The following is a 72,089-nucleotide window of genomic DNA, read 5'->3' as shown; positions in this document are numbered from 1 at the left end:
ACCGCGACAGCCAACAAACAAATACAATTTTCTCTAGTCATGAATCCATTATCACCCCCAACGATTTTCACCCTAAATTTTAAGCCCTAACCCCTAAGCCCGACCTTGAACTCTCACACCAGTAGTTGCATATCACACACCATAGCCTGCATATATATAATTAGTGGGGTGTGTATGTACTCGATCCGTACCTCGCATCAATACTTACTTCCCTAACCCAGACCAATTATTCAGACTTCAGAGATGAGGGATCCTTGGCCCTAATTTCGACAGATTTCTTATCGAAGGAAGCCGAAGCCGGATGAGAGGAAGGAGGGACTGAGTGACGACCGAACGAGTAGACTGTCTGGAAGCCCGTCGATCGATGTGGCAATGGTGAATTATTCCCTCGAGCGTGCCTACCCTGGATCCACTCGCGCCTCGGCTGGATCCACAGCCCGCCCATGTCGCCTGCATCGAGCGCCCGCCGCATCCTCTCTGCATCGAGTCTATCGACCGCCCGTGATTTGTTCCTCTCTCGAGCGGTCTTTTTTTTCATTTTACGAAAACGGTGTGGACTTCAACCCTGTCTCCTGGTAATTACTTGGTAGTTTCCTAGTAGCTTCTGGACATGCAAGTACGTGGTACCAGCTGTGCATGTTCCTGGTAGTTTCTTAGTGCATGGATAGGAAAGTGCTATGCACTTACGTGATGGTGATCACGCAAGGACTGTGCATGTACGTAATAGTTCCTAGGAGTTTACTTTAGCTTGACCAGGTAGCCTATAAAAGGACATGTGCCTCATCGGTTGTAAGAAGGCCATTTCACTTCACCACAAGGCATTTTCAGTTCCTCCTAGTACCACCGTGTGTGCTCATTCAGCTCAAGTAGTACTCCAACTCTAGTCTCTAGTGTGTGTGCATTGCACTAGTCCGTGGCGCAGCTAGTGAGTGTGCAGCCGCCGGTTGTAGTGTTCCTCCGCTAGATTGTACTCAGAGAGAGAGAGAGAGCTAGCTACTCGCTAGTATTGTGGGCTAACAATTGGCATCAGAGCCCCAGGTTGCGGTAGCTATGGCCGGTGCACAAGGAAAGCAACAGCGCACCACCTCGGGTGGTTCCCAGGCGCAGCCATCACAGGACGCCTCCCAGTCGCCGCCTTCGGAGGAGCAGCAGGGCGCAGCCGGTCCAGGCACGACCATCGTCGTGAGGTCATGGTTAGGGAGATCGTGCGCGAGACCGCAGTCAGCGGTAGCGTACCCATCACCTTCCCGATGCTCACGCGCTCGAACTACAGCTAGTGGGCGTTGATCATGGAGTGCAACCTTCATGCGGCGAGCCTCTGGGTTCCCATGGAGGACGACCTGGTCGAGAGAAAGGAGGACAGGAAAGCCGTGGCGGCACTCATGCGCACCACGCCACCAGAGATGCACGGCATGCTACGCGCTCGAACTACAGCGAGTGGGCGTTGATCATGGAGTGCAACCTCCATGTGGCGAGCCTCTGGGATCCCATGGAGGACGACCTGGTCGAGAGAAAGGAGGACAGGAAAGACATGGCGGCACTCATGCGCGCCACGCCGCCGGATATGCACGGCATGCTCGCGGCGAAGGCAAGCGCCAAGGAGGCGTGTGAAGCCTCCGTACCCAGCGCCTCGGTAGCAACCGCATGCACGAGGCGAACGCGTAGAAGCTGCGGGCGGACTTCGAGAACATCACCTTCAAGGAGGGCGAGCTCGTCGACGACTTTGCCATGCGGATCTCCAGCCTTACGTCGCGCTCCGCGCGCTCGGCGACACCATGGACGACGCGAGAGTCGTGCGGAAATTTCTCCCTGTCGTGCCACCTCGCTTCGCTCAGGTAGCGGTCTCCATCGAGACTTTACTTGACCTGAGCGAGCTCTCCATCAAGGAGCTCATGGACCGGTTGCGGGTGGTTGAGGACCGCCTTGACGATGGTCGTGAGAGCTTCCACGGTGGACAACTCCTATTCTCAAAGAATTGGGAGGCGAGGAAGCGTCAAGGATGTGGTGGCGGTGCCCCGAGTAGTGGAGGCGGCACCGGCAGAGGCGCCGGTCGCACCCAGGGCGGAGCCGGACGAGGTGCCGGCAACAACGACCGGGACAAGTGTCGATATTGCAGAATCAAGGGCCACTGGGCCCGTGAGTGCCGCAAGAGGATGGCTTACGAGGATGCCGCAGCCGCGGCAAATCTCATGCAGGCTGAAGAGGATGGTGGGCCAGCAATGATGATGGCTTGCATCGAGACCATGCAGGAGGGCGCAGCGCCTCTAGACTCTAGAGAGCATGGTCCCGACAAGCATCGAAGCCGTGCAGGAGGGCGCAGCACCTCCGTCGACCACGGTGCCGGCAATTGTCAGGTCCGTGCAGGAGGCACGGAGCTCTTCAAATAATCCCCTCCCGACATTGGTAGTGCTCTCCCCAACAACAGCGTTCTCGGGGGCCTAGGACTGGGAGGAGATGAAGATCCGGTGTGAGGGAGCCATGCCCCGGCAACCACGTCCCCTGCGGCACTGGTCAATCCCGTGCAAGTTGGCACGAAAATCATGACCCCGACATCCTCGGGACCCGACAAGCCCGTGCAAGTTGGCACGACAAAGGCGTCGCCGACATCCTCGGGACCCAACAAGCCCGTGCCAGGAGGCACGGCCACGACGCATATGGTGGGACACATCCCAACCATGATGCTGGCAACCAGTGAGCCCGTCCAAAAGGCACGGCATTTTCAGGTCGGCCACATCCCGACAACCAGGTTCTTGGGGTTCTGCAAGCCCGTGTTGGCGACATGGCACTCTTCGACATGCCTCAAATGGGGGGGGGCGATGAAGAGACGGTCATGGGGTGACAAGGCCTCAACCATGACTATGGCGGCCGTCAAGACCGTGCAGGAGCCACGATGCTCAATGGTAGGCCACACCACGACCTCGACACACTCGGGGTCCATTGAGTCCGTGTAGGAGGCACGACACTCTCTAGTCGGGCACGCACCGACCACGCTGGTGGCGACTGTCTAGACCATGCAGGAGGCACAGTGCTCTATGGTCAGCCATGCCGCAGCCCCGACGCGCTCGGGGTCCATCGAGTCCGTATGGGAGGCACGACTCATAGCTGTTGGGGGAGACCCGACATGCAAGTCTGTTGGGAAGAGCGACAAGGAGTCCGCTACCTTGGGAGAAGCCACCTCCTGGTAGTGCGGTATCCGACAAGTCATCCCCGGGAAGGGAGTTCGCGGGTAGCATGACGTCTGACATGACAACTCCGGGAAGGGAGTTCTCGGGCAGTGTGACATCGGGAACAATGACCCCAGGAACACTGACGCCCACGAGCGAGGTGGTTCCCGGGCAGTTCATGTCCCCGACAACAGTGCAGTCGGCCCCGTTCGAGGCCAACAACAATGTTGGCGCTCCACACAAGTTCTGAAGCCAAGGTAGCCTTCTCTGCGAGCCCGCGGGACGACCGCAACACCCCGATATCAAGAAGAATGAGAACGACATCATCGTCAAGCACAAGGTGAGGCTAGTCGCGAAAGGTGGCAAAACACGAGCAGTGCGTATGGGCTACACAAAACCCGAGGAGGCGGACATCCTGACAAAGACTCTTGACCGCGTCTAGTTTCAGGAGTTGCGCGACAAGGTCGGGATCGCCAACATCCAACCCGTTCGACAGGGTTGAGGGGGAGATTGTGGGCTTTTTCAACCCTGTCTCCTCACTACTAGAAAAAGTCCTGCTAGTGGTGCACCTGTTTTTGCTACTAATGGCGCACTACAGGTGCGCCACTAGCATCACGCCATTAGAATTTTTTACTAATGGCGCACCACTGGTGCGCCATTAGTATGCTAATGGCGCACCTGTAGTGCGCCATTAGTATGCCCAAGCACGCTTAACTTCAGAGTTCTATCCATCCCCAGCACCAGCTCACTTCACAGGCACTTGTTGATATATCTAGCATATCAATCCTATTAAACCTTGTTGATGTTTAGGACTTTGTTCATGTTCATGAGTGTGATGGAATTTTGAAAAATTATTTCAAACTTCCCGGTCATATTACGTATCATATTTTGAAAAAAAATCCCGAAAAAAAATTTGAAACTAATTTTTTTTCTATTACTAGTGGCGCACCAAGCAAACGGTGCGCCACTAGTAAGTTTGAATTTTTTTGAATTTTTTTGCCTCCAGATCTTAAAAGCCCCGTATCTTTTTTTCTGTTAGGTTTTTGAGGATTTTGAAAATGTTTAACGGGGTTCCCCTATTAAATTTGGATGTAACTTTTCGAGTAGATGATTTTTCATATTAAAAACTTTTTCATCCGAGTTAGTATGCAAAAGTTATGCCCATTTTACAAATTCTCGGGAGATTTTGCAAATAAAGTCGAAATTCATATTTACAAATTTTCCCAACAACTACACCACATATCACATGGGAAACTTATTTTCTTTTATTTTTTTGACATTTCCAACATTTTTTTAAACTGAAAAGGCGGTCAGGGGGTTGCAATTTTTGGGGCAAGTTAGTAATGACACACCGTGGACGCGGTGCGACTAGTTATGGCGCACCACGCCCACGGTGCGCCATTACTAGTTTTGAAAAAAACATAAAAAAATGATATTTTTTTTGAAAAAACACTTAGTAATGGCGCATCAGTGGACAGTGCGTCATTACTAGTTAAAACTAGTAATGGCGCACCAGTAATGGCGCACTGTCCACCGGTGCGCCATTACTAACAGATTGTTTTCTTTAAACTACTAATGGCGCACGGTGGGTGTGGTGCGTCATTACTATGTCAACTAGTAATGACGCACTATCCCACGGGGCGCCATTAGTAACAAATTTATTTTTTTATTTTTTTCAAAACTACTAATGGCGCACTTGTAAAGCAATGGTGCACCATATACATGATGCGCTATTAGTGTCCATATTATCTATAGCCCTTTTCTTAGTAGTGCCTGATAATTACTTGGTAGTTTCCTAGTAGCTTCTGGACATGCAAGTACATGGTAGTAGCTGTGCAGGTTCCTGGTAGTTTCTTAATGCATGGATAGGAAAGTGCTATGCACTTCATCACGCAAGGGCTGTGCATGTACGTAATAGTTCCTATGAGTTTACTTTAGCTTGACCAGGTAGCCTATAAAAGGACATGTGCCCCGTCGGTTGTAAGAAGGCCATTTCACTTCAACACAAGGCATTTTCAGTTCCTTCTAGTACCACCGTGTGTGCTCATTCAGCTCAAGTAGTACCCCAACTCTAGTCTCTAGTGTGTGTGCATTGCACTAGTCCGTGGCGCAGCTAGTGAGTGTGCAGCCGCCGGTTGTAGTGTTCCTTCGCTAGATTGTACTCTGAGAGCGAGAGCTAGCTACTCGTTAGTATTTTGGGCTAGCAGACGGGAGCCCGTTTGCTGCCCTAGGCTGAATCCCCTGTATCGAGCCGCGAGCAATTTGTTCCTAGGCTGGCCGACGGTCCAGGTTATCAGAGAGCATCGTTTCGGCTTGTGGAGCAGCAGTCCATAGGACTTTTGGGCCAGTGCGGGAGAGATTGCTGAGATCAACGACAAGAAAAGTTTAGATCATGAAAATGGACGGCCAGAAATACAAATCGCTGACGGGGCTCACTTTAGGCACGGTTTTACTGTCCTAAAAAAATAAATGGCCCACCTACACTCTCACGATGCTTCTTGGAGCTCGTGCTGACCCTAATCTACAGTCAGCTTTCCTTCTTTCTCCTCTTATCTCTCATCCAGCTCAGTATAAATATAATAGTTTAATCCTTACGCAGGTAGACAGCTAAGTCCAACTCTTAAACGGACTCAGCTAGTACCACGCTTACATGCATGGCGTGTACAACTAATACATCTAGCCTAATCTCCGGCTAAGCTGATCACCATTAGGTTAAACTATTTGCATTAGAACAAGATTATTGACAACGGTATATGATCTAGTGCTCCCAAATGGCCAGCTTGAGTACTCTAATTTCGAGCTAAATATTATGATATCGTTATGTCTAGCTAACTTGACTACTTATCTATTCGTAGTAACATTGTTTTAATGCTATCATTAAAACATGAGCATATGCCACGGTACTCTACTTCCCATGCATGCAACAATCAAACATGTCGACAATTGTTTCTTCAAGTAGCATCCCTGAAATATGTATGCATTGACGCAATTGTAGAAACGGTAAGAGCATCTCCAACAAGTTGTATGTTAGTCTTGTTGGTAAAGTGTCCATGTCATCAACCAACAAGCTATCATACAACTACTCCAATAGGTTGTATGTAATCTATTCAATAGATGGTGAGAAAATAAATGTGATTGCTCTCTATTTCACCTTGGAGCTTGTGCAAAGGTTGTTGGTTAATCTACATACAACTTTGCTCTCTCTTCACATTTATTACATGCCACATCATCACTATGTATTAGTGGCAAATTAACCAACACCTATCTTACGACTGTTGGAGATGCCCTAAGGAAACAATTGCACCAGATTCAGAGGGGTTCGGAAATCCAGAATACTAGCAAACATGTATGCTTGTTGCAATGCAGAATTTAGAATCAATTATGTCCAACTAAAATGCGCAAAATTCATAATCAATTATCTTCTACTAGAAAGCACAAAATTGAAATCAATTGTTGAGGCATATTGGGCACGCGACCGCACTGCAACTATTCTAGAGTGGTAAAGAACTCGTGACACTAAGCACTAGGCATTACCGATGGTTGCCCATGCATTGAAGAACACGCGGACAGTTGCATTATGCATAGCGTTGGTGGCGTCGACCACCTGGCCGGCCTCCGCGCACGAGCTTTTTGGCCTCCTGCGACGGGGAGGTGGACCATGCTAAGAGCTCGGTGAAGAGAATACATGTCAGAGTTGATCCAACGCGGCGCGGCTGTGACGCCCAACATCGGCGCGTGAGGCTTCCCAAGACTGCGGCCCACTGTGGCTAAGGTCGAGCTATGATGTCACAAGGATGAGGTCGGTGGTTACATCTTCCATAGTAATGAGGACGCGCAACGCCACGGTTTGATCCGCATCCAATGCATGGACCACCTCCCTATTGGTGTCGACCGTCATTGCGTGGTCGACGGACACAGATGTTTACACAACGTCGGTGCAGTGGCCAAGCTTGGTGTGCGCAATCTCGAGATCGCGAAGGTCGACGCACCTGTGTAGTACCACACCTGGGACCAAATGGGCCAGTGACCTCCATGTATCATCTTGGTCCCTCGGTCGCTTGTGCGGGGGTGCACGCCCAAGGCTTGTCCAAACCATTATGATTTGAAAACATTCATTTTTATACTAAACTGGTATACTTATTTAAACTAATTGTAGTATATTACAATTTTAGTTAGTATATATTATATTACCTAACTATCATAGTTAACCATATAACAATGTATTCCCTATTATACAGTTATAATGTATGTCATTCGAAAATTTATTCTGCAAATTTTAAATTACACAAGTTATCTTTCATGTTCAAAAAAGTCCTTTTATATTAATTTTGAAAATTGCATAAATTAGTGTATACACATATTTGGAGGCATGTGATTATGTTAATATATTTTAATATTACTAGTTATCATGGTAGAGATTTTTAAACGATACTTCCTCCGCTCACAAATATAAGATGTTTCTGATATTTCAATATGGACTGTATATAGACTAAAATGAGTGAACAAACATAATACAATGTCTCTGTATACATCTCAGTCACAAAAAGTTATAGCATTCTATATTTTTGAATGGTGGGAGTCCATAAACAAATATCTTAATAGTGGTTTCTAGTGTATAGTAGATGAGCATTTTTCATAGAAATTGTAGGGCATCGCAAATTTGACTTGCAAGTTGGGCTCTTTAATAAGTTGAAAACATGTGCATTCTTGTATTCAAATTAGCACCATTAATGCAATCATCATAGAACCTAAAATGTTGAAAACATGTGGATTCTTAGCAAAGAAAATGCAGTCTGGCCTATGATTCATTCACATAGTTTTTTTATACAATCAAAAAAATTGACTTATCTGCTAAGAATACCACATATGTCATTTCTTGACAAAACTCCGCACGTGAGTTGAATGATTGATCACGTTTGACACCCCGGTTTTCAGTTTTTTATTTATTTGTCCTAATATTTTTTTTATTCTATTATTCGTATAGGGCGTGTTTGGTTGCAGTTTGCTACAGTACCCGCATTGCATGTCCATCTCCAGCCAGCCTGGTTCATCATATGCAGCCTCATATGCAGCAGATGCAACCTGTTTGGTTGTCTGCATCGCATGAAGGGACACTTACCCCCCTGCTGTTTGGTTGCCATTTGTGTGCTTAGGGTGTGAGAAGATGCAAACTTCAGCTGTTTGGTTGCAAACATCATTTGTGTTCTGCTCACCCGGCCCCATTCAAATGTGGTGGCCTTACCACCACATGATCAGCACAACAGCGAGCACAACCAACAGCAGATCAAAGAGGCAAGCACTGACAGCAAACAAAACAAGCAACCAAATGAGATCAAACAAAGCAAGCACCGAAAATGAGAGCAAACTACTTAGATTAACAGCAGGGGCATCCTCCTTCCCTACTCCACGCCAGGGTGCTGCTCCTCGCCAAAATATTAACAAGTTCACAGCACAAGTACCATAAATTCAAGCCACATACCATAACAAGTTCAGCATTAACACTTAAGTTAACTACATTGCATGCTCAATGTCATTATATGGCTTAAGACAGTCGGGGCGGATGTGGTACAACCGACTGAGTGAGTTCCTTCTTTAGAAAGGTTACTCCAATAGTGCTGATTGCCCATGTGTCTTCATCAAGAAGTCCTCTACAGGATTTTGCATCATTTATGTGTATGTTGATGATCTCAACATCATCAGCAGCACACCAGACATTGATGAAGCTCGCAATCACCTAAAGATGGAATTTAAGATGAAGGATTTGGGTAAAACCAAATTTTGCTTAGGCATTCAACTTGAGCACCTTCCCTCAGGAATCATGGTACACCAATCTGCCTATATCCAGAAAATATTGAAGAAATTCAATATGGACAAATCCTATCCATCTAAAACTCCCATGGTGGTTCGATCTCTAGACGTGGAGAAAGATCCGTTCAGACCAAGGGATGATGGAGAAGAGGTGTTGGGATCTGAAGTTCCATACCTTAGTGTCGTTGGAGCGCTTATGTATCTTGCAAATTGCACACGACCCGATATTGCATATGCAGTGAATCTACTTGCTAGACATAGCGCAGCTCCCACCAAATGTCATTGGTCTGGAGTGAAGAATATATTCTGATATCTCCAAGGCACAAACGATCTTGGCCTATTTTTCCAATTCCAGAAAAATCAGGACTCTAATATGATTGGATATGCAATTGTCGGCTATTTGTCTGATCCCCATAAAGCCAGATCACAGACCGGCTTCGTGTTCCTACATGGTGGCCTTGCTATATCATGGAAGTCTTTGAAACAAACTCTGGTGGCAACATCTACCAATCATTCTGAAATAATTTTCATTATCTGAAGTAACATGTGAATACGTATGGCTTCGCAGAATGATAAACAACATACAACAGTCATGTGGAATTGGTTAGATAGAATCACCTACCATTATCTATGAGGATAATGCGGCATGTGTTGCGCGGATGCAAACATGATACATCAAGAGAAATATCACCAAGCATATTTCTCCTAAATGGTTTTCCCCCCATAATCTTCAGAAAAGAGGGGAATAAGCATTCTGCAAGTCAAATCACGCGACAACCTTGCTGATTTATTTACCAAGTCTCTACCAAATTCTACATTCCAGAAATGTGTTCATGGAATTGGTATGCAAAGACTTAGGGACTTGTAGGTGTTAGGGGGAGTCTCTTCTTGAGATATCCTTATTTTAATGACATCACATTATGCTATCTTTCTTTGTGAGTATATGTTTCAAGATCTCATCAAAGATTTTACGAAGAACTTTTGAAGGAGAATCTTTTGAGATGATAGAGCTTTCCGGACAAGCGTAAAGATGATTCTACATGGTCAAGCGTAGATTAGGGGGAGTGTTGAAATTAATTCTGTAAAAGGGAAATCTCCCCCTGCCCAAGGGCCAAGCAGTTGCATCGCGCGGACGCATGTGTCCCGGCAACCGACGCATCTCTCTGGAACCGACGCCTCTCTGGATCGTCGTGTCTATCCAGGAGATATATAAGCGTCCTATAACCATCGTCAAGAGTAATCGATCATTCTGATTCCGAACATAAATCAATGCAACAATTTCAAAAGAGAGGCATTACCACCTCTGGTAATAGTCATATTGGCCTCAACTTCAGGAAATCCCACGTCCACTAAGGACTTGATATTCTCGTCCTTTTCTAACATCACTTGTGGGAAATCCTGAAGAAAAGCACAACAAAAATACAGGTCTAAAATTACTTGCGACATCTCACTACCTTTTTAATGACAACTAATGGTTGTGTGTTGATAGTGAAATAAAAACTGCACAGTGGTGTCTATGAGCCTAGGAAAACATGATAGGTGGGGGTGTTATTGATAACAAAATGATAGCACAAACGACCCAGGAAACAAGACAGGAGAAACCGATCAAGAATCAAATCAATGTGATAATTCAGGAACTCAACTTCTTATTCTCCAGTGTTGTTTAAGAATGACATTAATACAATGGATCATTGGCTTACAAATCACACAACTACCTCAACTAGCATATGATTTGCTCATTGCATCATGACACATATTTCATAAGTCTTGCAACTAATATTCAAATGCATAAGCACTGAAAAGAAAAATGAGTGCTGCCTGGATAAAACTAAGTTTACAATCATTATGACCGAAGATAGGTACGAGCAATAATAAAGTCATTTCATGTTCGTTTGATTGCGGGAAGTGTAGGTTGATAGTATTCAATCCCATACCCTTAAATATCACACTATTACATGGTAAACTTTAGCATGTGAAGAATTGTATGTAATGAAAATCATATGCTCAAACCTCACAATACAATTCTACACCTATGAGAGTTGGAGAACAAAAGAGAAAACAAGAGCAGATCAAACATTATGTTAAGGAGTGCTCATGGTGTGAATGGAACCCAGAAGAGGAATCATAAGAGATACGAATATAAATTCTTAACAAGAGACAATTCACTCAAGCAAATAGAAGCCCAAGATCATGCTAGTGTAGTTGCTAAACAAGTAGTATTTTATTTTAGAGATACATCAACTCTACCATGATGTTTTGAACCATGGGACTATACTGGCCAGATAACTAGAATATCTCAAAAGAAAAATGGAAAATAACGCCCCAGCTATATTTCATGTTGGATGCTTTACTCAAACCAACTAATACTTAAATAGGTCAACAAGGCAAAGATTTCACATATCTTCACACATATAATCATAGAGTACACAATTTTCAAGGTGGAGATACATAATAAGCTACCTTGTCACTAGAACCATTGGAATTGGCTTCCGTCTCACCATCACCATCGTCATCATCATCCCAGTTTTTGAAATCAATATCATTGTCATCATCACTCCAGTTTTCAAAATCAATAGCATCATCATCATCATTCCAGTTTTCGAAATCATTAGCATCATCATCATCATTCAAGTTTTCAAAATCAATATCACCGCCATCATCATCGGTCATCGTCATCCGTAGCATCATGAGTGCAGCCAGAGGTAAAGCAGTTACCCATGGAAGGGTAATTACCTAGTTTATATTTCAAACAACCCACTTTGCTAGTATGCAACACAAGCATCATGGGATAAAAAACCTAATAGAAGCGCATGTATAAAATACCTTAAACATGAGAAATGGGTCGAGCAATTCATTTGCATCACTGTACCCTGAAAGCCAAACCACCCGTTGAATCAGAAGGTGCAAACACAGACAAACAAATGAAATTGATTATTTTTTACCAATCGGCTTGACAGCCTTCAAAACCATCTCCTTTGGATAACCCATTCCGACATATTCCTCGACTGAAGAAGATGATGGTGGTTTCCCCTTGGCCCAACCATTAACATCTTGTGTACATGGGCAAAAACAAACACCACATTATGATCGTAGTAACAAAAGAAAGAGAAAAGCCCATTTTTCGTCCCTCAATTTTTCGGACTGATCACTTTTGGTCCCTCGATGTTGAAAGACACATTTTTCTATGAGTTATTATTTGAATTACCAGCGTGGATGGGCCAAGAGCATCAAGGTTACTCAAGGCGGAAGACGGCAAGGGCTCAGCCCCATCACTAGAATCATTAGAATTGGCTGCCCTCTCACCAGCATCATCGCCGCCATCATCCCAGTTTGCAAAATCAAGATCGTCGTCGTCATCCTCAACATCATGAGGGGTGCAGCCAAAAGTTAAACAGTTTTCCATGGATGGATAATTAACTAGTGCCTACATTTCACATGACCAATATTAACACAGTCCTTACTAAGTTACTAGTATGCAGCAAGAGCATCATAGATAAACTCAGTAATAGAAGTGCACGTATAAGATACCTTAAATGTGAGAAGTAGCTCGAGTATGTCATTTGCATCATTGTGCCCTAATAAAAGCCAAAGCACCGGTTGAATCAGAAGGTGCAAACACAGACAAGACAAATGATTTATTTTTTCAAACACGCAAGAGATCTGCGTATCGTTATATTAAGAAGAAATGGGACAAGAACCCATACAACACAACTCACACATGCTACGCACTCCACACTATTGCTCTTAGATTACATTGGCGCATGTTTATCAGTGGACAAGACAAAGATTAATTTTTACCGCTCGCCTCAATGGCCATCAAAACAATCTCCTTTGGATAACCCATTCTGACAAATTCCTCAACTAAAGAAGCTGATGGTGCTTTCCCCTTGGCCCAGCCATTAACATCCTGTGTACATTGGCACAAACAAACACCACATTATAATCATAATAATTAAAGATAGTAAGTAGAAAGACACATTTTTCTATGAGTTATTACTCGAATTACCAGCATGGATTGGCCGGGAGCATCAAGGTTATTCAAGGCCAAAGCCGACAAGGGCTCAGCCAGTCCATCACTTTCCCAATCAAAGTTATCACTGTCATCGCTATCGCTAATCCAGTCCTGTAAACATGAATTAAGAATATGCCTAGATAAGTACTGAAATAAAAGTACCAACATATAGCCAGTATAAAGAAGAGCAAGACATGTGGGTGGAACAGATTTTGTTGCATCATAAGCCCAGAACAAGCAAAGACACATCACAATCAAAATCTCTAGCGCGAAAAACAACAGCCACATTCCATTCTAGTGTCTTAGAATGCACCGAAGAGGAAGAAAAAACAACATTGTTTTTACTGGATAAACCACCAACCCCCTCTGTCACCGTCACAACAACACATAAGCTTGCGACTACCGCTAGCAGCCCAAGATGTGCATGTTGTTCAGCACACAGGCCGGCAACAGCACAACTTGAAGAGACCGCGCCTTTGACACTCTCCTGGATTTCTTAAATTTCGTAACCTGACCCGTTGGACCAGATCAACTATTCAGAACTCGTATGATCCTAGGAATCCAAAATTAACGTTTTACTAAATCCAAACCTAAGGGGGCCCTATTTTTTAGATCCAAAAGTAAGGAGGCCCCAAATATCGGCAGAGATGCATCCAAAAAAGGAGGAAATCAGCACGGGGGGGGGGGGGGGGGGGGGGGGGTGAGAGGAAAGCTTACCGCCATTGATTGGTGTAAGGGCGGGCGGAGGCGAACGCGGCGGCGATGGCGGAGTCAAGTTCCTTCGTATCCTCCAGTCTTCCTCCCGCCGCTCAGTCTTGGCGTGGACTTATGTAGCCCAAGTTCGTTCGTCTCCTCTCATGGACCTTTGACCTTGTGCACCGTTAGCGGCCCACACAGTACGGCCCCGTCATGTGGATCTGTAGTCATGTGAATCATAACATTATCTCAAAAAAATGTGAATCATAACATGCCTACAAAAATGTGAATCATAATATGAGAGCAAGTAAAAAAACACTAAGGCTTTGTTTGGTTGTTGAGGAGATAAGAGCATCCACAACCGGACGCCTGAAGCCATCTCTTATACGCCCGCAGACGCGTCCGGTCAATGACCAGACAGAAGAGTGAAGGAAAAACGTGACCTAACTTGATCCCTCATATCATCCCTATACGCCCAGGCTGTTTGCGAATCCTCATATTCATCTCAAATATGGGAAGGATATGAGGGATCGTGGACGCGCATGGGCATTCCGCCACGTAGGACGTGGCCCCATCCTGGACCATATTTTCTCTTTCTTTATTCATTCTTTTATTTTCCTCTCTTCATCTCCACCAATCACGCGAGTGACCGGACATATGAGAAGAAAAATGAGAAATGTGGTTGCGCAAACGGATAAATAGGGGCTCAAAACGGACACGCCGGGTCAGTGACCGGACGCGTCCGCGGACGTTTAAGGGGTAATATTTGCTATGTCCGGTTGTAGTTGCTCTAATACCCCGGGGAGACATACCACGAGAGAGAATTTTCTGGCAAGACATGAATCCACGGGCGAGAAGACCACGGGTGTGATTGTTCCATCTCATCATTGGTCGCCGATTGATCCACGGTGAGAAGATCATGGGAGGTTGTTGCCGAGGAGAAGAGCGCGACTCACAAGCAAGAAGCGGAGAGATCAGTTCGGCCGGGGGAAATTCATGCGCGACTAAGGATGGCAATGGGTAGGGTATGGGCAGGGTAGAGCAATACCATACCCATACCCGTATAGTCAGTGGGTACAAAATTCTACCCATACCCATACCCATGGGTATGAAACTTTACCCATACCCATACCCGACAGGTACCCGTACCCATTGGGTACCCAGCGGGTAGAACAAATAGTACATAAACTGTTCACAATTTTACACTCAATGATAGCACATTTGACAAAAACATCAATTATCTCAGCTCAATGACAAGGCAGATGTGTACATGACCACTCTCAAACTATAAAAATCACAAACATGCTCATAAGTCAATAGGAGTAGATGAGTCACATGACTAATTGATGATATGTTAACATTAGTTCACAACTGGGCAGGGTATGGATATACCCGTGGGTACAAGGCTATACCCGTACCCTACCCATGACTTAACGGGTAGGGTATGGGTACTACCCATGGGTATAAAAGTCTACCCATACCCTACCCATGCGGGCACGGTACCCGCGGGTACCCGTACCCATGGGTAAAACTGCCATCCTTATGCGCGACACGCCCGCTTCAATGCTGGAGCACTAAGAGGTCGCGCCCGCTCTGGCTGGACATTCATGCGCACCGATGCTCTGGAGCGGCGCTAAGTGTTCCGGGCAGGAAGCACTCGCGGGCGAGGGATGAGGTTAATGGTGGGCTAGGGCAATCGGAAGCGGACGTGGCAGCCGTCCAGACTACAGTAAAGCCCCCACCCCACTTTGTTCTCGATTTACGGTAAATAATAGGCCCGGGCCACTGAGCGGACCAGTACAAGACCGTGTCCCCGTCAGTGTCCAGGCGTGTCCGTTTTGAGCTTTGTTTGTCCGTCAGTGCGGTCATACTCCTCATTTGCTCCCATATATGTCCGCACACTTGCATGTAATTGGTGTAGATGAAGGAAGAGAAAGAAAAGAACGAATACAAAAAGATAAAAGGTGGTCCGGGAAGGGCCGCGTCCTACATAGCGGACTGACCGGGCGCGTCTGCTAGCCCTCATATCCTTACTACATTTGGTCTTAATTAATATGAGAGTTCGGGGTGACGATCACGGATCTGATCTACGCATATCTTTGGTCTTGTATGGTTTTTCTATTTGCTGACGTATTTTTATGTGTGTATGTTCACGTTGAATATGTGCATTCTAATTATGCAGAGCTTGAATCTGTGCTCATTGTGTTACATATTCTATAGCTACTCCATTTTGAGCCAATAAAATTCATCCTTTATTGAAAGAATGAGGGGTCGGGTTTGGTTAAAAAAAAAATCCTTCTCTTTTATTCTCTCATGTTCGATTACTGATCAGACATATGTTCATGGATGTTTGAGGAGGATTTGAGAAGGCCGGCCGTAGATGCTATTACTCTCATGGGCACTCGCGTTAAACGGTGCTCATTGCCAAGCTCAAATCTTCCGGCACTAGACAACATTGCTGATTCCAGCAATAAAAATCAGCACTACGTGCGGCAGCGGCACTGCTGTATTCGGCAACGACGGATCGACCATGATCATCATCAATCTACCTAACCGTCTTTGTTCACAGCACGTATCGCTGGTGTGGCGACTGGGATTAACATTTTTTCGCCGGAGGGAAGAAGCAGGCGCAACGAACGCATGCAGGCGACAGAATATATGTCCGCACCGAATTGCAATAAAGTGCGAAATATCACCCGATCGAGATGCCGTTGCTAAAGGCTCCCAGTGATCTGCGTTGACGGTTCTAGCTAGCTAGCTTTTCCCACCTCCCGTTAGCTCGCTGCCTGCGTGGCCCGCCATCGTCCTCGCGATTCCTTCCTCCACGTCGGCGGTCAGGGCCACCCGGCACGCGAGCCGCCGCAGCCACTGGCATGTAGACCGCGCTGGTCCGGGGCGCTCACCTGTCAGCGGCATGGCGGTGTCGGCGGGGCTCCCCGGCTGCTGACTGTGCGCCACCGCGCCCGTGCTCGCTGCCGGGCTGGCCCTCCATCCTCCTCGCGATTCCTTCCTCCACGTCGGGCGTTCCGGGCCACCCGGTACCCCAACCGCCGCAGCCACTGGCATGTAGACCGCGCCGGTCCCGGGCGCTCACCTGTCAGTGGCATGGTGGTGCCGGCGAGACTCCCCGGCTGCTGAGTGTGCGGCGCCGCGCCCGTGCCGCGCCATGGCCATGCACGCAGCGGCATGTCCGACGCACACTCCCCGCGCTCTCGGCTGCGTGCTGCCACATTTCCCCACACATCCTTTCGTCCTATAAAACCCACACCACACGCGGCTATACTCTGCAAGTGTCAGACACCAACACAGCTAGCATTAGCACCACCCGTCGGCCAGATCGCCACTGCCCACTGCCAGTACCAGCTAGCTTGCTTGCAGCTGCTGCTTGCGCTTAGACTTCAAGCTTGTGATTCCCTGCATACTTAAGCTAGGTTCTCATGGCGCCGGCGTCGAAGGTCGTGAGCCACGTCGTCCAAGACGGCGGCATTGCCGACTATGCCGTTTACGCCGCCGCGCCGTGTGACGCCTGGTGCGACGGGCGGCATAGGAAGGCCGAGTCAGACGGCGACGACGATGATGACGACTATGACTGCGCGCCTGCCGCCTGAAGTGCACGTCCGTGCCTGGTCGCCGGCGAAACGAATCTGAAACCTGCCCGCCAAGAGCTAGTATGAATGTATCCACCCTAATATATGAGGCAGCGAGGTGTGCTTTTTGCAACCGGGAAGTAGTTCGTGCTCGCTAAATATGCTTGGTTTAGCTATGCCTAGTTGCCTACTCGTATAGATATTGAAAAGTAGGCTTGTGCTTTTCAAGTTTTCATCGACCAGCTTGTTACTGCAATAAAACTGATATCTTCATCAGTATACATCACTACCTTACTGTCTGAGACCGGCCTTCAATTAAACTGATATCTTGATCAGTAGCACTCCGTACATCACAAATTTTCGTTACTGTTTATGTACGTATATGTTGTTGCTCTGCCGAATCATTGCATGCTCTTGTATATGTTCGCATAAACTTTTGGTGCTCGCTTCACTTGTTTAGTTTGCATCTGGTAAGAGTCAACAGCCCGGCTATCCAATTTCATTTTGTGTTGATTTTTCTTACAGCAGAATTCGTTTTTCCTTCCACAAATCTTCTCTCCTATATGTCTAATCACTATTATTTTTTTCCTTTCTTTCTTTCTGAAACATACGACCACACTTTGCTGAATTTCAATGTTTTATTATCAACTTGCTAGCTTTGTGTCAAAAAACATCTTACATTTGGGAGGGAGGGAGTAGCTAGTAGCCTACTACAGTATGATTCTAGATATGAACTTATTTATGCATTCAGCTATATGGTGTGCATGCTACAATTGCATATAGGCATTGCTCCACTCCATCATATATATACATCTGCCCACATTCATATTTCTACATGCCGAACACTTCGATATGTAGCTCCTAAGGAAAACAAGAGGAAAAAAATTGAGCACCACAGGCAACTCATAGACATATTATTGTTTTAGTTATTATATATAGTTGTGTCGATCATTGGATATGTTCATGGCTATTATACACAGGCCCGGTCCTAAGATTTTGGAGCCCGGGGTGAAATTAGAATGTAGGCCCCTTAAATTTTTAATTATTTATTTATAAAAAGGTTAAAGATAATTATGTCGAAAGAAAGATGAACATGGTTGTACCATCTTCGAAATCGCTTCCTCGAGGTGGCCGCTGGACAAGGTGCGGTCTCCTATCGGTAACTCGCCTCTCATTGTGGTCGCGTGAGAGAGTGATCTAGAATATTCGGCTAGGGAGCATAGGAGATCAAACATTGACCGTTAAGCAGCAGGACAAGGGATGATCACATATGACGTCAAGACAAGTTGCCTTTACCATGGTGGAGGACGAACTATTTTCTTCTTCTTTTTTGTATAGTGAAACCAATGGCACAAGGAGAATGTTTTGTGACATAAAATGTATAATCAGCTACAGAGCAACTACACAATCAGCATATGCGAATATATTAGGACCATTGAGATTATCAATGTACATCACAAAAATAAAGTAGGTAATAGATTTATAACATAGATCAACTTTAAAAAATATATAAATTAGTATATTCATAAAAAGCAAGTGTGGTAGTTTTTTCTTGAACTGGTAAGTATTATTTGTGTGGTATGGTTTAGCGCCGTTGTGATGGAAAGCATGAAACTATCCATATTGATCGCCAATTACATCAATTCTTTTTTAGGGCAATTCCTGTATTAATGCCAATTCATGTTTTTTTTTAGGGGCAAGCCTAATGAGTATGGATTTTATGTCACTGGGGATAGATGCCCCCCGGTATCTACCGTTCATCCCTCCTAGAGATATCTGCAGCATGCAAATATAATACTCCCTCCGTTCGGAATTACTTGTCGCAGAAATGGATGTATCTAGACATATTTTAGTTCTAGATACATTCATTTCCGAGACAAATAATTCCGAACGGAGGAAGTAGTTACCTTCTTAATCAGCAATGCATGAATAGTGAAACATGATTAGTACCTTTGTCCTTTCCGGGCATGGGATGAGTGGGTCGGGGAAAGGCTGGCATATTGTTTCTCATGGACATGTCAGTGAGCAGACATTGATAGAAATATTTCTTGTCAGTTTTCAGAGTGTTTTAACCATATATGTTTGCTTGTATTGAGCACTAGACGAAAGTTCTTAATAGCCGAATAATCCAAAAAACAAGCATCAGTAAGACAGCAGTGCTTGTGCACACTGATCACGTGCGGACAATTTAGCTTTTCTAGACATGGACATTATGTTTAGCTTTCATCATGTCTACTTTTTGGCATATGCTTCATTGCGTAAAATGGGATCCTTCAGTACTGCCAGCAAAATGTGATCTGGATGTGCTACCAGAAGGTTATATCATACCCGTGATCTGTGTACAGATAAACCCTGTGTGCATGCAACTTCAGATAAATAAAGCCAAGATTGTATGTACAATTTTTATATCAGACTACTTGGCACCGTCTATCTGCAGTGCTAGTCCTAAGCATACCAGCCTTTGGTTAGTGCTTGTTTCTTTGACGTGGATTTCTGCACTTGGGTGCATATGCATCTGGGTGAACAGTAAAATCAAATCAAATAAAATAAATATAAAAAAATGTGAAACTATTTTTGAGACAAACATCATTGAAAGTTTTACTAACATGCAAAATTTTGTGGTCAAAAATATGTATATGGAGGCCACGACAAAAAAAGAACAAAAACGATGTTCTAAAAAGGGCATTATTTTAAAATAAAAAGCACCTTAGAACATCAAAATTTTTTGTTCAGACCTCCAGGAATGTTTTTCCATCACGAAACTTTGCAAGTTGGTAAAACATTCAACAATGTTTATCTCCCAAAAAAATCAGATTTATTTTCTATTTTTTCGGAATTTACTGTTCATCACAGGTGCATATGCACCCAGGAGCAGAACAGCACCTCCGTTGTTTCCTGTATGTCTTTCATCAAACCACTAGGTTAACCTGCCAGCACAAATCTCAAAGCTCCTCGATCGTATGGTGACTACATGGGTGGCATCTATCCCCCGTGGCATGAAGCCATTTTCGAACGCTAATTCATGTCGTCAAAAAAGGATTGTACTAGTGTGTTAGCTAGCTAACCTGGCATGGCCCACAATCACTTAACCACCCAATCGCTAAACAAATGGCCCAAGGCCCAGATCGCAACAGAGGAACACGGGAGCAACTAATTAACGAGCGCTCCTTTGGGAGCCTTGCAACGATCAGCGCCACTTGGTGCGCTCACAGCCATTCGCCACGTGTCGCGCTCTGGACGCTTCCTCCGGATTTTGTCTTTTTTATTTTTACGCACGTGTTTTCGGCTTTTTAAAAGATTTTTTTTCCGGGTTTTTTTTACGTTTTGGTTTTTTACCGGTCTTTCCTAGCTTTTCGACCAAAAAAAATATTTCGAAAAAAATATTTTTTTACGCAAAAAATGCATTTTTTTCGCAAGAGGCACGATTTTGTTTTCGCAAGAGGCATGGTTGTGATTTCGCGAACTCTCGAAAACGGAAAAAAACGTGTTTTCTGTTTTTTTTTCTTCCGCGTGAGGCACGGTTTTGCTTTCGCGAGAGGCACGGTTGTGCTTTCGGGAGAGGCACGGGCGTGCCTCTTTCGGAAAGGGAAAAATGCGTTTTCTGTTTTTTTTTCTTTCGCGAGAGGCACGGTTTTGCTTCCGCCAGAGGCACGGTTGTGCTTTCGCGAGAGGCACGGGCGTGCCTCTTGGAAACGAAAAAAAAAACGTGTTTTCTGTTTTTTTCTTCTTCCGCGAGAGGCACGGTTTTGCTTCCGCGAGAGGCAGGGTTGTGCTTTCGGGAGAGGCACGGACGTGCCTCTTTCGGAAAGGGAAAAATGCGTTTTTTGTTTTTTTTCTTTCGCGAGAGGCACGGTTTTGCTTCCGCCAGAGGCACGGTTGTGCTTTCACGAGAGGCACGGGCGTGCCTCTTTCGGAAAGGGAAAAAAATGCGTTTTCTGTTTTTTTTCTATCGCGAGAGGCACGGTTGTGCTTTCGTGAGAGGCACGAGCGTGCCTCTTTCGAAAAAGGAAAAAAAACGCGTTTTCTGTTTTTTTTTCTTTCGTGAGAGGCACGGTTTTGTTTTCATGAGAGGCATGGTTGTGATTTCGTCAGAGGCATGGGCATGCCTCTTTTGGAAAGGGAAAAAACCCGTGTTTCCGGTTCGGTTTTTCCGTTCGATTTTTTCGTGAAAAAAAAAGTTCGTCAAAACCTATCAACATGGGATCTAGTTTGAAGATCTCGACGCGAGGAATCCAATGGCGAAAGCGGTTCGAGATTTGGACGCACGGTTTAAGAGATAAAACATTTTGAATAAACGAATCTACGAGAAAAGGGAAAACTCCCAGGTTGCGACAAGTGGCGCACACAGCGCGCCACTTGTCGCAACCTGGGGAAGTTGGAGTGATCTCCGCAAGGAGTACTCCTTAATTAGTGATTTCGGAGAAACACTTCATCCTTCTTCTTATTGACAGTCAGGTTCGGATGCTCTTTTAATGGCGTCTTTGATGGTTATAGGGATAGAGGTGCAGGTGCTCCGTGCTGGCACACAACTGGGAGGGGGCCCCTCGAGTTTGGGAGTTTGGGGGCCTGGCGCGGCCGCCCCGCTTGCCCCCCCCCCCCCCCCCCCCCCCGCGGGCGGGCCTGAGCTCGGCTAACAGTAAAATCGTTACAAAAATCAAAAAAAAATTGTTGTGTGAAACTTTGGCTAATGTTTTCATAGCTTGCAAAAATTCATCACCATATGACATTCGTGGAAAATAACATTTTAGAGTGCGTTTGAAAATAAGTCTTGTATTTATAGGAAGAAGGGTGGAAGGGGAGAGAGAAGAGGAGCAGTCCGTTATTCCATCATGTTAACTTACCAGTTTATTACCTGGCATCTCAGGCTGCTAGAAACATGAATATCCCAAATTTGATGCGCCTACTGTATAAACCAATCTCTACTCTTATGAGAAACCGAATTGATGATGATGGTGTGCATGCCATCCTGCAATATAGACCGTCCGATCTATATCTGACGGATAGAAAGCAAATTATGATAATTTTGCAAAAAGATACCCTCACCCCTTTCCACATTTGCAGATAAGGCCTTCCCTCATTCATCTTCATCTCCCACGAGATAAACAGCTCGTATAAATGCATCTTGATTTTCTGTGCAACGCATGGGCCTCTTGCTAGTTAAGTATTAACTATATGTGCTACGATTCCGATGGCACTGCTTTCCGTCATATTTTTTCCGGGAGCTATCCAAGCACCAGGCGTTCAGCAATTAGTCTGAACATGATGCATGCTTGGGAAGTAGAGTACTGTGACATATGCTCATGTGCTAATCATAGCATTAAACCAATGTAACTAAGGATAGATAAGTACAGCAAACTTAGCTAGACAGAGTGAAACATAATCTACAACACATCACTAAACTACCCTGGCCAAGAAAAATAACCACGGAAGTGATGTCCCAAATCTCAAAATCCAGTAAGGCCACGCCCTGAGCAATCAAGAAGACACCTTCATAAAGAGGAACGTTGCCGTGACGTTCTCGTCCTCTGATCTAAGGACTCAGACCTGGGACTCCCCTACTGCTCCAAGAGGAGCCCCTAGTGCTCCAAGAGAAGCATTAAGAAAGACCATGGTAGCGCCTTCAAAAAGGAAACGACACCCACAGTTGTTGTCATTGCCAGCATAAACAAGCCGAGCATGAATTTTGCCCTGGCCTATATATGTCCGAACAATTCCTAAGCCGCCGGGACAAGATCCAAGGACGGGGAATTGGTCGCAAGAAGAGGCAGCCACTGCTAGAAGGCGAGGTACGCCCGCCGTCGACGGGTGACAACATGTGCCATTGGACGCGCGAGTATTGGATCTGGCGGAGGAGGGCCAAGGCAAGGGGTGGCGGTCGGGGTTCGAAAGGCGACAACGAGGCATAGAGAGCAAGGACACGGGATGCGATGGCAGCCAGCAACGTTGGCGAGCAGGGATATGGAGAGACGCCGATCTGGACCAACGAGGCTGGAGCCGCCAAAATGCCGATCAGCCAAGGAAGTCAGAAGGGCGAAGCTTCCGGAGCATCGAGGCTGGAGCCGTTACGGCAGAGAACGTCAACGAGCCATGGACACTGGAGAGCATAGTCTAGGCGCACTGGAACTGGAGCAGCGATGGAAAGATTCACCATATGCAGGCCCACCGCTCTACCTCCCGTGCGTAGCCAGATGGGAGGCGCCACCGGAAACGTGAGCACCGGAGAAGGGAGGAGCCGCCGCTCAACGAGGAGGACTGCCCGCCGCTGGGATAAGATGCCATCCCTGGAGTGGAGCCCGCCCGGCGCTGTCGACGTCTTTAACATGCTGCTACATGGCACTGGCTGGATTACTCTTCGTCGAACAAAATTATACTCTACAATAATAATCGATGCAAAAATGGCAACAGGGAACATGCGATGATCGAGCTATTACTTCGGTAGGTAACCATTCCATGAGAGACACAAATACATACATCATCCTGGTGTAGCGACCCCTCACAGTGACTAAAAGAGACGCAGAATATATACATGTGTAGCCATAAGCATCCCACCGTATGTTGCCTGTGGCGCTTATTTTCATCTGTATAATAGCCACCTAGATACTGTGCTTGTTTTCATCCCACCCAATATTGTGCTTGTAAACAGTTTTGCTAAAGCACATCTAGATGTGTCATTTTTTTTTTTTTGAAACGGAGGCAAAAGATTTGCCTCATCCATTGATTAAGAAGGAAACGGACAAGAGTTTGCAACACATTGTGAAAGAAAAGAAAAATGAAAAAATATTGCATCATGGTCATTACTCTCCCGGCATCAGAAGACCCACATTTTTTGCCCCGGCGGTGATCCAAAGTTTAGCCTCGCTCTTTATGTTGATAACTAGGATGTTGGGTGGCTTGAACTTGTTGCGGAAAATCCTCGTGTTCCTCTCATTCCATATAGTCCAACTAACAAGCATTGTGAGGGAGGCCATAGCTTTCCTATGCACCCTCGTTGCGCTAGACATCCTTGTCCACCAATCCTTGATCGATCATTCCCCCGTCCAAGTAGTAATATCCATGGTATCCAATTGTAGCCATACTTTCAGCATTTCCCAGAGCCTCAACGTGTATCGGCACTTGTAGAAGAGGTGACCCACAGATTCTTGCTCCCTCTTGCATAGTGGGCAAAGTCCGCAATTGTCCCAACCTCGCTTGGCCAAACGGTCGGCGGTCCAAACACGATTTTGAATTGCTAGCCAAGCAAAGAACTTGATTTTTGGTGGAGCCCAAACCTTCCAAATGGTTTTATTCATTTCTGTGCGTGCAATGTCCAAGAATTGTGCCCTATACGCCGAGGCTGTGGTGTATTCACCATTCGTTGTGTGCTTCCATGCGATGGAATCCACCCTATCCTCCTCGAGATGAACATTCCGAAGCAAGGCCCAAAGATGGATAAATTGACAGATATGCTCGAGTGAAAAGGAGGTCGAAATTTTGACTTTGTCAATCCACGCGCCCTCGATTAAGGCTTCGCGCACCTTCCAATTTTTCCTCGTAGAGCACTCAAAGATGAGTGGAGCCACATCTTTTGGTTTCTTACCAAATAACCAATGGGAGTCCCAAAAAGGCGCAATAGCCCCATTGCCAATAGTGATAGTGGTCGAAGCATAGAAGAGGTCCATGTCGTCCTCGTCACAGGGATTTCCCATTCCCACCCACATCCGATGGGAGTCATTCCACTCATACCAAGGCCATCGTAATCTTAGTGCACGGGAAAATTTCCCAAGATGAAGCACACCAAGGCCCCCTAGATCCTTGGGGCGGCACACTGTCTCCCAATTGACCTTGCACTTGGCTCCGGTCGTCCTGTCCGTCCCAGACCAGAGGAAAGCTCTCTCGATCTTGTTGATGCTAGCAAGCGTGTCGGGCGGGATGGTGAGGGAAGTGGCGTGAAAGATCACCTGCGAGGTGAGCACTGATTTGACAAGAACGCACCGACCCTTTGTGGTGATATTCCCACCTTCCCAAGAGACAAGGTTGCCTGCGACCTTGTCCACAAGGTATTGGCAGTCGACCCTCTTGAGCTGCCACACGGAGAGAGGAAGGCCCAAATACTTCACTGGGAAAGAGGCTCGGGAGGCCGGAAGCTCATGGAGGATCTTGTCCAAGTTCAAGCTCCCACATCTTATGGGGACGACAGAGCTTTTCTGGAAGTTTGTGCATAATCCCGTGGCCCGACCAAAGCAATCCAGGATGGTTGCAAGGTTCAAAACATCCTCCTTTAAAGGCTTGACAAAAACAGCCGCGTCGTCCGCATAAAGGGAGGTCCGGAAGCAAGTGCCACGCCCTCTGATCTTGTGAAGAATCCCGCAGCAAGTGGCCACATTAAGAACTTGTTGGAGAGGATCAATGGCAATGAAAAAGAGGAGAGGAGATAGCGGATCTCCTTGTCGAAAGCCCTTCCCGTGTTTGATGGCATTGCCGGGTATCCCATTTAGAAGGATTCTCGAGGAAGATGTCTTAAGAAGAGCGGTGATCCATCCCTGAACTTGCTTGGGAAGCCTCTCCTTTGAAGGAGGTTGAGGATGTATTCCCACCGCACAGAGTCGAACGCTTTGCGTATGTCAAGCTTGAAGAGGAGGAAAGGAGTCTTGCTCTTGTGAAGTCGTCGCGCGAGATTTCGCACATACATGAAGTTATCGTGGATACTTCGTCTCTTAATGAATGCGCTTTGGGCATGTGAGACAAGGTTGTTCATGAGGGGGGCGAGTCGTAGGGCAAGCACTTTAGCAATAATCTTGGCAATGGCGTGGATGAGGCTAATGGGCCTATAGTCGGTGATTCCTTCCGCCCCATCCTTTTTGGGCAGCAAGATGACATTTGCGGAGTTTAACCAATGGAGGTTTCCCACATGAAGATTTCCAAACAGATCGATGACACGCATGACATCAACCTTGATGATATGCCAACATTTTTTGAAGAATGCCCCTGTAAAACCATCCGGGCCGGGGGCTTTGTCACTAGGCATTTGTTTGATGGCATTCCACACCTCTTCTGTGGTGAAAGGGTCATCAAGGCCATGAAGATCTATTTCCTCAAATTCGAGGTTCTGCCAGTTGAAGTCCTTGGTTCGAGGGCCCCCTCTTCCAATGGCCTTGGTGAAGTGGTCATGAATGATTTTCTCTTTTTGCTCGTGGTTCGTAACCCAACCGTTGTTGTGTTTGAGGCGATGAATATGGTTTTTCCTCCTTCTCGCATTCACCCTAAGGTGAAAGTATTTGGTATTAGCATCTCCCGCCTTGAGATTGCTTGAGCGGGCACATTGCTTCTTTCTTGTGCGCTCAAGGACCGCCAAGCTAATGACCCTTCTTTTTAATCTTGCTCTTAGGTCCATCTCCTCAGCAGATAAAGTCCGTGACTCTTGAGCAACATCGAGCCTAAGGATAACCAACAACGCAGCATGTAGGTGCAACTCGGGTTTGGAAAACAAACTTCTACTCCACTCTGCCAATCTCATGCCAACTCTCTTGAGCTTGTGAAAAAGGATTTGGTAGGGCTCAGAATGGCCAGTGTGCGCAGCCCAAGCATTCTCGACAACCTCGGAGAAACCCGGGATGGAACACCAAAAGTTCTCAAATTTGAAGCTCCGAGGCCTACGAGGCCCTCGATCGTCGGCGAGGAGTAAAGGGCAGTGGTCCACTAGTAGAAAAGGGGCCAATGGTCCAGGCCGGCCCAGCCCATTAGTCCCGGTTCAATCCAGAACCGGGACCAATGGGGGCATTGGACCCGGTTCGTGAGCCCCAGGGGCCGGCCGGGCCACGTGGGCCATTGGTCCCGGTTCGGCTGGACCTATTGGTCCCGGTTGGTGGCACGAACCGGGACCAATGGCCCTCGCTCCTGGCCCACCACCATTGGTCCCGGTTGGTGGCCCGAACCGGGACCAAAGGACGACCATTAGTCCCGGTCCATTCCGCCAACCGGGACTAAAGGGTTGGTCCTCGTTGCGGCCAAAGTTTAGTTCCACCTCGCCAACCGGAGGGGAATCAGACCGGTTTATAAGCCCCTCCCTCTCTGCCTTATTGAGCTCCTCTGAAAATGAAAATGGATGCCCTTATATAGGGAATTTAGGCTAAATTCATACGAATTTCTCTTGAAATTTGTTATGAATTTAATTTGAATTTCCTCTATAAGTGCATCTATGCTCATTTCTGAGTAGCTTTTTATATAATTTTTTTCTTTTCTGCTATATTTATTTTTTTCTTTTTATTTCTGAGTTGTAATAAGTCATTAAAAATAAGCATCTATGCTCATTTTTTAGTAAAGTTAATCATAACTATTTTTTATTTTATTTATTTTTGAATTGTAATAAGTCATTACAAATAAGCATCTACGCTCATATTTTAGTAAAGTTAATCACAACTACTTTCTTTTCTTTTTATTTCTGAGTTGTAATAAGTCATTACAAATAAGCATCTATGCTCCTTTTTTAGTACAGTTAATCACAACTATTTTTTGCTTCAATTCATTTCTGAGTATCTTTTTATATAGTTTTTTTTCTTTTCTGCTATATTTATTTTTTTCTTTTTATTTCCGAGTTGTAATAAGTCATTAAAAATAAGCATCTATGCTCCTTTTTAGTACAGTTAATCACAACTATTTTTTGGTTCAATTCATTTATGAGTAGTTTTCTATATAGTTTTTTTTTCTTTTTTGCTATATTTATTTTTTTTCTTTTTATTTCTGAGTTGTAATAAGTCATTAAAAATAAGCATCTGTGCTTATTTTTTAGTAAAGTTAATCATAACTATTTTTTGTTCTATTTATTTTTGAATTGTAATAAGTCATTAAAAATAAGCATCTACGCTCATATTTTAGTAAAGTTAATCACAACTACTTTCTTTTCTTTTTATTTCTGAGTTGTAATAAGTCATTACAAATAAGCATCTATGCTCTTTTTTTAGTACAGTTAATCACAACTATTTTTTGCTTCAATTCATTTCTGAGTATCTTTTTATATAGTCTTTTTTCTTTTCTGCTATATTTAATTTTTTTCTTTTTATTTCTGAGTTGTAATAAGTCATTAAAAATAAGCATCTATGCTCCTTTTTTAGTACAGTTAATCACAACTATTTTTTGGTTCAATTCATTTATGAGTAGTTTTCTATATAGTTTTTTTCTTTTCAGTTATTTTTTTTCTTTTTATTTCTCAGTTGTAATAAGTCATTAAAAATAAAAAAGAGGTGCAATGCTTGTTAAATTGTTTCAAGCCTTTCGGAATAGTGTCAACTGCACTGCACATAGCTCTGTGCAGTCTACCGTATTCCTCAAGGCTTGAAGCTAACCAACGTGCAGGAGCATTGAGCCTCTTCGTCATCGTCTCTGCACTCAGGGCTTATAAACAGCTGCGAGTGCCTCTCGCTTGGCGAGGTGGGACTAAAAAAACAGCTGCAGGAAGAATCAAAATAAAATAAATAAATAAATAAAAGTGCCACCTAAAGGGCTACCACGGCCTGAATACGACTAGAAACCCAACAATGGGCCAGGATTCAGGCCCGCAATAGGCCCAATAGGCCCACAGGTACATATAGTGCGTTTAGGCCCGTAAGCCTGCATTTGAGAGGAGCTCGAGAGGGCAGCGGGACTGGTGCTTATAAACCACTCTCGAGCTCCCTCAGCTAGCGAGGTGGGACTAAACTTTCGTGCCGCGACGCGGGCAGCACATGGCCTTTAGTCCCGGTTGGTGGCACCAACCGGAAATAAAGGGTTGCATTGGTACCGGTTCGTGGCACCAACTGGTACCAATGCCCCCCTTTAGTCCCGGTTGGAGCCACCAACCGGGACCACAGGTCTTCATTTCCCGCGCCTTTGGGCTGCTGAAAAGAGGCCTTTGGTCCCGGTCGGTGGCTCCAACCGGGACTGAAGGGGCCATTGGTCCCAGTTGGTGCCATGAACCGGGACCGATGCTCTTCCTATATATACAGGACTTGGCAGTTTTTGATCTCTCCTGCTCCACTCTCGTCGCCGCGCGTCTCCCTGCCGCCACCTCGCCGTCGCCGCCCCGCCCCGCCACGCCCCGACGCCGTCGCCGCCCCGCCCCGCGCCGTCGCCGCCCGCGCGCCCCGCCCAGCCCGCCCGTGCCGCGCCCCGCCGCCCCGGCCCGCGCCGCCCCCTCGTCGTCGCCTTCGCTGTCGCCGTCGCCGTTGCCGTCGCCGTACGTGAGCACCTTGCCGTCGCCTTCGATTTTTTTTTTGTTAGATTTAATTAGATTTTTTTTGTTAGGTTAGATCTGTAGTAATTTAGATATATGTAGTTCATAGATTTTGTTGTTAGATTAGATTTTTTTTGGTTAGATTAGATGTGTAGCAATTAATTTGTTTATATTATGTTAGATTTTTTTGTTAGATTAATTACATTTTTTTGTTAGATTAGATGTGTGTAGTAATTTAGATATGTAGTTCATAGATTTTTTTTGTTAGATTAGATTTTTTTGTTAGATTAGATTTTTTTGTTAGATTAGATTAGATGTGTAGTAATTAATTTTGTTCATAGAATTTTAATGATTTTTTGTATATAGTTTAGATGTGTAGTAATAAGAAGTAGTTTATATATAGTTGTTAGATTAGATGTGTAGCAATTAATGATTTTTTTTGTTAGATTAGGTGTGTAGTAATAAGAAGTAGTTTATATATAGTTGAACTAGCTAGTTGATTTAATGATTTACTTTTGCTTATAATTATTGAATGCATGCTAATTTGAATACTATACTTTATTTTATGATTTGGTTTTGCTTATTTTATGATTTGATTTTGCTTATTGAATGCTCATATTGGATAAGTTCTCATTCATTCCCGTGTGCTAGACAATTTGATATAATAATGCATTCGGGAATGAAAGGAGGAGCTATGTACATCGATCATCGATAGTCAACCCGTGATTAATAATAATATCTAGTTTAATATTTGAATTATGAATGTAGGCCGGAAATGTCGTACTCATCGGACGACGAAAACCGCCCGGGGGAGTGCGACTGGTTCCACGACGACCGAGGTATCTCCGACAGGTTCATTGTGCTGGACGAAGATCGTCGCTTCAGCATTAAGCTCGAGGAGACCTTCGATGTTCATACGGTACGCAACCGACGATAAAAGTTTTTTTTCGTACTTACTCATGACTTCAACTATTTTAATCATGACAATATTTTTCATCTTTTCCAATTCGACTAGCTTATCCCATGCTTTGCAAGACGTTATGTCTTGGAGAGGATGGGTTTTGAAGACCATGAAAGTTTCGAAACCAAAAAAATTATCCTAAGTACCCATCATGGTGTGGATTTTCAAGTAAAGTTGTACAATGCTCAGAGTGTAACCCATTTTGGTTGTAAAAATTGGAAAGCACTTTGCAAGATGTATGGTTTTGATGAGGGTATGCGTGTTATCATGGATCTTGGTGATCCTACAATCGAGCAAGAGAGACCTACGATTTTCGTCCTTGTGGATACACCTCTAATTCTTCCCCCATGTGAGCTTAACATAGTTATTAAATAATTTATATTGTTTATTTCAAAATAGTTGACAACTTATTCTCCATTGACAGCTTATTTTCATTCTTCAAAGAATGTGCGGAAGATGGTAGACAGAACCTACTACACCGAAGGCTCCGAACTAACTTATCAGGAGAAAAATCATCTGGTCGCATTTTGTACTGATCTTGAGAATTACAATGCCTACAATCGAACTCCTCAACATTATGGTAAATACGTGCCACTAGTGCACGTGTTGAACTACGGTAACTACCATGAAGATACCCTGGTAAGATTTTTGTACTATTACAGCATCCGTGCATCTTTTTGCACACTTCTAAAACTAGTACATCATATCATTGCTAACTACGAAATTATTACTATGTTTTTCAACAGATAATCCCGAATGATTGTGTGCCTCATCTGATGTATACACACGGTAGCCTTCATGTTTTGAACATACAACCAGGTCGTCCTACAAATCTTAACTGTCCATACCGGGTTTCTAAAATAAGTGGAGACCTGAGAATCAAAGAATGGAAAAAATGTATGGACAGTCGTAAGGAGATTCTTGGAAGCAACATTCAGCGAAGGGCAAAAATTGGAGACAGGATGATCGCCATTCTTCATAATGGAGAGTCAGGGTCTATATTATTTTATGCTATTTTACCTTAAGGGTGTTTAGGTCCTACCTGATACTGATGATCATGTGTTAAGAACAATTATGTAGGGTTGGGTTCGATGACTATGAGGATGATGATCGTATGACTTATTATTAATAACGAGTAGAAGTTGTATGATGATGCATGATTAGTAGGACGAGTACTTGTTATTATATATGCTGATGTATGCGAGCATGCATGAGTTATTATATCAGCGGGTAAAATGAACATATATAGCAGCAGCGTTGGTAAACCAAGGATGAAGTTATAAGAGAGGACACTTCTCTCTATTAGCTAGCTAATATAACAACCTAAAAATAACCCCCAAAACCCCTAAAGCAGTCAATTTCCAAAAAAAAACATGGACTTTTGGTCCCGGTTGGAGCCACCAACCGGTACCAAAGGCCCCCTGACTGGGCTCGACGCACAGAGCCACGTGGAGGCACATTAGTCCCGGTTCTAGTTTGAACCGGGACTAATGGGTGGAGGTATTAGTAACGGCCCATTAGTCCCGGTTCATGAACCAGGACTAAAGGCCCTCACGAACCAGGACTATTAGGTGTTTTTTTACTAGTGGTCAGAGAGCGAGGAGGAGAGCGCATGTAGCACATGGGTGTCAAACTGAATGTCCCAGTCGGAGTATTGCACATCTAAGTCCTATGCCATTGATCTGATGCGGAGATTCGTGTGGCTATTTTTCTTTTTCTTTTCCTTTGATTGTGTTACTTAGATGTGCAATAATTAGGATGTGCCCTAGATATGTCTATGAGTTGCCTGTGGTGCTCAATTTTTTTCCTCTTGTTTTCCCCAGGAGATACATATCAAAGTGTTCGGCATGCAGAGATATGAATGTGGGCAGATATGAACACCATATAACTATGATCGAGTGGAGCATATGATCGAGTGGAGCATATGCCTATACTCAATCGTAGCATGAACACCATATAACTGAATGCATAAGTAAGTTCGAAAGAATGTCATTGATCATATCTAGAATCTTACTGGCAACTAGCTAGCTAGCAAGTTGGATAATAAAACATTGAAATTCGGCAAAGTCGTATTTTCCAGAAAGGAAGAATATATCATAGCCTGAGAAGATTTGTGAAAGAAAAAGGAATTCTGCTTCAAGAAAAATCAGCGCAAAAATGAAAATCGGATAGCCGGCGTGTTGACTCTTCCCCAGATGCAAATTAAACAAGTCAAGCGAGCACCAAAAGTTTATGCCAACATATAGGATAATAGAAGCATGCAATGATCAGCAGAGCAACAACACATACGTAGATCAAGATATCAGTTTTATTGCAGTAATAAGTCGATGAAAAGCACAGGCCTACTTTCAATATCTATACGAGTAGGCAACTAAGCATAGCTAAATTGAGCATATTTAGCGAGCATGGTGGGTTAATTAAGCGGCAGGAACTACTTCCCGGTTGCAAAAAGCACACCTATACTACACATTCATACTAGCTCTTGGCCGGCAGGTTCCAGGTTCGTTTCGCCGGGCGACCAGGCACGAACGTGCACTTCAGGCGGCAGGCGCGCAGTCATAGTCGTCATCATCGTCGTCGCCGTCCGACTCGGCCTTCCTGTGTCGCCCGCCGCACCAGGCGTCACACGGCGCGGCCGCGTAAACGGCATAGGCGGCAATGCCGCCGTCTTGGACGACGTGGCTCATGACCTTCGACGCCGGCGCCATGAGAAACTAGCTAGTTTGAGTACGTATGCGGCCGAATCACAAGCTTGAAGTCTAAGCGCAAGCAGCAGCTGGTACCGGCAGTGGTGTTGGCGGGGCTAATGCTAGTTGTGTTGGTGTCTGATATCTGCAGAGTATAGCCGCGTGTGGCGTGGGTTTTATAGGACGACAGGATGTGTGGGGAAATGTGGCCGCACGAGGCCGGGAGCGCTGGGAGCGTGCGTCGGACATGCCGCTGCGTGCAAGGCCATGGCGCGGCACGGGCACGTCGCCGCACACTCAGCAGCCGGGGAGCCTCGCCGGCACTACCATGCCACTGACAGGTGAGCGCCCGGGACCAGCGCGGTCTACATGCCAGTGGCTGCGGCGGCCCCGGTGCCGGGTGGCCCTGACCGCCGACGTGGAGGAAGGAATCGCGAGGACGATGGCGGGCCACGCCGGCAGCGAGCTAACAGGAGGTGGAAAGGGCTAGCTAGATTGCTAGCACCGTCGACGCAGATCTGTGTAGACTAGTCCAGGGAGCCTTTGGCAACGGCATCTCGATCGGGTGATATTTCCCACTTTATTGCAATTCGGTGCGGATATACATATATTCTGTCGCCTGCATGCCCGTAAGTTTGCGTCTGCTTCATCCGGCGATCAATGTTAATCCCAGTCGCCACACCAGCGGTACGTACTATGAACAAAGACGATTAGGTAGATTGATTGATGACCATGGTTGATCCGTCGTTGCCCAATACGACAGTGCCGCACGTAGTGCTGATTATTAATGCTGGAATCGGCAATGTTGTCTAGTGCCAGAAGATTGCCCGTTTAAGCCGGAGCTTGGCAATGAGCACCCCCATCAGTAAGAGCATCTATAGTCGGCCTCCTCAAATCCTTCTCAAACATCCGCACACATGTCTGATCAGTATTCTTTTTTAAGAACAACCATGTATTCATTCATAATAGTAGTAACATACAACATACATGGCTTCTCTTTGAAACAGTCCAGACAGACAGCACACAAGGAAATTTACATCACCATCACCAAATAATCCAACCGCCGCCATCACGGAAGTGTTCGCCGGAGGAGAGAAACATAGGCCCCCAACTTGCCAACACCCACGATAGTGCCATAGCATTCAAGCTACGTTATGAGCCTCTGAATAGGCGCCGTCATAATTGGCGACGCACAAGTCAATGTGGGTTGTCAATCGAAGAAAAACTCCACACATCTTGGATCACGGTCCTGAAGATCTCGACTGGCAGAACAGCCGAAAAACTCTAGAACCGGCAACCATCTTCCACTGCCAAATCTCCATATGGACCATCCCTTGGACAAGCCCGGCGCTACAGTATCTGACGACTCCAAGACACAAACTTCCAGCTCCACGACGATGCTGGAGACGCAGCCGATGCAACGCTGACGAAGCCGAAGAAACAAGAACCTGAGAAAGATCTCCACCGACGTCTTGAGGAACTCGCTCGAACACAAAACCATGGCTCCTCGACGCCGATGAAGAACGCCGGCATCGACGGAGCGCAGTCACCCAACATACATATCCTAAACCTATCTACAGACGGGCCAGAAGAAACCGGGATCCCCCACCCCTCGCTGCCGCCAGAGCGACAAGCGGAGGGAAGGGGAGCCATTGCCAACGCCCTTGTCGGCAAGAGAGAGCAGGAATAGTTCACCCCACCAGATCGCCTCTCTGGGCAGTTATAGCGTTGGTACTCTGATTGATCGGTTTTGTGGTTCTCCTGGGCATGTTCTCTGATCAGTAATCGAACATGAGAGAATAACAGAGAAGGAAAAAAAATAGCCAAATTGGCCCCTCATATTTTCAATAAAGGATGAATTTCAAAAGTGATGTTCTAATCCCGAACTCACATGAGCTTGGGTGAACAGTAAAATAAATTTTTTTTAAAAAATTTAACTTCTTTTTTGTGTGAAACTTTGACAAATGTTTTCATAGCTTGCGAAACTTCATGACCAGATGACACTAGTGTAAAATGTGACGAGAAAACAAAATCGATGCTCCAAAATGTTATGAGAAAATTCCTTATATAACACTGTTTTAAATTTTGTTTCCCTATTTGACACTCAAATTTTTTTCTTCCTTATCTAACACCATGTCTAAATTTTTATGCCCTTTATGACACTTTCGTCCATTTTTAGCCTTAGTGGTGTTAAATGACACCTGAAAAGACCTATTTGTCCCTCATGTGGTATGTGACAAAAAAATTATGTGGTAATTTAGCTTCAGTATATGCGACTCTGTCTGGATGGCAAGCCTGTAGATCTTCCATTTTATATTCTTAACCCCAATATACTAGTGTGCCGAGTATATACGGGAAGTTTTGCCATCAATTGAGTGCTCCATTGAACCGACTTTAAGTCAGGCTGCCATTCAAAAGGCTGGACGCAACATGTTGCATACAGCCTCCCATGGATGCTCCCCGGCGAGACCTGACAAATCGATTTACACCCGTACACACCTTGTTGTTTTGCAATTCAGTATAAATTTTTCGGACCAATGCTTCTTGATGTCAGTATAAATTTGTTTAGATCATGAATAGCTACAAAAAATGCTAGTTGTAACGTAGTGTATATATGTATGTACCCAGCCCCTTTATAACAACCCCGACGGCGCGGTCTCAAGGAATGGTGATAAGGGTGGTGCAGGAGCTGTATTCAGGGATCACGCCGGGGCGTTCAGGGCTGCTTTTTGCCAGTTTTTACCAAACATTGTTGACCCTGAGATGGCTGAAGTGCTAGCGTGCAGACGAGCTGTTCAAGTGGCGACTGAATTGTAGGTTCAGAGGGCTCATTTTGAACTAGATTGTCAGGCAGTGGTGCAGATGCTTAACAATCCAGAAAGGAATTTGTCCGCTGTAGGACCTTGGGTGCAGGATATCAAAATGATGTTGAACACACTGGAGGAAGCAAAGGTGTCGTGGGTTCGTCGTTCTGGGAATGTAGCCGCTCATAAACTTGCTAGAGTAGGTGTAGGAGAGAACCGATCGAAGATTTGGGTGAACTCACCACCAAACTTTATTTTGGATGTAATAGCAGACGAGATCCCTAGTTTCGTTTAAATAAAGCGGCATGATTTCCCCTCAAAAAAAAAAAACCTGAGTTGAGATCGAAAGAAAGACCGTGTGGCCATCATCAATCGCCTCGTGTGTTCGTGTTACGGTGTTAGCTAGCTTCCTCCAATACATATAGCTGGTTAGCTAGCCAGCCAAAGTAGAATCATCAAGCGAGAGAACGGCTGCTAGCTTCCTCTGGCACGTACATACGTCCAACTAGAATCAATCCACCTGCCCGCCTACTTATTTCTTGTGTACGTGCTAGCCTCGTACGAAACCCATTAGCTCGGAAAGTACCATGCATGAATGTACGTCGGAAAGCACCCTGCTACAACGCCGTCGAGGTCAGGACCAAAGGTCAACATAAAACGAGTCGGCCCGATACACACATACACGTAAATTTTTGGTCACATACACATTAAGGGCAAATATGTCTTTTCAGGTGTCATTTAATACCACTAAGGCTAAAAATGGACGAAAGTGTTATAAAGGGCATACAATTTAGACTCAGTATCAAATAAGGAAGAAAAGGTTTTCCAGTGTTAAATAAGGCAATAAATTTTAAGACAGTGTTAAATAAGGAATTCTCTCTAAATACAAAGGCACTGCTCACTTTCTTCACTCCGTCACATTGGAAATTCTAGTTGCAGAATTACAATGTTATATGCTCATCTGCTGTTCTTCATGAATTGCAGACCCCTACAAAGGCAGTAGGATGCCCAGCGCACGCACTAGGGGAGACCTGCCCCTCAGGTTCCTGCAGGTAAATCAAAACTCAAGTTGGTGGTTGTCGATGTAGGAGATATGCACATGATAACAACGATATGTTTCATTTCTTGTACAAAGTTGCTATCCATATATAGGTCTTGAAAGTCGCTATCTGTCTACCGTTTATTCCATTGTTCTGAGTTATGATGGTGATTTGTACAGAGATTGCTTACATGAAGACAAAGACATACATTCCCATTTTCAGAAACCTAAACTTTACTTTTTGAAATATTTTTAGTTGCTCCTTCATATTACAACTGCTAAACTGCCATCGGCCCCTCAAAAACAAAAGCATGCACAGGATTATCCATAGGATGTGTGTTGAATGAAATAGAGAGCATGAGCATGATCCACAGAATCTGTATTGTACAGGGCAACAAGAGCCCACTGGAGGTTGCAACTCAAGTGGCAAAAGAAGCTGATGAGTACAATGGATTCAACCTTATACTAGCTGATCTAACGAGGAATGTCATGGTCTATGCGTCAAACCGGCCAAAGGGGCAACCTGCGATGATTCAGCTCGTCTCACCAGGACTCCATATGTTGTCCAATGCAAGGCTAGACAGCCCTTGGCAGAAGGTAACAGAACTACTCCATGTCCAATGGACACCTTACAAATTGATAGAACTCCCAGAGTGCCACAGAAATATAAGTGCACATGATGCTGTTGTTTGATAAAATACTGGAAGAACATCAGTAGCAAGCTAAAAATGTTGAATATCCAATGAGGTGTCCTTTGTTGATTTTACTTGTACTGCACTGAGAATCCTGAAGGAGACTTTTGAGCTGGAAAAGATGTGAGAAAGCAACATGAAAGCCATTTCAAGAACTTCCCTGGTTATAGAGGGCAGTGCATTTAACTCAATTAATAGCCTGCATGTACAAGAGCAAGACAGTAGATAGCAGTATAGCACATGATTGCAAGCCACTCTGTCTTAGGGACCATTCAGTATACTATAAGAATCTGCCCAAGGAATGCAGTGCAGGCAATTTTTCATCATTGCATATATTGCTTGTAGGCAATTCGCCTCGGTAAAAACTTCAGGGAGTTTATAAGGAAGCATGGTGAAGATGAAGTTGAAACAAAGGATATAGCTGACAGACTAATGACTAACACCACGAGGCTGATAAAGATAGGCTGCCGAACACCGGTTGTGATCCCAACTGGGAGCACGGTCTGAGCTCCATCTTCATCGAGGTGCAAACTGACAAAGTGAGCATAAAATCATTGACTTATTTCAGTTTACAAGTACATTCAGAGTTGAATTATCTGAAAATTATTCCTATTAACCACTAAAATAACACGTAGGTGTTCTAGTACAGAACCCTATATCGAGACAGCAATGCTATATTATTTACATTTTTTCACATGATTCTGTTTTTGCAAAGGGGCTCTATGGGACAAGGAGCACAGCAGTTCTTTCAGTGAACTATGATGGAGAAGCTAGCTTAAGTACTTCGAGAGTGGAAGGACCACACAGTGTATTACCAGATAGGGTAGCCAATGTGCACCTAAAGACGGGAGCCTCAAATAAGAAGAAAGAATGAATAGCTACCATTGTGCATGCTGTTATTTCGACAGCTGCGCTTCAAGATCACATAATGATATCTAATTATGGCGATTAAATTATTTACTGTGCGTGGATTTATCAATTCAGAGACAGATAGTCACATTGTTGAATATATATACATAATAATAATATGATATGTGTATAATGTATCTACAGACTTCATGTTGCCACCTTTGCCTATGATCATACATGCTTTACTACAGACATTGTACCTTCAGTTCTTCAATACAGTAGATATCGACTCTGATATTTACTAAATGTATACTTAAGACCTGAATGTATTCAAGAACTAAACACTGAAACTATATAAGGAAAAAACTCTGGGCCACTATTTGAAGAAAATGTGTCTAGTGTACCTCTTTTCTTCAATAGGCTGGAGCGCGGTGGTCATTCAGAAGTTTCTAGTCCTGCAGTCCTTGAGAAGACAGAGAAAAGACCAGTCCAGAGCATACCATAATATGATGTCTGCACTCTGCAGTCAGATACAGTTGTATGGATATATGTATGCACCATTTCTAGAAATCTTTCCAAATTGCACAAGAGTACCGGCACAGTTTTGCAATAAGATGAGAAGTTACACATCACCAATAGGGGTACAGAGAAATATTTAGCTTTATTGTCGGAATCTCAGCTTGTATGCAAGTAGGCTAGAGAGAACTGTGAAGCCTAGTATTACACCCAAATAGTTGAAAACTACAGTTCCTCCTGTGTGATCTTGTTCTTCCTTATACGCTTCTTCTTCTCTGCGCGGTTCACATCGCTGCTCACGGCACTGCTGGGCTATCCACCTTGTAATGACTGACACCACGAGGGCTGATAAAGATAGGCTGCCAAACACCGGTTGTGATCCAGACTGGGAGCATGGTCTGAACTCCATCTTCAACGAGGTGCAAACTGACAAAGTGAACATAAAATCTTTGACTTGATTGCAGTTTACAAGTACATTCAGAGTTGAATTATCTGAAAATTATGCCTATTAACCACTAAAATAACACGTAGATGTTCTAGTACAGAACCCTATATCGAGAGTGCAATTGTATATTTGTTTACAGTTTTCACACATTACTGTTTTTGCATAGGGGCTCAGTTCTTTCAGTGAACTATGATGGAGAAGCTAGCTTATACGATAAGTACCTTGAGAGTGGTATATGGAAGGACCACACAGTGCATTAGAGCATTACTAGTAGTACCCCTAAACCCTCAAACCCTTAAAAATAACCGCTTTTTTACGGGTTGCAACAAAAAAAACGCAAAGACTAGAACCCCTAAACCCTCAAACCCTCAAACAAAAGTAAGGGTCCAACCCTCAAACCCAATTTCAAACCGTAGAAGTGAGGGTTGGAGGGGGGCGCTCGACCCCAGCCCGCACTCCCTTCCCCCGTCGCGCGGGAGGGAAGTTTCCCCTCCCCAACCTCCCGCTTCCTCCCTCCCACGCCGCCGGCCGTCGCCCGCCCCAAATCCGGCCGGCCCCCCGCCTCCCCTCGACGCCGCCGCCGTTCCCCGCCGCCTCCCGCCCCGCGCCCGGCCCCGGACGCCCCGCCCCGCGCCCGGCCCCCGGCCGCCCCGCCCCGCGCCCCGGCCCCCGGCCGCCCGCCCCGCCGCCTCCCGGCCCGGCGTCCCGCCCCCCGGCCTCCTGCCCCGCCGCCTCCCGTGCCCCGGCCCCCGCCCCCCGGCCGCCTCCCGCCCCCAGCCGCCTCTCGCCCCCCGACCGCGCCCCGCCCCCCGCCCGCCCGCCTCAGCCGTCGGCCCCCGGCCCCCGCCCCCTAGTCGCCTCCCGCCCCCAGCCACCTCCCTCCTCAGGCCTCCTCGAGCCACCGCGCCAGAGGCCAGGCAGGCCAGAGGCAGCCGCGCCGCTGCCCTGAGCTCCCCGCAGGTATGCTTTCCTTTCTTTCTTTTTGTTTTATGTTTTTCCTTTTTGATTCATTGTTGGCACTCACAATTTATTGTTTGTTGTATTGTGTAGATGGAGGTGAACAACAACGACATGGACTCGTTGTCCGATTCGTCGGGTTGGTCGTCATCCGACGATTCGGACATTGATGAGTTGTTGCAAGACGATGACGTCGAGATGATGAGCCTCCTCATCGACGTGCAATCCTTTGAAAACCGCGTGAAGCTGATGGATCAGAGGAGAGGGTCGAAGATGGGGCGAGTCACCATCTACCGGAACCGCGCTCTCGGACACGAACATTTGATGGAAGACTACTTCTCCGAGGTACCTACGTACCCTCCTCGTCTTTTCCGCAGAAGGTACCGAATGCGGCGTAGTTTGTTTGTGAAGATTGTCACCGATTGTGAGGCCGCCTCATATTACTTTAAACGTCATAGATCCGCCGCTGGTATCATGGGGTTTAGTGCATATCAAAAGATATCGGCGGCAATGCGGGTACTCGCTTACGGCATACCCGCGGATTATACCGACGAGTATCTTCGCATTGGGCAAGATACAACCACGGAGTCAGTCCGTAGGTTTGCCAAGTTGGTCATCCGGTTGTATGGTGAGCAGTATCTTCGGGCACCAAACGAGGAAGATACAAAGAGATTAATGGAAATGAATGAAAAAAGGGGATGGCCGGGGATGCTAGGTAGTCTTGATTGCATGCATTGGAGGTGGAAAAATTGCCCAAAGGCATGGCACGAAATGTATTGCGGTAAAAGCCGTGATGCTACCATTGTGCTTGAGGCCGTAGCATCTCAGGACACATGGATTTGGCATGCATTTTTTGGATTGCCGGGAACACTCAATGATATCAATATCCTCAATAGATCTCCTTTGTTCAAAAGATTAATTTCTGGGGATGCTCCAGCTTGCAACTACAAAATCATGGACAATGAGTACTCAATGGGATACTATCTCACCGATGGCATCTATCCCGAATGGGCAACTCTTGTGAAGTCCATCAAGGAGAAAAATGGGGTGCCCTTGACAAGAAAAGAGGCTCATTTTACCAAGGCACAAGAGGCAGCCCGCAAGGATGTTGAGAGTGCTTTCGGTGTTTTGCAAGCAAGGTTTGCCATAGTTCGTGGTCCAGCCCGGTTTTGGGACAAAAAGACCTTGATGAACATCATGAAATGTTGTGTGATTCTACACAACATGATCCTAGAGGATGAGAGAGGGTTAAACCTCCCCTGTTTCTATGACAATGTTGGTATCCATGTGCAACCGGAAAGAAACCCTTCTCGCATACACGCTTTTCTTCAAGCACATCGTCAGATTGAGGATGCAACCACTCATGGTCGGCTCCGGGATGATCTAGTAGAGCACCACTGGCAGTTGGATGGGCGGCGCATTGGCCCATGATGTATCTTTGTTTTACTTTTCTATGTCCTATTTGATTTGAACAATTAGTGTAATTTGCTCAAACATTGTTGTAATAATTTGAATGATTATTGTTTTATTCGGTGTTGTAATAATAACTAGAATGATTATTGTTTTATGTCAACTGTGATGGAATTTGTGATATGCCATATGATGAAATGTGATGAAATGTGTGCTATATGAAATGAGAGTTTTAAAAGTTGGGGTTGAGGCAAAGACTAGAACCCTCAAGTCCAACCCTTAAAGCAGTTTACGGGTTGGGTTTGAGGGTTCTAGTCTTTGCCCCTGTTTTTCAACCCTTAAAAGTGTCAAAAACTGGCACTTCTCAACCCTTAAACTGCTATAAGGGTTTGAGGGTTTGAGGGTTCTACTAGTAATGCTCTTACCAGATAGAGTAGCCAATGCGCACCTAAAGGCGGGAGCCTCAAATAGGAAGAAAGAATGAATAGCTGCCATTGTGCATGCTCTTATTTCCACAGTTGCGCTTTAAGATCACATAATGATATCTAATTATGGCGATTAAAATGTTTACTGTGCATGGAATCAATTAAGAGACAGACCCAGTCAAATTGTTGAATATATATATATATATACATGATAATAATATGATATGTGTATTTTTAGTATTTACAGACTTCATGTTACTACAGACATTGTACCTTCAGTTCTTTGATACAGTAGATATCGACTCTGATGTTTACTACATGTATACTTAAGACCTGAATGTGTTCAAGAACTAAACACTGAAACTATATAAGGAAACAGTCTGTGCCAATATTTGAAGAAAAATGTGTCTAGCATACCTCTTTTCTTCAGTAGGCTGGAGCGCGGTGGTCATTCAGAGGTTTCTAGTCCTGCAGTCCTTGAAAAGGCACAGAAAAGTCCAGTCCAGTTCAGTTGTATGGATATATGTATGCACCATTTCTAGAAATCTTTCCAAATTGCACAAGAGTACCGGCACAGGATTGCAATAAGATGAGAAGTTACACATCACCAATAGGAGTACAGAGAAATATTTAGATTTATTGTCGGAATCTCAGCTTGTACACAAGTAGGCTAGAAAGAACTGTGAAGCCTAGTATTACACCCCAATAGTTGAAAACTACAGTTTCTCCTGTGCGATCCTGTTCTTCCTTATACGCTTCTTCTTCTCTGCGTGGTTCACATCGCTGCTCACGGCACTGCTGGGCTATCCACCTTGTAATGGTTCTTTCATGGACAACCAGCTGTTCCAAACAATCTGGGGATCCCAGTTCACAGACATTGCTGGAGATTGTCAGAACCAGCAGCGTCTTGGCCACACTGCCAGAAGCTCGGAGTGCACAGAGTAGATCAGACCACACCTTCAGGCGGCCACACCTACCGCCAAACCCCGATCCTTCCGGAACCACAACCACAGCAAACTCCGAGTGGACGAGCGCCGGGTGATGACGGTAAGCGACAAAATCCGTGCCATACTGCAAACCTGACCGCACCACCCAGTTCTTCGACCTGAGATGCGAGTATGCCCTGTACATCTCGGGAAACGACTCTGATGCGGAGCATAGGTGATCCCACAGCTCCCCTTGGCTCATCAGGTCCTTGCTCGCTGACTCGACCACGATGCACTCCAAAGCATGGCGAAGGTAGAAGACCTCCTCGGCGCCCAGCTGGAACCACTGCTTCTCGGCTCCGGCATTCTCCAGTGCCCGGCCAAAGGCGGCGCGGCTCAGAAGCGCGGCTTGCTGCGGGTTCACGGCAAGAACCGCATCCCCGCCCCCGGTAGATAAAGTCGCCACGAGCTTTGATCCTTTCAGTGAAGACCGGAGCTTGGCAACAATGCTTGACATGGGTTGGGCTGCTGCCAGAGCCGCGAAATCCTTGCCGTCTTTGCCCTTCTTCCATCTTGGACCAGAAATGTCCATAAGCTGGGAACACAGAAGACACAGGCCTTAAGATTTTTTATAAGAAAAGTATACAGGGGAAATGTTAATCTGTGCTGGTGCGAATGAGAATGATTCGCCAGCTCCCTCCCTCGAGTCTGCTCTCAAACAAATCGCCAAATCTCTTGCTAGTATAAATGAGAATGATTCGCCAGCTCCCGCAATGACTCGGTGGCATATCACCTGCTGGCCGATCCACGCTCATACGGATACGACAGCCGAAAGCAAGATCATGTTGACCGCATTTTTACTACGGGTGTCGGGACGAACCTGAGGCGGGGCGGAGAGGAAGCGGCAGCGGCAGCGGAGGCGCGCGAGGGCCAAGATGCTGTCCGCCGATGGGCGACGGACGGGGTATGGGACGGGTTGGCGGCGGCACGGGGGGGGGGGGGGGGGGGGGGGGCAGGCGCCGGCGTTGCTCTCTCCTCAGGCTTTGTGGCGGCGGCCGCCGGCACGGGGAAGGCAGGAGGGAGCTCTCTGCGTCAAGTTGCCCTTGCTTCACCCGGAAAAAAAGGGTTGCCCTTCTTTCGCACAGATCGACCGAGCGGGCCGGCCCGCTCGAACTACTGTCCGACTCGGTCTAGTTAGCCACGCCTGATTTTTTTTTTTCCCTGTTCAGTTTTCTAACGTTTTTTTAGAAAGAAAGTATACAAATCACCTCAAATCCATTCTTTGGGATACATACCCCCTAAACAAAAAACGGAACAAATAACACCCGCAAATCATCAAAACCGGGTTAATAACCACTTGAGTGGTTTCTGTCTAACTTTGAGTGGTTTTTGTCCCTGATTAGACGCTGATTGGGCAAAAAACTCTAAGTAGGCTACTCTGGGTCCCATTAGTCAGATATCCCTTACTTCTCTCTCTTTCTCATTTCTCTTTCGCGAAAATTCCCCAATGAATAAAGTTGGGGGAAAACCTTGTTCCTCCTGAACCGCAATCCATGTAGGAACACTGTCTTTGTGAAGCACTAGAGATGGGAGCTCCCGCGACCGCCTTGGGCGCCGGGTAAGCGCGGCGGCCGCCGCCTGATCTCTCCGTCCCGGCCGCCTCTGTCCCTGCTGAGACCAGATCCGGGGTCTGCTTCGCATGCTCTCTTCCTTCCCCTGGCAGCTGCAGAAGGCTGCCCGCATGCTCTCGTGCTCGTGTCTCTCCGAGCTCGCGACGGCAACTCCGACCACGCCGCCCGCGGCCACCGCTCCTGCCGCCGCGCTGGCCGCGGTCGCCCTCGCCGTCCGTGGGTCTGATCCGGCCATTGGGGGTCGGATGGCTCAAGCTCGCCCCATCCCCAAGCCCGCGACGGCCCGCCCCCTGCCAGATCCAGTTCGGGGGGAACTGGTTCTGGTTGCTCCGCTGACCGAGCCGCCTATGGCGGGCCGCAGCCCCATGGATGGGGTCGGGGTGGTGATGGAGCTCGGGTCTGCGTCGTCGTCTTCGCCTCCGACACCCCTGCCTGCCATCCCTGTTGCTGCCACCGGGGGTGCCGTCGACCAGCTGCAACCCCCACCGCCGGTGTCTCTAGTAGCTGTGACCATGCTGGCCTCCTGTGCAGCAGCGCCGACCGCCTCCGGAGGTGTGGATTCTGGCGAAGCTCGTGGAACCGGCGATGGGTGCGATGACGCGACGATGCCATAGAAGTTGGAGTCTCCTCTGCTTGGTCCATCTTCGGCGTCGGCATGCAAGGGCCTATCTGCTGCTGCTGCCGCTCTTGAAGCCGAGGTGGGCTGGGAGCATGTGGGTCGGGGGCGCCGTTCCGGCCAGGGCTCTCCTCTCGAGCCATCGAGGGAAGGCCTCGAGCGTAGCCTCGCCTTCAAGCATTGGGCTCGAGGGAGGTGCTTTCGTTTCCTTGAGCGTGGCCATCAAGTCAGTGCATGTCGTGAGCCTTTCAGATGCATTCGCTGTCGTCGCCCTGGATATCGGGAGTTCTGTCGTGCTTCCTCTCCGGTCGCTTGCAATCGCTCTCCGATCACTCGTGCTCCTCTCCAGCGGAGCCGCTCCTCGTCCATCCAGGCTTGTCCTTCGCTGACCAGGAGTTGGGATGAGGTTGTGGGCCACTCGTCGCCGTGTGTGTCGGTGCCGCCAAGGTCCCAATCTGGGTGTTGCAAGGATTCCAATGACATCGCCTCTTTGGTCTCTGCTTTGGAGTCGCAGCTTGCCCTGCTGCGCACGGAGCTCCTTCAAGAGGTTGAGTTGCTCCGTGCTGAGCTTCGCGGCGCTTTAGCCAAGCTTGAGGTTGCGTCGGTTGTGCCTTTGCTACCCGAGCTCCAGGTTGGTTCCATTGTTGAGGATTCAGAAGGTTTCTTTGAAGATTTTTCTCCTCGTGCTCTGCATGTGACACCGCTTGTTCGTGGGAGCGCGGTTATCACCGAGGTCGTAGCTCCGGTTCTGCAAATTATGCCTGAGTTGTACGAGCTTTGTGGGGAATCATCTATAGTGTTACCAATGGAGCTGAGTGCATTGGAGTCGTTGGCGGTGGCCATGACACCCTCACTTCCACCGTCAGAGTCCTGTCAGTCGCCGCCTTTGTGGATTATGGAGACTTGGTTGGTTCTGTCACTGCCTCATCTATGGCCATTGGGCATGTGGCGTCTTTGAGTGGCGAGGTTGATGAGACAGGTGTGTTGGCGCCTAACTCCGAGGCTCTATCATGTGAGCAACTGGTGACGCCTGAGTCCATCGTGTCAGTGGTACCTATGACTGATGATGTTGAGGTGGTTGGTATGTTGGCGCCTGATCCTTCGGAGCGCAACCAGCCGCTCGTCTCTATGGAGCATGGAGGTTCCGATGTTGTAGTCACCCACTCGCACGTGACCGTTGGGCAGGTTTCTGTGCGTGACAAGGTCAATGACATTCTCTTCGATTTAGAGCGTCACAGCTTGCTCAAACGTTTGGAGAGGGTGAGCCCTGGATCTGGCAAGGCGATTGTGGAGGAGGCTCTCAGGAGCAAAGGAAAGAAGAGTGAGGCCACAGGAAAGGCGTCCGCAGCTGCTTGATGGATGGTTATCAGTCTCTTGGGTTGTCCTTATGGTCTGGCCTGTATTCCTGGAATTGGTGGTGCATGTGGTCTTCGGCCGACTTACCCTCGTTGGGGTGTCTTTGTGATGTAGGTCATTGATACGGTACCGGTGAAAGTAACACAGACAATGAACAACATGTTGAATGCTCCATACAGTAAGGATGAAGTGAAAACTGCGCTGTTTCAAATGTTCCCAATTAAGGCTCCAGGACCGGATGGTTATCCAGCACATTTCTTTCAACATCATTGGGAAATTTGTGGTGATGATGTAACAAAGGTGGTCCTGAAAATAGCAGAAGGAACTGAATCTGCGGAATGCATCAACGAGACGATTTTGGTTCTCATACCAAAGGCAAAAAATCCAACACTATTGTCCCAGTTCCGGCCAATAAGCTTGTGTAATGTTTTGTACAAGATTGCTTCCAAAGTTATCTCTAACAGATTGAAGTTAGTTTTGCCTGACATCATATCAGAGGAGCAATCCGCTTTTGTTCCAGGCAGGTTGATCACAGATAACATCATCACAGCCTATGAGTGTTTGCATTTTATGAAGAGGAACAAGGCAAAGAAAAATCAATCTTGTGCTTTGAAACTAGACATGATGAAGGCGTATGATAGAGTGGAGTGGCCTTACTTAAGGGCTATAATGTTGAAGCTGGGTTTTACTGAAAGATGGGTAAACATTGTTATGGGTATGGTAACAACTATTGAGTTTGCAGTTTTATTCAATGGCAAGAAGCTCAGTAGCTTTAAACCTTCAAGAGGGATCAGACAAGGGGACCCAATATCTCCATACTTGTTCTTGTTAGCAGCAGAGGGCATTCGTACCTTTTAAAATCCAAGAGTGAGTCATCCAATTTGGGTGGGCTACAGGTAGCGCCTACGGCGCCACCAGTAAACCACCTCTTATTTGCTGATGATAGCCTGCTGTTTTTCAAGGCAAACAGTGTGGGAGCTAATGAGGTGTACCATGTTCTTGATACTTACTGTCGGGCCACTGGGCAACGTATCAACTACTCAAAATCCTCAGTTTTTTTCAGCAAGGGGGTACCAGACTCCGTGAGACAAGAAATCAAGGATATATTGCATGTGCCAAATGAAACCCTAAACGAGAAGTACCTGGGAATGCCATCTAACATTGGTAACTCGAAAAAAGGGGCTTTTAAATACCTAAAGGACCGTTTGTGGAGCAAGGTTCAAGGGTGGATCGAGAGCACCTTGTCATCTGCGAGCAAGGAAGTGCTAGTGAAATCAGTTGCTCAAGCAGTCCCTGTTTTTTCAATGTCATGTTTTAAGCTGCCAAGGGGTTTATGTGAACACCTAAACATGTTAATAAGGAAGTTTTGGTGGGGAAGCAAAGAAGGGAAATGGAAACCACATTGGGTGTCCTGGAAAGCTATGACTCAGCCGAAGGGTTTAGGTGGTCTTGGCTTCAAAGATTTTGAGTTATTCAACTTGGCGATGGTAGCCAGACATGCATGGAGGATTCTCCAGAACCCAGAGACATTAAGCTCCCGTCTGCTAAAGAGCATATACTACCCGTCGTCCGATTTCCTCGATGCGACTTTGGGTAGCCACCTGAGCCAAGTGTGGAGAGCAATTATAGAAGGGAGAGATGTCCTGAAACAAGGTCTGATAAGAAGAATTGGCAATGGGGAGACGACACAAATATGGTCACAAAACTGGCTGCCACGAGATGAAATGCTCCGCCCGTACTGGTGCCTCTCACATGGTAGGCCAACTTTGGTCTCTGAATTAATTGATCACACAACGGCTTCATGGAATAAGCAGCGCATTGTTGCAACGTTCATGCCAATGGACGTTCAGGTGATTATGGGCATTCCGTTGTGCACACGGAATATACCAGATTTCTGGGCATGGCACTTTGATAAACATGATATTTTCTCAGTCAAGTCAGCTTATAACATACTTGTGGCCACGAGACAGAGAAGAGAGGATTGGCTCGAGAGTAATGCAGGGTCATCTAGTTCCGCTGCGGAGCAGGGTGCGTGGAAGTCGTTATGGAAGACGAAAGTCCCTGGCAAGATTCATATGTTTATGTGGAGATTAGCTAAACAGTCTCTGCCTACAAATGATGTCCGTGCTCACAGACACATGGCAGATTCTGACCGATGTGGATTGTGTGGAAACCAAGACTCATGGCGTCATTCGCTACTGGAGTATTCGTCATCGCGAAGCGTTTGGGCTTTGTCAGAAGAGGATATCACACATAAAATCACGACCACAACAGAACCACATGCCAAGAAATGGTTATTTACTCTGATGGAGGAGCTCCCCCACAAGAAATTTGTCAAGATGGCTGTAACTCTATGGTCGATTTGGTATGCTCGACAAAAGGCAATCCACGAAGGGATCTTCCAGAGCCCTCAAGCAACACATCTTTTTGTTCAGAGGTTCATTGATGAACTAGGGATTGTTGGTAATTCACAAAGTCGAGCTGTTCCAAACAATCAAGCTCCAGCCGTACGTAAACAGAAACCTAAAAGACCACCGCCGGGCTTCTGCAAAATCCATGTCGACCCGGGGTGCGATCACGAGGAGGATCTGCAGCTGCTGTGTGCAGAGACGAAGCGGACAACTACATGGGTAGTTCGGCCTTAGTACTCGAGGGAAGCTTTGATCCAGCCACGCTAGAAGCAGTAGCTTGCCGTGAAGCACTTTCCCTAGCGGAAGATTTGCATGTCAGGAAATTTTTTGTTTCCTCAAATTGCAAACAGGTGGTCCAGGGCATCAACATGCGATCGCAAGGGCGATTTGGAGCAATCTTAAGCGAGATAAACCTAAAAGCTACCGAGTTTCAGTGTATTTTTAGTTTCGAGAGTCGTGTTGTAAATTATGAAGCACATAGTCTAGCGAAATTTTCAAAATCCTGGTCGTCACGTTTGGTTTGGTCTGCCCAATAACCAAAGACGCGTCCCACACCATGTGGAATATGATGAATAAAGTGGTTTTTACCCCTCAAAAAAAAGCAGACCTGCGAGACTGTCTGTGGCTCCAACCTGAGCCTCTACCTGATCCCCATCGACGACAGTGCGGCTCGTGCGTGCCTGCCAGCGCTGCGGGCGACCAATTCGACACGACCGACCCCGTGGAGTAGCGGTAGGAGACGAGCTTCTTCAACTGGTACACCTTCGCCGTTCCTCGGGCGGCTTCGTTGGCCTAGTGCTCGTCGTGTGGGTGGAGAACCGAAGAGGATGGGACATCGGCTTCACCCTGTGCGTACTATGCGTGCTGCTTGGGATGCTCATATGGATGGCTGGCTTCCCTTTCCACAGGAATCAGCTGCCCGGTGGAAGCGCCATCACGAGAATCTTACAGGTAACCGCCGCGTGTTTGTTTATTCAGATTCAAGACTACGATCTGTTCTAGTAGTACTGATGGCAATTCGACCAAATACTTGGCATCAAACAGGTTCTTGTTGTGGCATTCAAGAAAAGAAATGTTCAGTTGCCTGACAACGCAAGTGAACTCAAGCAGCTGAACCAAGATGGATCTCATGAAGCCCGAAGAACCCATGGAGGAGGTCAGGGGCGAAGCTAGCTATATGGCGTGGCAGTGGCGAAGGCAGGAATAATTTTTAGGTGTGGCGGAGTGTATGAACACCATGTATAATTCAACTATGGAAGTGCTCACTAGAATACTCGATAAATATTACATGGTGTTCAACAAATAAAACCGAAATAAAAACTTAACTATTGGCACTCTAAATACCTTAGCTGATGAAGATTACATGGATGATTAGTGCCAAAAAAACCATTTATATTACCTAGACCGGTATAAAGATGACCTATAAAACATAAACACCAGAGATAAATCATGAATTAGTAACTAGTAGGATATAATGATAGAAACAACATTATGCAAGCGAAGATAGTTAGAAAGAATACATACCCATAATGAAGATTTACTCTCATTAAATAGAACGTGGCAATGGCATTCTTCTACCTTCATGTTGAAATTCTTTCTTAATTTCAGCAAGATCAAGTCCTTTAAATATCTCTCTCTCAATGTAGCACACCATTAAGTCATCAAGCCAACCATTGGACATCTTGCTGCGCAAATCGGTCTTGATGATCTTCATTGCTGAGAAGGCCCTTTCAACCGATGCCGTTGCCACCGGTAGAAGCAACCCCAACTCAATAAGGCGATAAACCAGAGGGAACATAATATTTCTTTCAAGTTCAAACATTTTCTTGGCTAGGCTTGCAAGATCATAACAAACTCTAAAGTCATCATGTCTTCTCATGTGGTTGATGAACAACTGGAGCTCGGTTTTCATACGCTTACGGTCATCATTGGAGAAATCTGCATCATAGATGTCTGTAAGCTTAGCAACTTTGTCCAAATCAAACTTGGAAAATGAGTCTCTTGGGTCAAGACAAGCAAATCCACATAGCAGTTCTGAAGCCATGTCATTAAAGCGATGATCCAGCTCTGTGGTGATAGCATCTATTGCTGCATAGAAGGTATCAACACGAAAAAAATGTTCTTGAGTAACATTATTTCTCCCTCCTTTTCTTGATCGGCCGAATCTCGGTACAGCTTCATCCATATTTGGAACCGGAATATCATTAACATCACAAAAGATCTTGACATCTTCAAAGAGTGGTTCCCAACCATGGTTCCTCAAGTTGGCCAAGGAAGACCTCACATCTATAACCAAAGACATGGCTTGAACAATATTCTGATCCTTCCGTTGCAGGAGAAGTGACAACTGATTTGTAATGCGAAGGATTTGCAACATCAATTTCATGATGAACACAAAGCTAAAAGACTTCATTATCTGCACCAAACCTCCTGCCCTAGATGGATTACGCTCATCCTCATGCACAATAGCTAACACTTGTATAACTGCATCCCACATCGATTCTATACGAACTAGTGTTTTATAATGAGAGCCCCATCTTGTATCTCCTGGTCTAGCCAATGATGTTTCCTGGTTTTTCCCTCTTCCTGAGAAAATTTCTCCACTCTCTAACTTAGCCAACAGATTTATGCGTTGCTTATCAAGCAATATATCCTTCCTCTTGCAAGACGAACCAGCGGCGTTCATAATCAAGGCCACATATTCAAAGAAATCCTCAATGGAAGAACAACATCTTGAGACAGCAACAACTACTAGCTGCAATCGATGGGCGAAACAATGCATATAGAAAGCATATGGGTTTTCATCTCGGACAAGTTTTTGAACACTATTGAACTCTCCCCTCATATTAGATGCTCCATCATACCCTTGCCCTCGTAAATTTGCAATAAGTAGCCCATTCTTACCAAGAACCTCAACCAATGCTTTCTTTAGTGCTTCTGCTGTTGTCTCCTTGACATGCTTGATACCCAAAAATCTTTCAATAACTTCTCCCTTGCTCATATACCTGTAAGGCATAGAAGAAATAATAAAATTAGTTAATTAGAAAAAAGGCGATTACCAGGCAAAAGATGGAACACATAATAAAGTAACCAATGGCTTACCTCACAACCAAGGCCATTTGTTCTTTTATTGATATATCACGAGATTCATCAATAAGAACCGAATAAAGATTATCCCCCATCTCTTGTTTTATTGCTCTTCGGACCCCATCTGCACAACTTTTGGCAAGTGCTTTTTGAATTGTTGAAGAAATCATTTGTGCATTTCCTGGGCATAGCTCATCAAACGCAATTCTCACTTCCTCCTTTCTTGCTTTGTACCAATCAAGCATCTCTAGAAAATTATCCTTATTTAAGGAAAGGGCAGATTCATTGTGTCCACGAAATGGTTCACCTTGCAATGCAAGAAAACTTACAATCCCCAAAGATGTTTCCAAACGGGTCTCATACTTGATTAATGATTCTTTGTTATAGACTGTAACCTTACGCTTCAGACTTGAGCTTTGATTTTTAAAATCTTCATATGCTGTCCTTGATTGATTGTGGATACTCCTGGGGCCACCAACATGAAGAGGAAATGCCTTGTATGCATTCTTCCAAGTACTGTAGCCATCTTTGGTGAAGGTAGTATGACCAAATTTTTCATCCACCGGATCTTGTCTAAAAAGAAAACAATAAAAGCAATAGATTGCATTCTTTTCCACGCTATATTCCAACCAAGGATTTTTTTCATACCATGCTTCACAAAAGGCCCTGTCAAAATGATCACGTTCGTACGTATGACCGACCGGTCGAGTTGGACCCTTTGCCACATAAGCCAATCTAACTTCATCTCTAATGTTGGGATGAAAATTATTAATTGGAATACGAAGCCCGGGATCAGGCTGGATGTGGTCAGGATGCAACTCCTCAATGAACTTGCCTTCTCCCCCGTCTCTAGCTATTGCTTCATTCTCAATATAATTTTCGCCTTCATTCTCTTCCTCTTGAACAGATGCTGAAACTTCAATCCGCACATTCTCTTGATGCGCAGGCTCTTCTCGTCGTTCAGCGACTACTTTCAAAGTTGGAGCTGGGCTCGAGGTGCTAGTGCCACTGGCTTTGGCAAAAATACTCTTTAAATCTGTATAAGAGAACACAAGAGAAACTAATTGGAGGTTGGAGCAATACCAGTAGAATAATTAAATAAATGTTCAAGCAAGTAACCTGAGTACATACATGACACAATTGAGATGATGCGATCAAGGGGAAGAACCGAAGAAGTACAACTAAATTATACCTTTCATTACATACTTAATCCTCTTCTTCGGCGGCAATCAACCACCGGACACCTTGGGCGCAAAGGCGGCGATAGGCTCCGAGATCAGCAAGGCGGCGGCCGCGACTCGGCGAGTCCGCAGGATTTGCAGATGACGCCGCTGAAGAAGAGGATTAAGTATGTAATGAAAGGTATAATTTAGTTGTACTTCTTCGGTTCTTCCCCTTGATCGCATCATCTCAATTGTGTCATGTATGTACTCAGGTTACTTGCTTGAACATTTATTTAATTATTCTACTGGTATTGCTCCAACCTCCAATTAGTTTCTCTTGTGTTCTCTTATACAGATTTAAAGAGTATTTTTGCCAAAGCCAGTGGCACTAGCACCTCGAGCCCAGCTCCAACTTTGGAAGTAGTCGCTGAACGACGAGAAGAGCCTGCGCATCAAGAGAATGTGCGGATTGAAGTTTCAGCATCTGTTCAAGAGGAAGAGAATGAAGGCGAAAATTATATTGAGAATGAAGCAATAGCTAGAGACGGGGGAGAAGGCAAGTTCATTGAGGAGTTGCATCCTGACCACATCCAGCCTGATCCCGGGCTTCGTATTCCAATTAATAATTTTCATCCCAACATTAGAGATGAAGTTAGATTGGCTTATGTGGCAAAGGGTCCAACTCGACCGGTCGGTCATACGTACGAACGTGATCATTTTGACAGGGCCTTTTGTGAAGCATGGTATGAAAAAAATCCTTGGTTGGAATATAGCGTGGAAAAGAATGCAATCTATTGCTTTTATTGTTTTCTTTTTAGACAAGATCCGGTGGATGAAAAATTTGGTCATACTACCTTCACCAAAGATGGCTACAGTACTTGAAAGAATGCATACAAGGCATTTCCTCTTCATGTTGGTGGCCCCAGGAGTATCCACAATCAATCAAGGACAGCATATGAAGATTTTAAAAATCAAAGCTCAAGTCTGAAGCGTAAGGTTACAGTCTATAACAAAGAATCATTAATCAAGTATGAGACCCGTTTGGAAACATCTTTGGGGATTGTAAGTTTTCTTGCATTGCAAGGTGAACCATTTCGTGGACACAATGAATCTGCCCTTTCCTTAAATAAGGATAATTTTCTAGAGATGCTTGATTGGTACAAAGCAAGAAAGGAGGAAGTGAGAATTGCGTTTGATGAGCTATGCCCAGGAAATGCACAAATGATTTCTTCAACAATTCAAAAAGCACTTGCCAAAAGTTGTGCAGATGGGGTCCGAAGAGCAATAAAACAAGAGATGGGGGATAATCTTTATTCGGTTCTTATTGATGAATCTCGTGATATATCAATAAAAGAACAAATGGCCTTGGTTGTGAGGTAAGCCATTGGTTACTTTATTATGTGTTCCATCTTTTGCCTGGTAATCGCCTTTTTTCTAATTAACTAATTTTATTATTTCTTCTATGCCTTACAGGTATATGAGCAAGGGAGAAGTTATTGAAAGATTTTTGGGTATCAAGCATGTCAAGGAGACAACAGCAGAAGCACTAAAGAAAGCATTGGTTGAGGTTCTTGGTAAGAATGGGCTACTTATTGCAAATTTACGAGGGCAAGGGTATGATGGAGCATCTAATATGAGGGGAGAGTTCAATAGTGTTCAAAAACTTGTCCGAGATGAAAACCCATATGCTTTCTATATGCATTGTTTCGCCCATCGATTGCAGCTAGTAGTTGTTGTTGTCTCAAGATGTTGTTCTTCCATTGAGGATTTCTTTGAATATGTGGCCTTGATTGTGAACGCCGCTGGTTCGTCTTGCAAGAGGAAGGATATATTGCTTGATAAGCAACGCATAAATCTGTTGGCTAAGTTAGAGAGTGGAGAAATTTTCTCAGGAAGAGGGAAAAACCAGGAAACATCATTGGCTAGACCAGGAGATACAAGATGGGGCTCTCATTATAAAACACTAGTTCGTATAGAATCGATGTGGGATGCAGTTATACAAGTGTTAGCTATTGTGCATGAGGATGAGCGTAATCCATCTAGGGCAGGAGGTTTGGTGCAGATAATGGAGTCTTTTAGCTTTGTGTTCATCATGAAATTGATGTTGCAAATCCTTCGCATTACAAGTCAGTTGTCACTTCTCCTGCAACGGAAGGATCAGAATATTGTTCAAGCCATGTCTTTGGTTATAGATGTGAGGTCTTCCTTGGCCAACTTGAGGAACCATGGTTGGGAACCACTCTTTGAAGATGTCAAGATCTTTTGTAATGTTAATGATATTCCGGTTCCAAATATGGATGAAGCTGTACCGAGATTCGGCCGATCAAGAAAAGGAGGGAGAAATAATGTTACTCAAGAACATTTTTTTCGTGTTGATACCTTCTATGCAGCAATAGATGCTATCACCACAGAGCTGGATCATCGCTTTAATGACATGGCTTCAGAACTGCTATGTGGATTTGCTTGTCTTGACCCAAGAGACTCATTTTCCAAGTTTGATTTGGACAAAGTTGCTAAGCTTACAGACATCTATGATGCAGATTTCTCCAATGATGACCGTAAGCGTATGAAAACCGAGCTCCAGTTGTTCATCAACCACATGAGAAGACATGATGGCTTTAGAGTTTGTTATGATCTTGCAAGCCTAGCCAAGAAAATGTTTGAACTTGAAAGAAATATTATGTTCCCTCTGGTTTATCGCCTTATTGAGTTGGGGTTGCTTCTACCGGTGGCAACGGCATCGGTTGAAAGGGCCTTCTCAGCAATGAAGATCATCAAGACCGATTTGCGCAGCAAGATGTCCAATGGTTGGCTTGATGACTTAATGGTGTGCTACATTGAGAGAGAGATATTTAAGGGACTTGATCTTGCTGAAATTAAGAAAGAATTTCAACATGAAGGTAGAAGAATGCCATTGCCAGGTTCTATTTAATGAGAGTAAATCTTCATTATGGGTATGTATTCTTTCTAACTATCTTCGCTTGCATAATGTTGTTTCTATCATTATATCCTACTAGTTACTAATTCATGATTTATCTCTGGTGTTTATGTTTTATAGGTCATCTTTATACCGGTCTAGGTAATATAAATGGTTTTTTTGGCACTCAATCATCCATGTAATCTTCATCAGCTAAGGTATTTAGAGTGCCAATAGTTAAGTTTTGATTTCGGTTTTATTTGTTGAACACCACGTAATATTTATCGAGTATTCTAGTGAGCACTTCCATAGTTGAATTATACATGGTGTTCATACACTCCGCCACACCTAGAAATTATTCCTGCCTTCGCCACTGGAGGAGGTACTACAACTGCAGCTCAAATTTCCTCTTTGTTAATCTGTTGCTTTGATTTTTTTTTTGTTTCTGATTTTGTTGGTAATTGTTCGCTCGCTCTTGTGAACCCAGGGAGTCGACTGCAGATATATCCTTTGGCATGATGATCATGCAGCCGGTGATGGACAAGCTACAAACAACGATGACGGTAGCAGAGGGCGCCTGCGATTGCCAAGCCCTAGCAGGGAGGCGGCATCGGAGGCGCCTGCAATTGACGAGAAAGAATGAAAGGAAGTGAGCAAGGGGAAAAAGAAAGAAAGAAGAAGAAGAGAGAGAGAGAGAGAGAGAGAGAGAGAGAGAGAACTGACTAATGGGACCCACTCAGCGTTTTCTGCCCAGTCACCGCCTAATCAGCATCATGGGGACAAAAACCACTCAAAATTAGACAGAAACCACTCAAGGGGGTTATTAACCCGGTTTTGATGATTTGAGGGTGTTATTTGTCCCGGTTTTGAGTTGGGGGGGGTATGTATCCCAAAGAGTGAATTTGAGGGTGATTTGTATACTTCTTTCTTTTTTTTACTACCATATGGCGGCGGCGGCGGCGGCGGCACGAGAAACCCTAGCTAGCCAGGGAACCAAAATGAAGTTTTGTATGAGGTGCTCGCGCTAGCTCGGGGCCTCAATCTTCAGAAATTGGTCCTAAAACTAATTTCTCACAAAACTATCAAACCCACCGGCACCGGCCTTTCTCCAATCATCCCATTCAACGAAAAATGAGCACCATCACCGAGTGTTGGTGCCTCACATTCGCGAAGACACGGGGCATTCCTTTGTTTCCAAAGGTTCCAGGAAATCAAGATAACTAAAGAGTCGAATCCTCGCTTGTCCTTATTGGCAAAGATCCTCCTAGCAGCGAGCCACCGATCTTCTAGGTTGTCCTTAGACGAGGGACAAATAACATTGATATGGAACCCAGAAAGGCATCTATGCCAAGTATCCCTCGCGGCCCCGCGTTGCATGGTGATGTGTTCGATGTTGTCCTCGCCCTGATTGCAAACAAAGCATGGAGGCGTTTCATCCTGCAATCCATGGCTAGCAATCATGTCGGAAGTTCAAACTCTGTGATGGGGGACAAGCCAAACATACATCTTGCATTTCAGGGGGGTGCCGGCATCTCCAAACACAATACGTCGTCGAAAACATCTTTGTCCTTTGGTAAAGGAGCCAGTACACCGAGCTTGCCAAGTAGCCCCCATTCGAGTTTCATGGCCAAGAGATTATGTTTGGTTGAACGACATCTCGATCCACTTTATGGACTTGCCAAGTAGCCCCCATTCGAGTTTCATGGCCAAGAGATTATGTTTGGTTGAACGACATCTCGATCCACTTTATGGATAGCATGCCTAAGCGCATTGTACCACCCTTCTTCCATCAGCAAGACAAGAGGAGCAAAGGCCTTCAATCCACCTATTTTTTTCATTCAGAACCAACGGGATGATCGTGAGCTGGCCAAAGTTCCATCACCCCGGAGCAGGTCCTCACGACAGCTTGCTGTCCAAGCGGCCCCGCAAACAAAGGATCTTCATCGGCAAGCGTGGCTCCAACCGACGCCAACCGTAGCGGCCCCACAAACAAAGGATCTTCATCGGCAAGCGTTGCTCCAACCGACACCAACCGTAAGTACAGCCGCGGCTAGGCATGTGGTTCCATCAGTCACGATGACCCTGGCCTTCGAGTTAGTAATTATCGCTCCCTCAACACCACTGGCTTCCACACTCCAAGAAATTCCCATATCAATTAAAACTTATGAGCCGTTAATCTGATAAGACCGGATTTTTTTTAAGCATCAGTATAGACACAAGCGCTCATATACACGCGCATACATACCTAGACTGAGCCGGCATATCATCTTGAGATTTACGAAGTCACCGTCATGAGATCCCTCAGATGACGCAGGAGATCTAAAGATCGTGCCATGCGCTTTGCTTCTCCTCCCCAAAATCTCTCACGACTCCTTCCTTCCTCAATGTCCCAATGTCTCACGTGTCTCAATCTAAAAAAAATCTGCGCATACCAAGGCAGAACCTAATCAACTGAACCGCCCCAGCTCAAGCCTCGTCAGAACAACGGCGACACGGCAACACCGTCTACCATCATACATGAGGCGTTGCGAGTCCTCATCACGCCCTTACTAGGAAACGACCCCACCGCAATGACCATGGAAACCCTCAGGCCACCACAGCCGCAAGTACAACAATTATCCTATGTCACAAGATGTTTTCGTCAAAGATAGGGAAATGTGCATAACTACCTTGAATGCAATCAGAGTGACCTCCCCATAGGCAGCCCCAGCCAAGGCCTATCCGATTGCATTCGTTTAAGCCATTCCCATCATTTTCCACATTTCAATTCTAAGAAAATCAGTCAGAGGCTGAAAGGGTTACCGCATATTTAGGGCCTCTTCAACTGGATGGATAGCAAAAAATGAAGGAATAGAAAGAATGAAATACACAGGGTTAGAATGTGCTGACCACTCTAGTACTACAGGATTTGTTGTACCACAGGAAACATAAATGTTTTTTCCCAAATAAGATTCAATCCTACTATTCTAACAAAATAGGCACAACTCCCAAGGATTCCAATCCCCATGAAAATCCTTCGAATCAAAGAGGCCCTTATAGAATTGATACATCATGGCAGTTAATGTACATGTGACAACATGAACAAGAATATCATGATTTTTCATTCACCTCACTTCACCAAATTACAATGTGGGTTGTGCAGTAGATGTCTTGGACAAAAAAAAGATGATGCGACTTAAAAATCACTGGAAAGACGCAACTTCGTCGTTAAAACGTGCAATGACGTCAGCAATGCTCTCTGTGGATAGGTCTGCCCTGTCTCTTACCCTCAGAGAGACCTGCAACAGTACAGATCATTAAGATAATTCAGCATTTCATATGGAACCATAATCAGTGCGCTAAATCAAATCAGTACGAGGGCAGGCAAAATCAGGCAAGCAGATGAACTACAACAAATAATTGCTGATGTAAACTGTATGGTCAGTTTTAGTCTTCCAACAGTAAAACCCCAGTCAAACGTGGCCTGGTACATGATTTACCATTCACAGAATACACATGTGTCCTCACGCTCACAAGGCAGCAGCTTTAATATATAAACAAGCACCTAATGCATTGGTCCATGCACGCTGAATGCAATTCCTAAAATTACCAATAACGGCAGCAGGGGAGATTATAGATACAAAATAACCCTTGCTAATACTAATTCCTAAAATTACCAATAACGGCAGCAGGGGAGATTATAGATACAAATTAACCCTTGCTAATACTAGTAATAGATATTCCATGCTATAGTGAGATAGATTCATAAAATAAAATAGCCGATTATATCAGCCTAACCTTTCAAGGTTTCCCAACAAATAAAACAGACATGCTAGGTTTAATCTGCAATGGCCTTTTTTTACGAGGGTGGGAGAAGTCAAACCTTTCCAGACTCTGCCTCTTTTGCGCCGACGACTAGAATATAGTTGAATTGGGCTAACTGAGCCTCCCGCACCTGCAATGATGATTTGAAGGATGCAAATTTTGTGATATTTCAGTTGTGTACTTGGGAACTTCAATAATCATAATAATGATAATAATAATAATAATAATAATAATAATAACAAAATTTGATTCGGAGGGAGTAATAATTTTAAAAAGATGCAGAGGTGTTATTTTTGCAGATAAATGTGTTTAATATATTCTCGACATCTGTGAATTCATATGTTTCACTGGGAGTTCTTTTAGAAAATTGTGAGGTACATGGACAACCCACCAATCTTTACTTTACTATATATAATACAGTAGTATTTAAATGGGAATTGGTGGTAACTTATTATGATCGATAAAGTATACTATATCCGCAGCAAAGCACAGGCATTTTGCTAGTTGAACTATATTAGATGCGTGATAAAGGAGAAAACGATACAGTACATTCAGTCCAACAATCAAATTAGTGTATACCACAACGCTGCAAATAATCCATATTTTCCATTCAGAAAGTTCAGACAAACAAAATAAGCACATACTACAACAGAAGGTAAGAAAGTGCACTAAAAGTCAGGATCTGATTACCTTCTTTTGAATTGTTCTATCAGTCATGTCAATGTCAACATGAAAACCAGCTGCACGTATCTGAGCATGAACCTGAGAATGAGAAGCAAATCGATTAGTCACTTTGTGTCCTATTGTAATGTAAACACGTCCAAATTTACATACATTGTGAAATCACATTTACCTCTTTTGCATATGTTAGTGAATTGGCAGATACACAGCAAACAATGGCTTGTCGGGGGCTTAACCACAACGGCCATTTACCATTATAGTGCTCCAAAAGAATGGCAAACATCCTTTCAACTGATCCTAGTATTGCCCTGTGTATCATTACAGGCCTCTCAAGCTTGGCTTCATCCTCTGCAGAATAAGTCAACTTGAAGCGAAGTGGCAGCTGAAAATCGAGCTGCAACAGACAACAAGGGTTAAATAGAAGACAATTATATTCTCTATAGTTGATGTCAACATAACATAAAAGCGAACCTGTAGAGTTGCACACTGAAATTTCCTCTTGAGGGCATCAAACACACCAATATCTATTTTCGGGCCATAGAAAGCACCATCTGCTTCATTTATCTGCACATGGATATCTAAGTAAGAATTGACAGAATCATGGCTTAACAAACAGCCAGGCATGCAAGTTTCTTTCAATGCAACTACAACACTGTGGTAAATACGCTACTGCTGATACAAACCGGATCAGTCACAAGACAAACTAAAGATAAAATTCAATATTAGCATTCGTAACTTGAGGTTGCAAGAAAATACCCCAGTAAGTGAACCTTTTGTATCCTGCTTATATTTTGCTGTTCTTTCTGTAAATGACCTTGAGTTGTTTTTCACATTCTTTCTACAGGTATCAGATATCACTCTGAAATATAACGCAAAAACAGATATCTGGTATCCACCCTGTTTGGTTCCTGGACACACTTCCCTGTCTTAGGTTTGTTCTTGGTTTGCACCACAACTGTAGCTTGCCACACTTAATTGTTCACACAGTCCATGTGGCATATAACCTTTTCCAGAATATTGCCCACTTGTGTGGATTTTGTTAGCCACTCCTTGGTGGTAAGTCACACTTTGCCTAAGCTTAGATGCAACTAAGCCATAAATCAAGCATTCCTTGGAAGTACTAGATGCTATAAATGCACATCTAGCAGCAATGGGTGATGGGAAAATTATGGGTAAAACAACTCTGCAAAGGTACCTTCCATGGCTTCCCAAACTCATTCAATGCTTCTGTCAGTTGTTGCTCTGCTTTGTTCCAGGTCTCAATGTCACCTAAATACTTCTCTGGTCTCTGAAAAAGTAAACATTCATACCATATATTAGATGGAGTATTATGTAGTGCATATGTTAACAGGGAGAGCCCAGAGATAGGTTTATGCAGTTATTTCTATGAGATTTGGCAGTATGAAACTTTAGTATTTGGATTAGCAATACGGAAACTGAAACTAAAGTACATATAATTTGTTATATTTGATATAAAAAGAAATGTAGAATGTTTATTGAATATGAGTAGCATGCATGGTCCTTGTTAAGGTGGGTCATTTTCATGCATGGTGACACAGTGAGTTGGCATAGTTGCATGTCGAGAGAATTAATGTTAGTGGGGAATGCATGGTGACATGGTGAGTTGGCATAGTTGCATGTTAAGAGAATTGAGTTAGTGGGGATCAACTTCTTATGAACTAAAACCACGTCCCCTCAAAAAAAATGAACTAAAACCACGTCAGTTATTTCCAAACGGAGGGAGTAGGATATGCTAGTGGAACGAGATGAATAGTTGGGAGTAGCCATTTTGCTCTCTATCATCTTTAACAATATTCACATGTTCATATGTATTCTTCAACATGCTGAGAATTGATTACATATTACTGTACACACCAAAGATAGGAAAATGTGCACAGTCCCACAGAGAAAGGATGACATGGCATCAACTGACTATAGTGTTAGAAGCCTAGAATGCCAAAAGAGAGATCGATAGGCATTTCATTAACCAGGCCAGCGGTTCATCAACCTATAACTGACCCACAAATATATTCCACAAACATAATAAAAGGAGAAATGTGACTATGAATACCGCGATGCATCATTACTAAGATTTTCAGTACGATCATAAGGGAAAATATTAAAATAATGATAAAGTGCCATATTAATACTGTCAATATATATGCATGATGTTATGATTCAACTTCAGTCGTGGTTTATCAAATATGTGCTAAAGAGAAGGAAGCAATCAAACAAGGCTGTCTACTAAAATGTACTCCCTCTGTTCTAAAATAAGTGACGTGCTTTTAGTTCAATTTGAATTAAAACCACATCACTTATTTTGGGACGGAGGGAGTATTTTATAATTTTAGTTCATTCAGTACAGTGAAGTTGCAACCTTTCAGCATCACCATTTCATGAGAATTGTCAAATATGTATTAAAAGTTGCTGCAGATGTTATCAGTACATAAAAGGATGAGATTACTATTACCGTTGATAACTCCAGCTCATATTCAAACCCAAATATTTTATAAACATAATCAATGAACTCCAAGCAAGCCCGAACTTCATCCTTGATCTGCACCATCAAAATAACTTAAATTGGTGTGCAATAACACAAACTCACAAACCAGCTCAATTGCTAAACTAATCCAAACTACAATACAACTACTGCCTGTGGGATGTGAAAATATTGAAACCTGCTGGAAATATCCCACACAGCATGAATTTGTGTAAAAAAAAATCTCAAATTCGCAGGAGAGCTGCGTATCATCATTGTACTAAGAAGAAAAAGAAGGGGTAAGAACCCTTACAACAGACACACACACACACACACACACACACACAGAGGCTGAATTTGTGTAATCATGCAGCAAAAATGTTTACAATGAAGCATAATATAATTCCAGTAGCATCAAAAAGGGACAATCTATGTATCACAAACTTACTTGGCTCTCCATGCAAAAAATATGGGCATCGTCCTGAAAGGAACATAAAACAAAACGATGATCTAAGTATGGAGCTAATCAGAAATAGTAACTCTTTTTATCTTGGAAACTAAAGATCCATGGAATCACATTAGACTTTACCTGTTGGAATCTTCTGACACGTGTCAAACCTGTAAGTGCACCACTAAGTTCATTTCTGTGCAGAACTCCAAAATCAGCCATGCGGAGAGGCAACTCTGCAGCATTTCATTAAACAAATTTGCTAGAATTAGCACAACTGATCAAATCCACCTTACAGCAGCAGACAGAATTCCCACTAGGAGTATTAGAGAAGCCCAATTAATTCCCTCTAATACTTCAAATTGTGAATGTGGAGGTTTGCTTGATTTGAGTACTTGACATTTATTGGACATCGGATGCAAAACTAATCATCTTTGTAATCTTGGGCCCAGGTTCTTCTACCCAAAGAAGAGATGCACACCTAAAATGCTGGATTGGTGCGCACTGTGTCAATACGATGCCCGCCTAACTCTATCAGTTCAAACTTTTGGGTGAACCTTGGTGCATGCAACTCAATATGGTACCAGAGCCAAGAGACCTTGAATTCAAGGCCCGGCCAACGAAGTTTTCTCAAAATTCTTGTAGCCTACATCGATCTCTCATCTCATGCCTACAACAGTATATTATGCAGGGCAAAATCCAGCTTTTTTTTTACAAATATTTGTTTGGATTGGTTGCGTGCCCATGTCAATGCCTCTTTGCCAACTATAGTTCTTTTTTTGCTAACACTGGCCAACTCATGGGCAACCAAAACCTTGGCCAAATACCAATATTTTGTACGGCAAGCTTGTCAAACTGAACATAACCATAGTGCCAACTTTTCTCAATCAATTTGAGGTTTTGGGTGAATTAGTTGCTGCATGCAATTGAATATCATGAGATTTCGCATTAAAGAACAGTTCACCAAAATGACAATGTAATAAAGCACTGACTGCTAAATAATAAGTACGCAACTCACAGTACCAATAAAATAGATAATCTTACATGAAAAATACTTCAGAAAGGAATAAGCTTTATGACCACCACCATTGCAATTTTGCAAGGTACTGAAACTAAGAAACCAGTACTGGTCACTATATAGGTTGCGCCACCTTGAAGCAGCTATGTGTGTAATCATTGCACTCGGCCTAGCACGCGCTTTTTCTAATAACCAGTGAGGGTACCTAGTATGTATGGCCTACTAGACCTAGTTTTAATACCTTGCATTTTTATTTTTAACCATGCAGGATAACTGCATTTTTACCTTGACCAAGATATCATTAAGGAATCTAAACAGCAAGAGAGGATTTACCTCTATACGATCGAACCTCGTGTCCAAACATTAGGCAATGGCCAGGACAATTCATTGGCTTAAGGCCAAATTCTTGTTTCTCGATCTGCACAAGAAAAAACAAGCACCCATAAAGGTCAGACCACGACACCCATATAATCTAGATCATCACGCTTATGATTTTCTTTTGGTATCTGCAAATGTGCTTACCTCAAAAACAAACATGTTGTCCTTGTAGTTTGCAGCATGTCCAGAGGTTTCCCAAAGTTGCATGTTGTAAATATTTGGACTCAGAACCTAAATAAACACACATAAGGAATAGAAAAACAAAAGGCATAGTTCAACTATCGATGATCTAGGATAATTATTACTCCCTCCGTCCCAAAATATAAGAGCGTTTTTGACACTAGTAGTGTCAAAAACGCTCTTATATTTTGGGACGGAGGGAGTACGAATTAAAACCAACCTCTTGGTAGCCTCTCTCTCTATACTCCTTGCGCAAAAAATCCATCAATTTGTTATATATTATAGCGCCATTTGGAAGGAAGAAGCAGCTACCTGGGCTGCATAGTTGCAAAGTTTTGTCAAGAGCTATCTAACAGCAGGCCGGTGAGTAAAGATCTAGAAAATAAAGATATGAAAAGGAACAAGATCAGATAGGAAAAATGCGAAGGTACCTAAGTGGATGGAAAAAGAAGAGTTTCTGGGACTGCCCTAGTAACCTATGATCGCGTTTCTTAGCTTCCTCTATCATATGTTGATATTCCTGCAGATTATAAAAAGCAAAACTTGTATGAAAAACAGAATAGGTTGTTTATGGTTTGAAAATCAAAAGAATTATGAGTATGACTAAAATTAAAATTGAGGACAGAAACCTTCATTATCTAACCAGTTTTTTTTTCTCCAACATACAAGCAAGCTACTGATCATCTCATTAAGATGAAAGAAAAGTACAGAGAGGGGGGCAAAACATCCACACCTCCAACACACACGCCACTCACACAATCTGAACAAACTAGCTAAGAATCACCACGCGTAGAGATGCAGACGACTGGCTCGCCCAGGGGAAGGACTAAGCTGCGGACCATGGCCGCAGGCCGGCAGAGGTATGCAGAGCTAGGGTTTGAGAGAAGGAAGATTTGGGAATGGGAATTGGTTGTCAGCAGCAGGGCTAATAAAGGGTGGTAATGAGAGCAGCCAGTGCGCCGAGAAGGGTGGCACTGGGCATTCATGGCAGGATACTTCTTTGTTTTTCCTTCTTCACACGAGGCCCATCTGTAAGTGACTCAGCACGGAGGGGCAAAACAGTCCTAAACACAGCGCAGTCACGGTCAAACGCCTCTGACTAGACGGAAACCGCACGGAAGGGTGTTTCTGTAACAGCACCAAAACTGTGCACATTCGAAAACTAAGGATAAAACCATCGAGAGAGAACCAATTAAGAGCAAGAGTGTAAAAATCCCTTTTATTAATACAAGAAACTTGTTTGAAGTAACCAATAAAAAGGCATATGCTTTCACAGGGATATAGGAAAGTTGTACACAGCTGATGTAGCAGTGTTGTGCAAATCAAGCCACCACAATGCATGTTAAAAGGGAAGAAAGATGCTAGCTAAAAACTAAAGGAACATATTCTATGAAAATTGCATGACATATCCTTGTGCGTACACAATTTTCCAGTTTCCAAATCAACAAAGATACTCAAATTACCTTGAGACGTTTAGAATCAGGGAAGGAGATTCCATATACTCTCTGCAGGCTCTCACGGTCTGCTTTTCCTCTCCAGTATGATGCTGAAGCCTATATTTACACATCAAACTTAAGTATCTAATATCATCAAGAAAACTTGGGAGTTCAATGGATAACCAAAGAAGAAAAATACCTTGAGGCAAGCGAAAGCTTTAACAAAGGAAGTATTTGGGATGTGCGGGCCACGGCAGAGGTCGACCAAAGGACCACATCTGTATACTGTAATGGTCTTGTCCTCGGGCAATTCGTTAATTATTTCAACCTGAATGTATGGTTAAACATATTCAAGAAAACGAACATGGCGTCTCAAGGTGACATAGGAAGACTTTGATATTTAGATATAAAAGATCAAAGGAAGGGAGATATGTATGATGAAGGTTGCCTTAAATTCATTTTCCGCAAAAACTTCAAGAGCTTCTGCTCTGGAGACTTCAATGCGTTCAAATGGTTGCTTCTCCTGCATCAAGTTGAGTTGGAAAGCGCTTGTTAAAGAAGGAGTTTAGTTATGTCACAGAGATAAGACACTAGTTTAAAAAAAGTACATTGTTCGGCAGTGGCCACAAATTAAGGGTAGGCAAAAACTTGAGTAAAAAAGAATTAAGTAAACTATGATAGCATACCGCAACAGCCTTTTTAGCTTGCTTGTCAATGAGGCCAAAGTGTGTATCATTCAGTGTCAAGTCCTTGTAGTGGGCGTCGTAGTAAAAACCCTTAACAGGCAAAGTGTCAAGTCATTAGAACACTGAAAAAATAGGACTAGCATATTTTCATGCCCCAACCCCAAAACTTGAGTGATCCCATACCTCTCCTCTTGTAGTACAAGGTCCAATGCACAACTTGCAGCCATACACCCTCTCGAGAGACTGCAAACAAACATCTTCTTCAATTAGAAAAAACTTGAATTGAGAATGAACAATAACAGAGACATGAGAAAAAGAAAAAAAAAAGACTATGCAACTAACACACAATTTGGCCGTAAAGAAAAACTGCGCTCAGAGATAGATATCCAGGACGTTTTGACTCACTTCTCCAAGAATATGAGCACTCGAGTGCCAGAACGTGTCACGCCCTTCGTTGCTGTCGAACTTGAACAGCTTCAGGTCACAGTCGCCTTCCAACGGCCTCGTCATGTCCCAGAGCACGCCGTTCACCTGAGCTATCAGGCAGCTAGCCGCCAACCCAGTTGATATCCCCGAGGCGATATCCATCGGGGTCGATATCCACTTCTTGCCTTCCTTTATCGCGCCATCAGGCAAAGTTACTCTGCATGGCATTGCAAGCAGGAACCAACATTATTATTACACAAGCTGGAAACTAATCGTGTGCACTTGAATTCAGAACTCCCAACAAAGGTATGCTAGCTGCGGGAAACAAGCAAGTAAACTACTACTAATTGTGAAGATGATCTGAAATCTGTAGCAGAGAACGCATGCGCCTAACAACAAATCGGATTCTGCCATCATGCGGCTACGCGATTAGTTTGCAGCTCAACCACTCCCTATTGAACATACGCGCTGATTATACATACAGATAAAGAACGAGGCCATGTTTTTAAAGAAGAAGAAACACGCCGCGGGGGAGCGGAGACTCGAGCCCGGGTCCTCTGCTCCCCGCTAGTCATATGTGTCGGCGGGAAGGGATGCAAACCTGATGGAGTCGCCGCCGATGTTGAGGCGCTCGAGGGCCTGCCTGGCCTGGATCTCCTCGAAGATGCGGATCCGCTTCTGCGTCACCGCGTCCAGGTAGGGCGCGTCCGGCGCGACGGCCGGGTCGCCCATGGGCTCGGCGGAGAGGTGGAGGAGGAGGCGGGGCGGGGGCTGGCGCTGCCGGAGGAGGGAGAGGCCTCGTCGGAGGCAGATAAGCATATAGTGGCGGCGGCTGGAAGGAAGGGTTTGTTTAAGCCCCGGGGTTTTTTGACCTCTTGCGTGGTAGGGTTTGGTGACGCCAAGTCATCGAGAGATGCCGGCCAGCGAGCTCCTCCTCCCCGAAGCGCTAGGCGGGCTGGCCCATTTCGGAAGGAGGCGAGCTAGGCAGCGCTAACGGGCCGGGCTCATGCATATATTTATATCTTCATTTTAATGATACTCAAAAAAAATATGTTCATTTTAGTTTTGTTTTAAGACACGACGTCAATCTCCACAGCCAGAAAAGTCTGAGATAAATTCAGTAAAATGCGAGCACCAATATCAAGTTTAACACTTGAATCCTGGTGGGCTGGATATACCATTGTCCTCCTAACCATCCAACCACAGGTTTGGTTCGCTTAAGGCATGACATGCAGAGGCATAGCAACACGTGTCAACAAGATGGATGATGATGATGATTCGATAATGAAGGGCCTTCCATGGGTTACAGTTAAATTACATATCAATCTCAAAAAATTTATTGACCACATATTGTGGTAATCTTGTGGAGCCTTACCCCTTTTCAATGAATTTAGCTCTTACCATCAACAGAAGATACATGCTCGAAGAGGCTACCAAAATGATCGGCGGTGGAATTCATCCATTTAAATTTACGGATGATGAGGACAACACAATAGATTCACTCAAGGTTTGTCGCACAGCAAAAGCATAATGGCAACTCACTAGGAATTTTATGGATGATCTACTCAGTTCAAAAGCCGTGTTATTGAATATAATCATCGTAGATGACGTCAATTCTTCAATTTTTAAGATATGCCAGCGACAACTTAAAGTTGAGCAATGTTGGTCATCACTCCTTTATGTTCATGTGAAATCCTTTCTGGACCAGCTCGCCTCTTTTACTATAGCAAAGAAAGTGATTATTGTTTCTGATAGTGATAAGGATAAACCCCCAACAGAAATCATATCGATGGCTTAAAGGTAAAAACAGCAATGTTTGTTGCTTACCTTTCAAAAGCATATCACTTCATGTGCATGCCAATTTCACTATAAGATCCTATCAATCTGTCTGCTACAGGATGCCTTCAATGATGCAGGAGCCTCGACACCACCGACCTCATAGACATCGGATGAGTAATGATATTTTTTCCCTATATTACTAGCTTCAACACCTATATACATTGTTAACATTATTGTTTTGTAGTGAAACTGTTTTTAGGCCTTCTAAAATATCAATGTCTCAGCTCAGTGCATACATGACTCTATTTCTCAAAGCCTAAAAACAAACTGGCATGTATAAGGTGCTCTTAAAAAACATTTTCCATATGAACTACAAGAAATGTCACTATCCAAATGCACTGTGATTACCCTTTTGCAGGTGCCAACCGTCGTTACAAGTGTCAGAAGGCAGTCTTCTATTCCCTCTACTTACCATAGACTATTTCAATCGTATCGCATGTAACATATGAATCCAACTTTCACTTTGATGCTTTTTTAGATATGTCGATGTAACATTGAAGTGCATCATGCTCTTAGTATGTCCTCCCATGAAATATAAACCTCCCAGTCGATGTGTTGCTATTATCTCCTTATTAAGTTTGAACTTTTATTGCCATGATTCAAAAATTATGTGCTCACAGAGGCTTTAACACGCAAAAATCAACCATCTTACCAATTGATTCTCATTTCTCGAGGCATGTTGTTTCAAGGGCATCGCGCGGCAAGCCCCGCACCGTATCTAGTGGGTACTTTGATTGGGCTATAACACTACACAACATCCCCCCTATACTTGCAATGGTGAATAAGTTGTGTTGCAGTCTTTTTATTTTTTGCGGGTAATGTGTGGCACACAATATTCGACTCAGTGTAAGTCAGATTTTTTATTGGGCGTGTTTAGGGCACAACTAAATGTGTCCTAGTTATTGCACATCTAAGTGACATAATCAAACTAAAAAGAAAAAGATAAAAGATAAAAGAAAATACTTGCACGAAAATACTTAGAGCACATCTAGATGAGCTTTAGCAAAACTGTTTTTTATTCTCTTTTCTTTTTATTTGATTTGTTTGTGAAATTCAGAAAGGATTTTTTGAAAAACGCAAAATTTATCCATTTTGTTGGGGTCCGAAATAACCAATATGAGATCGCTATGTCAGGATTAAATGAACAAATCGATCTCAGGCCCAGCTACCGCATCCTCTTCTCCAATCTTCCTCCATTTTTAGGTGTTTTATAAGTTTGTTTAAGGTTTGTCCTACGGGGGATTGGATCTTTTGCCCCACTTTACATGGGGTTTGATGATTTGCCCGAGTGAATAGCAAAAAACTACCAAATTACGGCCTATCATTCCGGAAAACTACCACTTCTTTTAATTTTTCAAAAAATACCACAAAAATGGCAGGTTGTTACAAAAAACCCAAGTGGCCGAACGGTTACATTTTAAGTGGGGTTATGACATATGGGGCCCGCCCGTCAGGGTTTTGTCGGCCACAGTGCTCATGGCGCGCGGGTGACGGTCGTTAGGGCGCACAAGCTGTCCGCCGCAGCGGACACCACAGGTTGCAGCTCTGACGCAGGCTCCTATGCCACAAGCTACACCGTCATCGCCTGATGATTGCCAGTTCTCGCTTGAGTACAGAGCAGCGAGGTCTCTTGCTAGCGCTGTGCAGGCGGATCCGGCCAACTCCCAGCACTGGGCCTCTGCATTTGGAGGGGTGGAGTAAGTTTTTTTTCTTCTCTTATGAGCTCCTTCAACAGTTTCTGCATTTTTGCTTGTTCATTTCAAACAACATAGCATAATTTAGTTAGTTTTTTTACCAAACCCTAGGTTGATGCTGTTGTGATTCATCTTAGAACATGAACATGCACTGAATCAAAGTTGAGGAAACACTCTGTGGCATGTTTTGGATTCAGCAATATCATTTAGCACTGAAGGATTAGTTAGATTTAGTAGAAATGCATGGTGGATTCAGAGAAGCATTTGTTAGATTCAGATTCCTTACTGTACTTTATAGTCAATGTGCACTGAATTTTGTAGCAAAAAACACTTAGTTAGTTGGGCTTTTCAAATAACATATTATGTAATGCAGGCTGGATGATGAAATTTGGGAGGTGAGGCTGCATTTCCAGGGCAGAGATAACATGGAAAGAAGGTTTTCTGTTTCAGACATCACTTTTCTGAACTTGATAGCACTTACTGAAACTGAAGGCTATGGTTCAGATGACTACATATACTAGGTACAAGAACAAGGGATTGGACAGGAAGGTTTATTGCTTATGGACAGTCAAGATGCAATTGAAGAAATGATAGACCACTCAGATTTCACAGTGCTGAATATAATTGTTTCCAAGGCAAATGAAGATACAGATGTTGAATGTAACAGGGCTCACAAT

General features: G+C 44.7%; 2 protein-coding genes across 7 annotated transcripts; both read right to left on the bottom strand.

Annotated features, from left to right (window-relative positions):
• Positions 1-37,221: 37,221 nt before the first annotated feature.
• LOC123068570 (probable tRNA-splicing endonuclease subunit Sen2) lies at positions 37,222-52,929 on the bottom strand. Of its 6 annotated transcripts, none has more exons than XR_006431838.1 (7): positions 52,912-52,929; positions 52,279-52,836; positions 50,701-52,181; positions 50,521-50,596; positions 42,654-42,712; positions 38,888-39,425; positions 37,224-38,165 (listed from the first exon to the last, which is right to left on the bottom strand). XR_006431838.1 is itself a non-coding variant. In XM_044491171.1 (4 exons), the coding sequence occupies exon 4, from the start codon at positions 43,752-43,754 to the stop codon at positions 42,873-42,875; it is 882 nt and encodes a 293-aa protein (XP_044347106.1). In that variant the 5' UTR covers positions 43,755-43,757; positions 50,521-50,596; positions 50,701-52,181; positions 52,279-52,919; the 3' UTR covers positions 42,759-42,872. The 6 variants fall into 6 exon arrangements, 2 of the variants coding, with proteins under 2 accessions (XP_044347106.1, XP_044347107.1); XR_006431840.1 differs by having other exon boundaries at positions 52,279-52,570; positions 52,659-52,924; XR_006431839.1 differs by having other exon boundaries at positions 42,654-42,704; positions 52,279-52,924.
• Positions 52,930-59,337: 6,408 nt separating this feature from the next.
• Positions 59,338-68,765, bottom strand: LOC123068568 (threonine--tRNA ligase, mitochondrial 1). Its single transcript, XM_044491170.1, has 20 exons — positions 68,481-68,765; positions 67,859-68,096; positions 67,637-67,696; positions 67,454-67,543; positions 67,216-67,290; positions 66,967-67,095; positions 66,795-66,884; positions 65,763-65,851; positions 65,552-65,648; positions 65,296-65,382; positions 65,107-65,191; positions 63,897-63,991; positions 63,756-63,788; positions 63,299-63,385; positions 62,024-62,116; positions 61,300-61,392; positions 61,001-61,222; positions 60,838-60,909; positions 60,206-60,277; positions 59,338-59,621 (listed from the first exon to the last, which is right to left on the bottom strand). Exons 1-20 carry the CDS (start codon positions 68,696-68,698, stop codon positions 59,526-59,528), a joined length of 2,121 nt encoding a protein of 706 aa, XP_044347105.1. The 5' UTR covers positions 68,699-68,765; the 3' UTR covers positions 59,338-59,525.
• Between the last annotated feature and the right edge of the window lie 3,324 nt (positions 68,766-72,089).

Source organism: Triticum aestivum, chromosome 3B (assembly GCF_018294505.1).
Source record: "Triticum aestivum cultivar Chinese Spring chromosome 3B, IWGSC CS RefSeq v2.1, whole genome shotgun sequence".
Lineage (NCBI taxonomy): Eukaryota > Viridiplantae > Streptophyta > Magnoliopsida > Poales > Poaceae > Triticum > Triticum aestivum.
Note: the sequence above shows the minus strand (reverse complement) of the source record. Positions and strands in the feature narration are given on the sequence as shown.

Excerpts from the sequence above, each read along its gene's own strand:
- LOC123068570 (XM_044491171.1), bottom strand. The coding sequence starts at position 43,754 with ATGGACATTTCTGGTCCAAGATGGAAGAAGGGCAAAGACGGCAAGGAT.
- LOC123068568 (XM_044491170.1), bottom strand. The coding sequence starts at position 68,698 with ATGCTTATCTGCCTCCGACGAGGCCTCTCCCTCCTCCGGCAGCGCCAG. Across the intron at positions 67,544-67,636 it reads CTTGTACTACAAGAGGAGAG|GGTTTTTACTACGACGCCCA; the intron begins GTATGGGATCAC and ends TTGCCTGTTAAG. Across the intron at positions 63,992-65,106 it reads CGAGGTTCGATCGTATAGAG|AGTTGCCTCTCCGCATGGCT; the intron begins GTAAATCCTCTC and ends GAAATGCTGCAG.